Here is a 72,089-nt window from a genome sequence, read left to right on the forward strand (position 1 = left end):
TCCAGAGAATCCTGGGAACACCAGTTCCTGGTCGTGGCCCACTAGTTGACTATAATGGGCTTCAAACCAAGATCCTCCGCCGTCGCCTAATAGGCTGAACAGAGGACCCTAATCTGGGGCCGGTTTTCATAAACATTGTCAGCTAGCCCCCATAGCACTAACAGACAAGTGGTGCTCGCAAGCAAACATTACTCACTCAACCTGGAACCCACCGCTTCTCACAACAGTCGGTGCGTCTTACAGTCCAGCTGTGTTGCTGGAGGGTCTTACCCCTTCCAGCCGCAGCAAGGAGGATTGTAGTTGGGAAGCATGTCAGCGGTGTGAACTCCTAATACGAAAAAACCGGTGGAGGTGTAGAATGATCATCATCTTCCAGACACTCCAGTAACGAAGACAATATCGCCGTATTTTCTCGAAAATAGTGAGAGAGAAAATAAAGATATGATGTCAACGTATCTCTTGTTTTCCAACTTTCTTCTACTAACAACCTCGTCAAGTGGGGATCTACCGATGGCACTTCCTTGTGGTGAAAGCGAAGAAGGAGGCGAGTAGGTGGCCACACACCTGCTTATGAAGGTAAGCTGATAGGGGTGTGGTCAGACGGATGTAAAGGTACATTGTGGAATTTTTTATTCAGTGCGCGTGCACGAGCGAGGTACAGTGCAGTAGTGACGCCGAGCGGAGCCATACGACACAGAACTTACAAACATGTGTACATGGTCTATAGTTTACACCTTACCAAAAACCTCTACAAATGATTAATATATTTATAAATGTATATATTTGTTAAACACAAAATAAACAAAAACACATCTATAATAATGGTTAATTTAATGATCATATTAATATCAAGTGTTGAATGTTTATCAAATCATTTATACACTCAAAAGCATTTATAAATGTGTTACTAAACAATAACAAACATAAATATATTTAATGCTGGAATAAAACACCTATTAATAATTTACAAATGACTTTTATTATGACTTACTACATAATAACAATACAACAAATTATTTAATTATAATTTAATTAATTATAATAATCATCTATATCATTTATATGTTAGAGATTATGTCATGCTTGTACATTTCTTATAACTGGATTATTATAAGTGTTAATGTGACAGGTTGACAGGACCCCTGCTTTAGAGTCTTTTCCCTTTTGTGAATGAACTGTGTGGATCTATAACCAGGTTTATAACCAGGAAGGAGATATGGATTGACGGTTCCACGAGGAGGTGACACGCCATCTGTTCCCCCTGCTATGTTTAACAACAAGTTTTTCATCATCTGCAATGCAACATCCACTACCTCCAGTCCAGCCACCCTACAGCGGGGCCAGCTGAACATCTTGGCTTGGCCTGGCTGCACTCCACTACATTTTTAATCACCATTCTGAAGCACTGTGTGAAATTTGACTATAACTTTGTACTGTGATGTACGGTGAACAGGCTTTATATACAAATATTACTGGTCATCTTCAACTTTACATGTTCATATCTCCACTGTTGAGGATGTCATCAAGTTTCATGTTGAAATAAATCACAACATGTTGAAATTGGTAATTTTTTACCTGAACATAATAGGATGGTTACGCACTTCCCCACATAAGAGGCTGGTTTTCCAGGTATTCCAGTAGTATACTAATAGTAGTATGTATGTTAATTGTAGCCTACTAATATGTCAGAAAGCTTTTAATCCTAAAATGTCAGAAAATTTACATCAGTATGTAAATGACTGTATCAGCTACAGTATGTCATGTTTCCCCACAAGGTTTCCAGTCCTTTTCATCTTCCTACGTGTTGATGAGAAGTCGGTGAGAAGGGTTGGATGAGGAAGTTACCGAGGCAGGGCCAGCATCCTGTACTCCGCTGGGGAGTGAGTGAACCCCACCACGCCCTCCATGCTGGGCATCTCTCCAGGAACAGCAGAGAAGGTGAAGCGCTGGAGTAGAGAGGTAAAATATAGGAACAGCTCCATGCGCGCCAACTGCTCCCCTAAACACACACGTTTACCTGGGAAGAAAATGAGTCATCATTACATCAATAATGTCAACTCAGATTTGTGTCAATGCTCTGTAATTCTCACAACATATCTCACAACAATGCTCACCCCTTATTATATTCAGCACTGTTCTATGCACTACTGGACACTCGCTTCACAGCTGCAGCAGCCATACGCCACACTGCTACCCGTAACACTGAAGTACATAGTACTGAATGCATAGAGAGTCGTGCATATTGTCATCCTGTCCCTGACTGTAGACCATTGCCAACAAGACAAATCCCTGCACATTGGGTGTAAAGGCACACGTATCCGTAGTTCCGTACCGAACAAGTTTCAGTGTGTACCATACCGAACGGCTGTGTAGTGTACCGAACGAATACAACGGTATGTTAACCACTAACGACCGCCCACCGGGGGCTGTTTTTTTCTTCACAATCTAATTTTTTTTATTTATTTTTTTTACAAGTCGATTATTAATTTCAATATAGCATATTCGTTGATAGCCCTACAAGTACAATTAGTTACTGCACACTACATCACCCCTAAGTGGAACATGGAAAGCCAAACTTTCCCCCACTGTACCGAACCTCGACTTCAAAACCGAGGTGCGTACCGTACCGTGGTTTTTGTGTACCATTACACCCCTACTGCACATTGATTGTATTTTGCTATTTAAGTGTTTCTGATTATGATTCTAATCTAGCTATATTTAGCACATTAAAACATAGTACTTTTTTATACATATGGATACAGTAGCAAATCATACTGCCACTTATCAGTAAGTATATATAAAAAAAAAATTATACAAATTTAAACATAAAACCCAATTGTTGGTTTGTCACCTGCTGAAAATGGTAAGAATGCCTCTTTTCTGCAGAACTGGCCCTCTGAGTCCAAGAAGTGCCCAGGGTTGAAAGTGTCTGGAGTTGCCCACTCATCCTTATCAAACAGCACTGATCCGAGGTCTGTTGTAACAGCTGTACCCTGGTGGGAGGAGAGTTAAGCAAGACATTCAGTATGTTTGTAATATCAGCAAATCATTACTCTGTGTTAATTTCAGATGATTTCAATGCTGATGATTATAGTATTATTAGAGTTTCATATCAAGTATTTTACCTTAGGGATGAAGTATCCCCCCAAGGTAGTATCTTTACTGGCCATTTTGGGGAAGCCCAGGGGGACAATGTTTCCCATCCTCTGAGTCTCATGGATGACAGCGTCAGTGTAGGGCATGTTGGGTCTGTCTGTCATGTTGGGCTGGCGGGACTGTCCGATCACACTGTCTATCTCTGCCTGGACCTTCTCTGTATCATGAAACAAATGGCAAAAATTGTGACTTTACAGACAAGATAGATAGATTTCTTTTTCACTTTTGGGCTTTTAACATATTCTAATAAAACAACACCTTGGCTTTCATAATGTATATATTATTTCTCATTTCGACTGGGAAATATGATTTTGAAGCGTAGCAATGAGAGATGGGGAAATGTTCTATTCGTTCTAATAATCTAATAATAAACGCCTGATAATAGTCAGGTCGCAGTTTACTCAAGCGTCAGCTGCTTGTCTCCCCCCAAAACTGACTCGGCAGTGGCACTGCCAATCTTCTCTGACACATGACACAGCATGGCAACAAGAATAACTATGAATGATAGGCTTGTTTGTTTGTTTGTTTGTTTTCTCTTGATTGTCCGGACAATCAATGAGTGTTGCTGTACAAGTCGCGGGAAGGATGCGATGCATCTGTCACTTCTGTCAGAGCTCATGGTCAACGTTATGCTGGCCCAGCCAACACATTAACGCTGGTATCGATTGGTCTACATCTCTATCATCTATTTTCTTTTAGATTTTTATTTTGAGTTCATAATGGCATCCCGCGATCCGGACCGGGGTGAAGAAGATTTAGATTGAATCGCTCGGCTGTTGAACAGCAATGCGGTGCTGTCCGCAGAGTCTGGTGATAGATGGCGCCAGCTTATTAGTGATAACTTTTTTGCACCGGGACCTGATCAAACTATTAATAAATCAGACTCGGAGTCACACGCTTTACCCCTGAGGAGATGGTGAAAATGCGAGACCAGGTTCAAGAGCTGACTACTGGTAAGCACTTATCCACTTCCTAGAGAGAGAGAGAGAGAGAGAGAGAGAGAGAGAGAGAGAGAGAGAGAGAGAGAGAGAGAGAGAGAGAGAGAGAGAGAGAGAGAGAGAGAGAGAGAGAGAGAGAGAGAGAGTGTGTGTGTGTGTTTTAGAATATAATCACCAATGATTATACTCTTGTGACAATGACAAATAAATGCATTATATTCTATTTACAAAAGTAAAAAACTAGTCCAATGTCATTCATTTACAAAAATTAAAAGCTAAACTCTAACGTACATGACTTGCAGTACGTGAAACGTTTGTCTGAAATGGTCATTATGGGGTATCCAGCTAAAGCACAGATATGGAAGCAAATGAGTATTTGAATTTGATCAGACACCGAATTTATAGCATTGAAAATAATTACTTTGAAAACATGTATCTGAATTTGTTCAGACACCGAATTTATAGCATTGAAAATAATTACTTTGAAAACATGTATCTGAATTTTTTCAGACACCGAATTTATAGCATTGAAAATAATTACTTTGAAAATCATGTATCTGAATTTATTTGCTCTGAATTTACCTATGTGAAATAAAAATTCAGCGTTTAAAATTCAATGTAAAAAAATCCGAATGCATAATAAGATAAGATAAGATATTCCTTTATTAATCCCCTTGGGGAAATTCCAGCGACACACACATACAGCTCATCGTCTCTGTAAGAGCCGCATTCAAGCTTATTTGTTTTGATTAATTCTGAACCTGTATTAATTCATTTCTCTGTTTCAGTGAGTGGGGCGCTTTGCTCAGGTGAATGGGGCGGGGCTAACGCTATAAGCCACAGGTGCGGCGTGTGACGGCAGAGCAGCAGGCAGCAGCAATACTGTCATTGACACGCAACGCAGACGCAACCTTTTTGTTATTGAGATTATTGGGATCTCTTGTTTTATTTCTATGTACGGTATTGTTTTCGTATTTTGTTCTTGCTGGACCATTAAAAGAGCAAAAGGAACAACAAAAGCGTGCAGTGGTTTCTGTTCTGCGACTGCGAGTCTGACACTGCTTCCCAGCCCTACAAGTGGAAGATTCAAATAGGTTATAGGACAAACTTGTTAGGATTTTGGCCACTACATCAAGTCAATGACAAGCTGCGGTTAAAGAGCACGGATTATTGGAGGATCACAGGGATCCGAAGGAACGAAAAAGGATTGGAGGATCAAACGGGTCCAAATTGGAACGAAAAGCGCCGGCCCGACGCGCGGCTACAAACAGAGGAAACGCCGGCCTGACGGCTGTAAACAAGCAAACAAACAAATAATTGAGGTATGTGTTTGCAAAAACCAACGCCACATGAATAATTATTCGTTTGGAATAAATGCATGGATTATCACTAAACAAACTTCGCCTCTGATAACGATGTTTATGGACAGTGAATATTTTATTTTGTGCTGGTGACATATCATGCCATGGATAAAAAGAGCAGCCAAGGAAACGCCGCCCTGGCGTGCGGCTGTAACCAAACAAACAATTGAGAAAGACAAGGATAATGAAATAACCAGCCACTGTTGAAGACCTTTTGGATTCATTTGTTTGTTTATTCTGAATTAAAATGGCGAGTTCAGACGCCCGTTAATGACATGGATGAGGCGCAGCTGCGCACATCGAGACAAGGAAACGCCGGCCTGGCGTGCGGCTGTAACCAAACAAACAATTGAGAGAGACAATGATAATGAAATAACCAGCCACTGTTTCTAAACACGTTGAAGACCTTTTGGATTTATTTATTTGTTTATTCTGAATTAAAATGGCGAGTTCAGATAAGGCAGACCTGCCCGTTAATGACATATGAGGCGCAGCTGCGCGCATCCAAATAGGATGGCAGACACACGCTCAACGAGGTCTCACTCTTCCTCCCACCACTCCTCCTCTTCCTCAACATTACGCATCAACGCGGAGGCAGAGAGACAATATTTATTGGCTAAAGCTTCTATGTTACAAGAAAAACATGCCATTGAAGAACAGGAACAAATGTTAAAAAAAAAGAGAGAAACATTAGAATTACAAGGTGAAATAGCAGCCAGCACAGCCAAAATTTACTATCTTAAAGACATTGAATTACAAAGGTGCCGCCCTGCACGGGCTGAAGCAGCAGCTACTGCGCTGGTATATTCAAAGCCAGATGTTTCAATTCATCCATATGACATAGGTGCTCCAGCTGTTAGGAGCAAGGCAGGAGCACATCACTTGCCCTTTTTTAATGTTAACGATGGTAATGCTCACAGTTGGCCCGATGCTCAGCCAGATGACATTAATGACCAGCACCAGCCCCAACTAGTGCACAATATTCGACCTGTCATGCCCATGTCACCGACGCCTCTGTCGCCTCAGTCTTCGTTTAGGAAGTTCCGGTTCCTGAGGGACCCCCCTGCCCAGTTCCCGTCCTCCACCTCGATGGTCATCAAGCGGCCCCGTACTTTCACCGACAGCCCTCTGCCACAGGCCTCGCCCCTCACTTCTCCCGCAAAAGCCGGGCCGCAAGAGAAGGACGGAGCCCACCCCTCTGCCCAACGGGAGGCGCCGCAGGTGCATTTCAGACGGGGACTTCCTGTGTCTTGGCCACATGGTTCTGAGGCCATCGCAGCAGCCAATAGGGAGGCGCCTGTTCTCACCACACCTGTCCAGAGTCCCTGTGAGGAAAAATCCAGAAGCCTGGCATCGGAGGTGAAGACCCCAGTAGACATGAAGAGGGCAGAGGACAAGACCCCAGCAGATATGAAGAGGGCAGAGAAGACCCCAGCAGATATGAAGAGGGCAGAGGACAATACCTCAGCAGATATGAAGAGGGCAGAGGAGAAGACCCCAGCAGATATGAAGAGGGCAGAGGACAAGACCTCAGCAGGCATGAAGAGGGCAGAGGAGAAGACCCCAGCAGATATGAAGAGGGCAGAGGAGAAGACCCCAGCAGATATGAAGAGGGCAGAGGACAAGACCTCAGCAGGCATGAAGAGGGCAGAGGACAATACCTCAGCAGACATGAAGAGGGCAGAGGACAAGACCCCAGCAGACATGAAGAGGGCAGAGGACAAGACCCCAGCAGATATGAAGAGAGCAGAGTTATGTGGTCACATAGGGGCCGGGGATAGCCAAACAGTACTCAAGTACATTGGTAACGAGCACACTAGGAAGAATGCTCTGATGTTGACCGTCAAAAAGCGCAAAGAGCTTTCCCCAGGTCACAGCCACACCCACTCGAGCAGCCAAAAGGTGAGCACTGAGCTAGGCGCTTTCAGGACCACACTTGGTGGACAGCTCCTCACAGTGGAAGACCTCTCACAGGCAGAGAGGTCAGTCATCACCTATGTTCAAAAGCAATCCTTCCCAGTGGAAATGGCAGTGCTGGAAACCGCTCCATTCAGAGTGCAGAAGAACAGTAAGATCGATCCTATACTGGATGAAGGCCTACAAACCATCTTCTGCGAGAGATCTGACCTCTACGCCAGGACACAAGAATACATTCTGCTACTCCAAGGAAGACCGAAATGGAGCACAGTGAGAAAAAAAAGAAAAAAACTTTAACATTGGAGATGTCGTCCTGGTAGTTGACCCAACTGCTCCACAGGGGTCGTGGCCTCTAGGCAGAGTACAGGAGACCAAGCCTGATGCAGGAGGTCTGACCCATGCAGTGAAGCTCCAGACGAAAACATCCATTATTGATAGACCCATAGACTAATACATATACATACACCCATAGACTGATACATATACATACACCCATAGACTGATGCATATGTAGCAGGGTGGATTATCCCTGCTTCGTGGGAACGGTTGCTGGCAGTCAGGAGGTAGCTGGACACAGCAGAACTCTGTCTGGCTGCACCCTCGTCTTTGGGCCTGGGGCGTCGACTGGAGGCTGGTAGTGTGAGTGGATGGGGCCCGGGATTTACCAACCTGGTCTGGTACTCTGGTCTTCCTTCCCTGTCGCAGGGCGGTCAGCAGTACTCCCCAACACGCTCCCACTCCTCCCAGTCGCTCCTTAGACCCTCCCACACCTCGTGACTGAATTGTAATCAAATACTCTGAGTTCCCCCCGCAAGCAGTACCCTCCCTCAATGACCCTAGAAACCTTATAATGAAAAGGGGAGAGTTGGGTAGGAAGGGGTTAACCATATATATACGTTACCCACACCAAAAGAGTTAATGCAGGGCACAGGAATGGACACGCACACAGAACCCCATTCAAGTCTTTATGTTAATTGTACTGTTCAGTTACAATTATTTTATACTAGTGGCCAATTGGGCTGAAGTCCTACTATAGCCCCTGCTGTTCAACTCAATACCTCATAAACACGTATATTATGCACCCACCTCTGGGTTACTATCAGGGATAATATACTTCACTGTGTTTGACTCATCACCCACGTCTGGGTCTTCACCCTGTATAATACCTCAACAGGCTTTAATTATACGGCCAGAATAATACCTCAAAAGGCTTTAATTATAATGCACCAGGTCTGTAACTTCCCCCCCAGGGAAGGGTTAATTGAATGGGAAAATATTAATACACACACATTGTATCACGCTCAAAGAAAAGGAAATAAAACCAAAAGTGTGGGCCCACAATTACCAAAACAAAAGCCCTATGCTAATGCCGGCATGTAATGTAATGTTTGGGGTCTGCAGTTAGCAACGTTAACTTCACCCGCAGGCCGCTCCACACTGTGTAAGGTGCAATAGATCCTGGGCGCCGAAGCCCTAATGTTTACTCTACCAAAATGGTGGCCGCGCCGCTCCACCACCGTCCTGGTGGCAAGATGGCGTCGAACACTCGCGTCGCAGGTGCTAGCAGGCGGAGCTATAGCAGAGAGGCAGTGCTGGCTGAGCTGGTGCTGGGCGACCTCTGCTGGACGGGACGGCTCCCGTATTGGCTGCTCTCCAGCCGGCGCAGAGTGATGGTAGAACCGCCGGTGAAGACGGCTGCTGACGGCCAGAGCAGAGTGTTCGCAGGTCCACACCCGTAGCTGCACGCAGTCTATACCGGCACTGTAACTAAGTATAACACGAGCAATACTACTGTGATCCTTAGCCGCACGCTACCTATACCGCTCACTGTAACTAGGTATAACTCGACTGTTAGTGCCTGGCTCTGCACTTATTGTTCATATCATACCACTGGTACTGCTAGGATATCGTATCCACTAGCCAGTACTTCCTATCACCCGTCACTGTTCCACGGGGCACTCCGGCATAAAGTCAGCAACGGGGCTATCCAGAGCCCCCCCGTTAGACGTGACTTCTCGTTGTCAAGTTCACTGCCGAAGAGAACGACTTCCGCTCGCCTCCTCCCTTTATCATCTCTCAGCTCTCTCCGCCACTCTCTGCCTGCTACTGCCCCCTGCTGGTCCCGCCCGCCAGTCACAAGGGGAGACGCACTGTAAAATATGAATCAATACTGTCATTTATAATCCGTATTCACATGCTCTTTGGACGGGGACGTTTGTGTCATTGTTCGTGTGAATCAATGACACTAGTTAGAATGTCTTTGTGTACAAAAAGGGATATAAACACAGTCAGCAGTTCTGAATAATATACCATATTTTCCAGACTGCTACATTTCCCCCCACTTTGAACTTGCTAAGTCCTCTGCAAGTTAACAACAAAACAACAAAAACAAACGCATGCATGAAAACGGTCCTGAGACCAACAGTTTCACACATCGGTTGACAATTACACATTATGCCAACAGTTTTACACACTCCCTCAGGAGTTGGACACACTCCTGAGCACGTAGTCCTGGCGATACCGAGCGGGTAGCCGACCTCTGGTGCTCCTCTGGGGCCGGGTTCGTTCAACCCCCCCTGCGTCTGATTCGGTGCCATATTCCCTTAGACATACAGGTGCACCACTCGTCTCGTTCCCACACACCTTCGCACATGGTCTTGGAAACACCGAGCGAGTGGCTCACCTCTGTCATTCAGCGGGGCCCGGGTTTGCTTAACCCCCCACCAGTCTAACTCCGTGTCAGATTCCTCCGTCTCTGTTGGCGGGTCCTCGGCCACGGCTTCGCCCTCCGAGGCCTCTGAGGGGCCGCTCACAGCGCCCTCCTCGCCCCCGTCTCCGTCGTCTTCGCCGCCCTCGCCGTCCTCGCCTGAGGGGACCAACTCTACCTCTCCTCCCTCGTTCGGCGCTGCTTCAGCTGCTGTTGTAGCGGCGCTGCTACTACACGCCCTAGGGTGCGGTTCACGAGGGTAAACGAAGGCACCCCCCACGTCGGCTTCGGATGAGCTCCGCGCTCTCATCGGGCTCCTTCGGGAAGCTCTCGTCCGCTCTTCCGGGTCGGAGGCCGGGAAGGGGCAGATCTTGCTCCGATCTCTCTGCACGGTCCTTTCGGGGCCCCCTCTTTCGGGACGAACCGTGAACACTGACGTCCTCTTGACGTTTCCATCGCCGCTCTCGGGGCCCGGCTGGTCGCCGGCCGGCGAGCGTCTGCAGCGGTAGTTGAAGTTGCGGCGGTAGCGGCGCCGACGAGGCCCCTGGTCCGGGCCTCCTTGCCCCCTTGACCTCCTTCCGACCTGTTCTGTCTCTTGGGTACAGACTCCGGTTCTGACCGCATCGGGATGCGCAGCCGGGCGCCAGCGCTTTCGTCTGGCCGGCCGCAGTGGTATCGAATTCTACGGCACACCCCCACACCTCCCCCTCCAGACCATGGTCTGGCGGTCGCCAGGTCGGGCGACCCGCCTGCTGCTGTGTGGGTGGCGTCCTGTACTGGTGGGAGAGGGACCTCACCGCCCGGTACTTCCGCCCGGCGTGATTCTTCCATCGCGCGGGGGCACTCGCGGCCGATATGACCGGGCTGTTGACAGTTGTAGCAGATCAGTCTCCCATCCTCACTCCGGCGGGGTAGTCTGCGCGGGGTAGAGGGCACGTCTCTCCTCCGTCGGCTTCCGGCGAAGCCTCTCTGGGGTGTGTCTCGCTCCTGTTGAAACGCCTGGAAGAGCTGTTCCATGCGCGCGTCCAACCGCTCTTGGCCGGCGAAGAGCTGTCGGATGGACTCCTGTAGCACGGCTATGTCCAGAGGTGGCTCGTGTCTTTTCACGACGACGCCGCGTATCATGCCCCTGTCGGCACCCCTTGTGGGGGGCAGGACCATCTCCTCTTCGGACCAGTCTATCGCCGCCTGCAGTACCTGAGGAAACGGCCGCGTACCGTCCTCCCTCATGTACTTCCGCATTTCTCTCCTCAGGGCCTCGTCTCTGAGGCCCACCACAAACCGCTCCTGCAGCAGGGCGGTGGCATCGCCGACCAGCGTAGGCGCCCGACGTCGTAGGCGACGGACCCTCTCTTGCAGGTCATAGGCGAACTGGCGTGTGGTCTCGCCGGCGGCCTGTCTTCGATCGAAGAACTCCCCCAGCCGAATGCTGACCAGGACCTTGTCCCCATAGGTTTCTTTGAGTATCTTGAACAAGGATTCCGTGTCGGGGGCGGTTTCCCCCGTCAGGAAGCGTACCGTCTGCTTCGCCTCGCCTTTGAGGTGTAGCTGTACGACCTCCGCTTGTTCCTCCGCGGGCACTCGACTGGCCCGGAGGTGGGTCCTCATCGCCTGGATCCAGTCCTCCACAGGCAGTTCCCCCATCTCTTGTTCACCTCCAAATTCGCTGCACTTCCGCTCTCGTTGGACGTACACCACCGGGAGGGGCGCTGGAGGGAGCTGTTGGATCCCGGCCGGTGCCACGGCAAGCGGAGCTCGGCGTCCGGCCTGCTCCCGCTGTTCGTGCTGGGTCTTTTCCAGCACCAGCGCCTGTCGGTCCAGGAGGCCCGCGTGTATGTGGGTTCTGTTCGCCAACAGCTCCACCTGTGCGGTCAGTCCCTCCATGCGTTCGGCCTCCTCTTTCTTTACCTCGGCGGCGGCGTCCTCGCCGTCTCGTTGCACCTTTAGGGCCGCCTCAGTGTAGCGCTTCTCTAGGAGTGCCTTGTTGATCAACTCCTTGATCGCTTCGGCTTGCTGCGTCAGTAGTGTCGCCTGAGTCTCACACTGCTCCTGCAGCTGCTCTAACTCCGCCTCCCTCTCCTGCGCGACGTGGGTCTCCCCTTTCTGTATCAAGGTGGCGGCGGCCTGGCCCTCTCGTAGCTCCTGTAGGGCCACCTGAGTGTGGAGGGCCTGGTCAGTCAACTCCTTCATCGCTGCGGCTTGCTGCTTTAGCAGTGCCGCCTGAGTCTGACACTGCTCCTGCAGTTGCTCGAACTTCGCCGCCATCTCTTGCGCGGTGGGGGTCTCCTTCTTTGACATCGTGGGTCTCTCTACGGGTCTCGGTCAAGGGAGTAAGTTAGGATGTTGATCCTGTTCGTGACGCCAAATGTAGCAGGGTGGATTATCCCTGCTTCGTGGGAACGGTTGCTGGCAGTCAGGAGGTAGCTGGACACAGCAGAACTCTGTCTGGCTGCACCCTCGTCTTTGGGCCTGGGGCGTCGACTGGAGGCTGGTAGTGTGAGTGGATGGGGCCCGGGATTTACCAACCTGGTCTGGTACTCTGGTCTTCCTTCCCTGTCGCAGGGCGGTCAGCAGTACTCCCCAACACGCTCCCACTCCTCCCAGTCGCTCCTTAGACCCTCCCACACCTCGTGACTGAATTGTAATCAAATACTCTGAGTTCCCCCCGCAAGCAGTACCCTCCCTCAATGACCCTAGAAACCTTATAATGAAAAGGGGAGAGTTGGGTAGGAAGGGGTTAACCATATATATACGTTACCCACACCAAAAGAGTTAATGCAGGGCACAGGAATGGACACGCACACAGAACCCCATTCAAGTCTTTATGTTAATTGTACTGTTCAGTTACAATTATTTTATACTAGTGGCCAATTGGGCTGAAGTCCTACTATAGCCCCTGCTGTTCAACTCAATACCTCATAAACACGTATATTATGCACCCACCTCTGGGTTACTATCAGGGATAATATACTTCACTGTGTTTGACTCATCACCCACGTCTGGGTCTTCACCCTGTATAATACCTCAACAGGCTTTAATTATACGGCCAGAATAATACCTCAAAAGGCTTTAATTATAATGCACCAGGTCTGTAACTTCCCCCCCAGGGAAGGGTTAATTGAATGGGAAAATATTAATACACACACATTGTATCACGCTCAAAGAAAAGGAAATAAAACCAAAAGTGTGGGCCCACAATTACCAAAACAAAAGCCCTATGCTAATGCCGGCATGTAATGTAATGTTTGGGGTCTGCAGTTAGCAACGTTAACTTCACCCGCAGGCCGCTCCACACTGTGTAAGGTGCAATAGATCCTGGGCGCCGAAGCCCTAATGTTTACTCTACCAAAATGGCGGCCGCGCCGCTCCACCACCGTCCTGGTGGCAAGATGGCGTCGAACACTCGCGTCGCAGGTGCTAGCAGGCGGAGCTATAGCAGAGAGGCAGTGCTGGCTGAGCTGGTGCTGGGCGACCTCTGCTGGACGGGACGGCTCCCGTGTTGGCTGCTCTCCAGCCGGCGCAGAGTGATGGTAGAACCGCCGGTGAAGACGGCTGCTGACGGCCAGAGCAGAGTGTTCGCAGGTCCACACCCGTAGCTGCACGCAGTCTATACCGGCACTGTAACTAAGTATAACACGAGCAATACTACTGTGATCCTTAGCCGCACGCTACCTATACCGCTCACTGTAACTAGGTATAACTCGACTGTTAGTGCCTGGCTCTGCACTTATTGTTCATATCATACCACTGGTACTGCTAGGATATCGTATCCACTAGCCAGTACTTCCTATCACCCGTCACTGTTCCACGGGGCACTCCGGCATAAAGTCAGCAACGGGGCTATCCAGAGCCCCCCCGTTAGACGTGACTTCTCGTTGTCAAGTTCACTGCCGAAGAGAACGACTTCCGCTCGCCTCCTCCCTTTATCATCTCTCAGCTCTCTCCGCCACTCTCTGCCTGCTACTGCCCCCTGCTGGTCCCGCCCGCCAGTCACAAGGGGAGACGCACTGTAAAATATGAATCAATACTGTCATTTATAATCCGTATTCACATGCTCTTTGGACGGGGACGTTTGTGTCATTGTTCGTGTGAATCAATGACACTAGTTAGAATGTCTTTGTGTACAAAAAGGGATATAAACACAGTCAGCAGTTCTGAATAATATACCATATTTTCCAGACTGCTACACATAGATATACACCCATAGACTAATACATATACATACACCCATAGACTGATACATATACATACACCCATAGACTGATGCATAGATATACACCCATAGACTGATGCATAGATATACACCCATAGACTAATACATAGACATACACGCATAGACTGATACATGGAGATATACACTCATAAACTGGCTTTGCCACTTTGGATTACAGTTTTTAGTTTTTTCTGATTTGACTGACCTAGCGATCATAAAGATCCCTCCTTAAGGCTATGTGCTAGTAACCTCTGGCCCTAGGATACGGTTAAGAATGAAGAATAACAGTTCTTCTTTCAACATCAACAAGGGATGTAATGTATATACTATATTTTTCTAAATTAATTTGTTGATAGTTTTACGGCTCTTTATTTTGTTTGAGTAATTGATTCCTAGAGAACAATTAGGGGCCGGTGTAAGAGCCGCATTCAAGCTTATTTGTTTTGATTAATTCTGAACCTGTATTAATTCATTTCTCTGTTTCAGTGAGTGGGGCGCTTTGCTCAGGTGAATGGGGCGGGGCTAACGCTATAAGCCACAGGTGCGGCGTGTGACGGCAGAGCAGCAGGCAGCAGCAATACTGTCATTGACACGCAACGCAGACGCAACCTTTTTGTTATTGAGATTATTGGGATCTCTTGTTTTATTTCTATGTACGGTATTGTTTTCGTATTTTGTTCTTGCTGGACCATTAAAAGAGCAAAAGGAACAACAAAAGCGTGCAGTGGTTTCTGTTCTGCGACTGCGAGTCTGACACTGCTTCCCAGCCCTACAAGTGGAAGATTCAAATAGGTTATAGGACAAACCTGTTAGGATTTTGGCCACTACAGTCTCATTAATAATAATAACAACATCACAATATTTTTTTTTTTTTTTTTTTTTTAAACTTTATTTTTTAGCGTTTATCGCTTTTCTGGTCAAGCATGACCGACAGAAACAGGTTGAAAATGGGATGTAGAGCAGGGGAAGACATTCTGAGAAATGACGGCGAGTCCGGGAATCGAACTCGTGTCCCCCAGATCCGTGACGAGCACGGTTTTCCCCGACGCAGAAATAGCGCCGAGATATGCAGTGAGCTACGGGAGCTCTCCAATCATTACATTTTTTACAGTAACAATGGCACAGCATAAATTCAAACAGACATGTACATTTGTTGACACATGTCATCTACAGAATGCCTGAGACGCCATATGCGATCAACAGGCTGCATCAACAACAGAGTAGTTAAACAAAGTGTCGTTGCGCCAGGTGGGCGGGAGGGAGGGAGGGATGGACAGGCGGGGTCGGGAGACAGTCTTAGGATCCACTCCTACAGCGCGCATACGTGGCAGCCGTCCAGAAACAGTTCTTACGGCGCTCGGCGTAAACACGGGAGGGGAGGAGGTCTGGGTGGGGGTTGGGGATGGGGGGGGGAGTGCCGAGCCAGATCTGGTGGGGGGAGGTGAGGTGTTGGGAAGGGAAACGCCGCATTCCAGTTGTTATCTCGTCTGACTCCCTTTTCCGAGGCCGCGAGACAGGCGGGCAGACCTTGGCATTCCACAGTTTCACACCAGACTTGAGAGTGTGGGGGGGGGGGTGCAGTAGAAGACAATGACCCCTAAAAGCACCGTTCTTGACTCAAATTCGATCCGTCGCGCTCTTAATGTCCTGCGCGACCCCCAGCAGGACTTGACCTCTCAACTGTTCGTCAGATGAATGGACAGCGAGTCGTTTAACAAGTTCCATGTGGGTTTTAATAAGTTCCATGTGGGAGACTTCCAGTCTGGCCACAGCTGTCAGGCAGCGGTCCACACGGTTATCATCCTTTTGTTCGTCTCTTTTCCCGATTATTCTTGTACAAATCCAGATCCAGATTGCGATCGCTCCCAAGCCGATCAGTAGGATTGTGATGATGTACACATCTTCAACATCCTCAATTTCAAGAGAAAACAGGCATATTGATCGCCATTTATTCCAACTGTCAATCGCAAAGCCCGCTTGATATGTCCCGATTGGACACAGCGGATCAGCTGCGTTTTGCTTCCTTGAAGAGAAAATTCGATCAATTGCTGCAAATGACCAGCTTACTAGTTGATCCATTGTAGTTGAGTAGGGAGCCAAGTCTGTTGAAGAGAGTAGAATCCACACCGTCAGGGAGGCAGTTAGGGCCGGCGATAGGAATGACCTTGGAGGTCTAGGGAGAGGAAAGAAATATGCGACTGCTCTCGGCAAGAGGGAGGGAGGAAGGCGAGGACGAGACTGTACATTAGGAGGGGGTGGGTGGGTGGGTGGGAGAGAAATATACATATGGTGGGGAGAGAATATATACATACGGTGGGGAGGAGACTGTCTATTATATGTATATTTCTCTCCCACCCACCCACCCCCTCCTAATGTACAGTCTCCTCCCCACCGTATGTATATATTCTCTCCCCACTGTATATATATTTCTCTCCCACCCACCCACCCCCTCCTAATGTACAGTCTCCTCCCCACCGTATGTATATATTCTCTCCCCACCGTATGTATATTTCTCTCCCACCCACCCACCCACCCACCCCCTCCTAATGTACAGTCTCCTCCCCACCCGTTTTGAGGTAAAAAAAAACAGTCCATTCTGGACCATTCTATGATAATCGTCTTTTACTGGAATATTCCAGAACGTTGATATTTGTCGGCCTATTTATGAATCGTTTTCAAATAAACGCTAGATGATCAATATTATACGCGCACGCACATTCGAGCCGCGCACGGATAATCGCTGTGTTCATTACCTCTTGGATTTTTACAGTGAAACCGAAAGAGCCCATTTCACAAAACAGCTTATATCTTCATCAAAATGAGTCTGATTATCCTAACACTGATAACATAGATTCCTTACCTGACATCAGATGGTATCCAACTGGTATATTCCAATTCCTGATCACCAAGTGTATAGATCCAATGTGATACAGTAGTACACACAGGGCCGCCTCAGGGGGTGTGCGAGCAGTGCGGTCGCACAGGGCCTCGCGGGAAGGGGGGCCTCGCAAAAAAAAAAAAAAAAAAAAAAAAAATTATTATTATTATTATTTTTTTTTTTTTTTTTTTGCGAGGCCCCCCTTCCCGCGAGGCCCTTTTTCATCACAGACCTAAAATCTAGTTTTGCTTATATGCTTATATATTTCACATTAGACACGTTTGTAGAATGTGTCTGACTTGTTCCTGGGTCTGCAGTCCTGCAGCTGCAGACATACTCACTATAGGAGCTCAGCCTCTGGGGTTCTGCAGCAGCATTGGTTTCAACGAAGGGAGTGGTTTTACTTACATCATGTGTAGACAGTGTAGACGCCGGCAGCGTGAGTCGGCTGCGTTTGACATTTTCGCGCGTGCAGCTTTTGACTATGCTTAGTTATGCCCAATAGCCAAGACGAAGAAAGAGGTCGGTCATTATCAGTCGGTCGGTCACCAACCAAGGTGAAGAGGACATCGTTCGGCAGATGGACTGAAGATGAAAGTTGTTGCATGTTAGACAGTTCAGTCAGGCTAGCCATCCCGGCTAAAGACAGGGACAGCTAGTTAGCTTTAGCTACGTTATAATATTGAGTGCTATCCCGTGTGGTTCAGTCGGGATAGCCATGATGCTGTCGCCGGCTAGTAGCTAGCTTAGCTAACGGCTAACCTATCCAGAGGAGCGAGGCGAGGCGAGTGGATGTCTTTTCAAAAGAAGCAATACGCCGAAAGGTGTCCAGTCTGCCGGAAAGTACTTGAAGAAGAAGAAGAAGAAATTACACCGTGGGGCCAAGAAAGTCTGCTTCCACGTTGATACTGCGTTATGGTGAGTGACCGTGAGTCAACATATGATTATATACCCCAGCCGTGGATCTGTCTTTCTCTATCTGGAGCCAAACTGGTCGACTGACTAGCTAATACTACTAGTAGCTAACGCTAACGGTGTGTGCTGGTGGTGAGAGCACCTGGCTGTATGCAGCTACATAGAGCCACGTGCCTGATTGAGCTAACTGTTAGCCAGACGCCATGTGTGGGCTGGCTGGCTGGCTGTCGGCCCACCACGTCCTCCCCACACCCAGTCTCCTCGGCCGGAGCCGTGGCCCCCCGTACTATACCAGGAGGGAGGGGTGGGGAGCGAAGGTGGAGGGAGGCGCGCTGAGGCCTTTCGTCAACGTGGAGACCTGTGTTGCGGCCTTTCGCCCGGCGCCCTCGTGCAGGTAACTAAGATTAATGAAAATGTCATGACATTACCCCACTCTTACTTCCTTCCCCTCCCGAATGTTTTGTTAATAACGATGTTTTTTTCCAGGCAAAACATATGCTACTTCACAACATTTGGAGATACGACATGTGCTGTGTGTGAATGGTGTAGCTTGTGTAGCTTGTGTAGCTTGTGTAGCGTTGGGCCATTGGCCAAAGCTGTGTGTGGCCTGGTGTCACAGTACCTGGCTAGCCTATTTAGCTGATGTCGGCCATTGGCTCCTTGCTTTGGTTTCTCTGGTATACCCTGCTCTTCTTGTTGGATTTAAGTGTTGATCTTTGTCCTTTTGAATCTGTCATACATGCTCTAGTCTCTAACACACACACACATGACAAACACACATGTTCTCTCTCTCTCTCTCTCTCTTTCTAACACACACAGTCTGCCTATGGCGGCCTTTCTCGATGGCTAGGCTGTGCTCAAGGATCTTCAGTCACAGTGCTCAGGTATTCTGCCACTGTGTACTCTCTGTTTAGGGCCAAATAGCATTTCAATTTCTTTCCAATGTGTCTCTCTCTCTCTCTCTCTCTCTCTCTCTTTTGATCTTTGTCCTTTTGAATCTGTCATACATGCTCTAGTCTCTCTCTAACACACACACACATGACAAACACATGTTCTCTCTCTCTCTCTCTCTGTACACTGTATATTGACTGTAGAACGGGAGCTCTCTCTCGCTCTCTCTTTTGCTATATGTTGACTGTATCATGCCCCGCCTCGGGCAGCGCTATTATTTAAGAATATGTTGACTGTATATATAAAAAAAAATAATAATAATATATATATATATATATAAGAAATTCAGAGAAATCTCGTGAGTGGCTTTCAACGAGATATTAATAATTCCGAGAAAACTCGTGAGTGGCATAGAAAGTGTTAATGGCTCATTATAAATTAGGCCCTTGATTTGCTTAAGTGGACTACTGCTACTACGAACCTGTCTTATTTTATCACTGTGTGTTCACTGTTCAGGTTATCGTGCTGCTGGCAACAGCACTTTCCGGAAGATGTGTTGCCAACTTCTGCCATACATAGTAATTGGCAAACCAATGACGGACCTCTGCTGGCAGTGTCAAAAACATAACGTGGCCATATATCGGAGCCAACCTGCCCGAATGTGTGAAGTCTGCCGAACTTCAGAAGCAGGAGGAACACCTACGCCTGGTGGGAAAGGTGCGGGACATCTTACGGGGGATGACCGACAGCTGCAAGGTGGTGGTAGAGGATCTCTCTGCTAAGCTTGGCCCTAACCCACCCTGCAGTAGAGATGTAACTGTACATTACAGTTTTTACTTTGCACAGCAGGTTAGTTTAATTACTGTAATTGAATTATCACCCATTCGTAATTTACAATATTCTTTCATTCAGCTGACATTTCTTCATTTAATGTTGCAGGTCCACTACCCCAGTGACCCTCTTCAGCCTGGCCCAGTATATTTTCTTGTGCCAAGAAAGTGTGGAGTATTTGGTGTTTGCTGCGAGGGAGTACCCCAGCAGGTAAACTACCTGATCGACGAGGCCCACTGCAGCAGCAAAGGGTCTAATGCAGTGATCAGCTACCTCCACCATTTTTACTGCTACTGCGCCCTGATGCAATGGTGAGGCAGATCCATGTCAGCAGGAGAGGTCAGGACTGGATGCCAAAAGGCAATGGTACCTCTTCGATAAGATAAGAGACTATTACACTGAGGAGACCAAGGACATTACATGTCCCCGACCTTCTGTCCCTCGGTCACGTGTGTGTGAGTGAGAGAGTGTATGCACTTGTAACGGTGTGAAGAATGATGTTCAGCTATGTTAGTAATACCGTTTTAGTATATTGTTAAATTGTGAATAATTTGGGTCAAGCAGCCATTGTAAATAAAAGTCCTTTTATTTAATGTACAGGTGCTGTGAGGGCTCGAGGGGCGAGCCAAGCAATCAACGTCACGCACCTGAGATTGATTCACAGGAACCCATGCAGCTGGGACGCGCACGCCTTAGTCCGGCCGAACCGGATTACCGATACAGGCTCGGTCTTTGCCTCGACTGCGGCCTTACGGGACATCGTTACAGCAGTTGCCCTACCCGGTCGAGGGACTCGGCTCGCTGGGACCCCGGGAGATCCTGGTGAGTCACCTTTCCGTCATGACCCCTGACCTGCTCTCTGTCTTTCAGCGTTCCCAACCCGACGGGCCAGGCAGGTTGCCAGGTGGCTCCCGTGGAGGGGGGGGGGGGGTACTGTGAGGGCTCGAGGGGCGAGCCAAGCAATCAACGTCACGCACCTGAGATTGATTCACAATCAGCTCGTCGGGAGGGTTCATATACGCTGACTGCCTGCCACTCGTGGTCAGGTCGTTTTTCACTCATCCTTCTGCTGTTACTCCCGAGGTCTCCTGCGCGAGACGCTCGCTTCCCGGCCACCCCGAAGGGTTTAGCTGTTAGGTCTCCTGCACGAGACGCTATCGCTTCCCGGCCACCCCGAAGAGTTTAGCTGTTAGGTCTCCTGCGCGAGACGCTATCGCTTCCCCGTTGGACCTGTGCTTTTGTTTACCTTTGACGTTGCCCCTGGTGAGTCTTTGATAGGACTTTTTCCCCTGAACATTATCCTGGACTCTGGGCTTTCGTCCGCCTTCGCTTGTTATTCCTAAATCCCTTGGAGGAAGTGTTTAATTTCTTCGTTACTGGACTGGGCCCCGTGCTATTGACATTTTCCCTTAAAGGGGACGTTCCTATTTTTTCCCCTCAATTCTCTGGACGGCTGTTTTTTCTCCAATGTATTTTTTGTCCTTAAAGGAACAGTTTTGCACATTTCTGTTGTAGAAATAAATACGCCCTTTGTGTTTGGCTAACTCTGATCTACCTGTCTGTGTTGTGCTGTTGGGGTCTCATACAAACCATAACAGGTGCACCACCTACACAGGTGTGAAAAAGTCAAGGCTTTTGTGGTGCGATTCATTCATTCATTCCTTGTAAACTAAATGATGGGCATATTGAGTGTGTGGAGACTGTTTGGTACTGTTAGGATTGTATTTCATTGTCTTAGCTGTCATATAGCACTTTATTGTTTTGGTTGTTTCATTTATTTCTTAACATATGGCTACACAGTATGTGTGGAGTGTTTACTTTTGATATTTATTTTATTATGTTAATTGTTACTATACGATCACAATAGTTTTAAGCAGCAGAAAGATGTCTTCAGCTGTGGCTTAAATGCACGCTGGAGCGAGCTGCCGACTGTATTGCAGTGTTTGACCTGCTGGTTGTGTGTGTCCCATTCACAGAGAGTTCACAAGTAAAAGAGAAGTGCTCCATCCATCTTGACTCCTGTGTTCGTTATTGGGTTAACACGCAGGACAGAAGCACAGTGGTCACACACTAATTAGCGATATCGATCGATGCATCGGCACAAAATATTACTGATGGGAAAAGACGTTGTGTTCACTCTTAAAAAATCTATGTTGAAATAACACAGGGTCTACATACAAATCCACACTAGTGTCTGTCTACTTATCTGTCTGTTAATCCAGGTAATATCATAAATGTTCACGCTATGAACTCCCAGGTGTAGACATTTGGCCATAGATACATTTATCGATTTTCAGTCAGTAAGTGAAACTCTGAGATCAAAATACTCCGATATGTAGTAACTAACTACTGTAATAACTTGCTTTATATTTGGAAAAGATGATATTGGTATCATTGGAAAGCTAACATTCTCCTCTTTCCATTGGTGTATACATCTCAAAATGTGTTTTCGGGTCAATGTGACTGATTTTTGTAAGAGCAACTCACATTTGTACTTTTACTCAATTACATTTCAGAGAAAAAACATACATTTTACTCCTTACATTAAAAATGCAGACCTACAAAGTACAAAGTACAAATCTCGAAGGTCCAACTATTTTAATTAGTATATTTGTTTCTCTGGCCAAACTAACGTTATAAACTAACGTTATTAATCCTGCGGTTACACTTAATTTAAAAACAGCCAATCAAACCCCCTTCAATGGAAAATTAACCCGCCCATACCCATGCTGATTGGTCCTTGTGCAAGACTAGAAAGCGGGGATCTTTGATTAAACACCTGCTATCAGAAGAATAGTCAGTCAGAGTGACAGGCTACAGAAGATGGCCACAAACGATAGTACGAGTGATGAAGAGGATGAAACGGAACACCCGGAATAAAAAAAAGTTTTTACTTTTACTTTTTAGTACTTAAGTCAAGTCAAGTCAATTTAATTTATATAGCACATTTCTAGGCAGCGGCAGCTGGCACCAAAGTGCTTCACAGGCAGGTTGATAAAAGACAAAAATATGTCTATATACAATACAGATATACAATTTGCATAAAACACAGTAAAACAATGAATGTAATAAAAACAGGTAGGACACATTAAAGCAAATAAGATGTAACTGCAGCTATGGTTAACAGTTGGTTAATATAGTTAATTACGTTTACAATTTATATGCTTATTTTTGTATATTAGTAATAATACACTCAATTGCATTTCACTGTATTTCTTATTTGTTTATATAAGATATATATTAGTGGTGCACTATTTTTTCTATTTGTTTGCGCAATTACTTCATCTCATGACGTGTTTCCGCCCTCGCTCTCTTGAGTTGCAACAATGAACTTGGATGGATGGATTATTGACTTACCTGTCATCCTAATAAGCAAAGGACAATCCATCAAGACAACTTAACAAGACAATCTTCCAAGAAACGGATCGGAGACATACTACCATAACGCATCGATGTTCTCATATACTGGCACGCAGCCAATAAGGTATTGATTGTTTTAGATGATGATTGTGGTACATGTTACAGTGATGTTCCGACCATGGTTTAATGGACTTGTAATATTAATGGTATCTTTTGCATGCATTTGTATGTCATGCAGATTTTACGGTTTGGATGAGGTTTGGATGGAGAATCTTCATTAAAATCAGTTCAAGAAATCTACTTGTGTTTTGCGTCGTGCCCGGAGGATGTCAAAGAAGACAAAAAGGGGCCAGGGGTCTAGTGGTTATTAAATGGGGGGGAAGGCCAGGGAGAACAGGTAGGTTTTTAAAAGTGATTTAAAAACCTGCAAGGTCTGAGCGGCCCGTATTTTGAGGGAGAGGCTGTTCCACAATCTAGGCACTGCGGCGGAGAAGGCTCTATCTCCCCTAGTCTTGAGCCTAGTTCTAGACACCACCAATAGCAGCTGGTCAGCTGATCTAAGGGATCTGTGGGTGGTGTGGCGGTGCAGGAGCTCGGATAAGTAGGGAGGAGCTGTGCCATTGAGTGATTTAAAAACATTTAGGGCTAATTCAAAATCTATCCTGAAATGAACAGGCAGCCAGTGGAGTGAGGCCAGAATTGGGCTGATGTGCTCGAGTTTTTTTGTTTTGGTGAGGAGGCGCGTGGCTGCATTCTGCACCAGCTGTAGGCGGCGGAGCAGGGATTTGTCAATGCCTGTGTAGAGGGCATTGCAGTAGTCGAGGCGGGTGGTGACAAAGGCATGTATCACCATCTCTAAGTTGTTTTGAGAGAGGTATGCCTTTGTCTTCGCTATTTTTGACTACGGTGCTGACCTGTTTATCGAATAAAAAATTGCTGTCAAAAATAACTCAGAGACTTACTTAAGTACATTTAAAAGTAGAAACTGTTTGACTTTTACTCAAGTGTGTTTTTAGCCAGATACTCTGACTTTTACTTGAGTATGATTTTGAGACGGTACCCATACTTTCACTTAAGTATAATTTCTGGGTACTTTTTACACCCCTGCATACAGATATGGTGTCATTAGGGGAAGACCAACGTTATTTGGGTTTCACTGACCCTGTATCTCTGGGTAGTTCATCATGTAGACCAGGGCCCAGCGTAGGGTGGTACCAGCAGTTTCGGTCCCAGCCTCGATCAGGTCCAGAGTGCACACCACCAGGGTGTCTCTATTGAAGCCAGCCTGGGGGTTCTCCTTCCTCTGACAGTGTGACAAATGTCAAAGTAATGTCATCCTGGAACCACCCTCATTTACGCCCTAATCTCAGCAGGTCCAAAAATGCTTTGTCACTGCTAGTGTACCTACTGTAGTACCTACAACCTCTCTACCAGCAATACTACAAAAACCTACATGTCAATGAATAGGTTTGGTCAGGTCATTCTAGACTGCTTTACACATTGACAATAAAAGGAATTCAACATTTGAGATTCATATTTTTCAAATCTGGGGAGAGGCTTTACCAAAAGATTCTAACATTAGATATCAATATATACAGTATTATCTTACTTTCTCCATCTCCATTAGGTATGTGTCGATAAAATCACGGGGATCTTCTGGGTCCCACTCCTTCTGGTGCCTCTCTATCTCGTCCTCCAGGAAAGCTACAATCTGCCTATAGTTGGAGTGGATGGTCTGGTGAGGTCCCGGCAGGTACTCAAACAGGCGTGGGAAGGCATCATATAGCTGCTTGAGGCACAACACTCAGATCAGTGACATTGGATTGTTGACATTGGCAGGATGGTACAGTAGGTTTTGAGACTACAAAATAATGGTGACGTCTTTAACTCATTGACTGCCACGCTGTTTTCCCATCTCTACTCAATGGCGCCACACGTTATTGACCATTTTAGCGATGTTTGCGGACCCATCGTGTGTTCTGTATTATAGCTATGGAGACAATAGTATGGCTCATTTGACAGGCGTTGTTCATAGTCCAACACTGACTAACCAGTTCATCTCTACATACTTTAGTTTGTGCGCTATCCATGCTAAACATCGCCCCTTTCCAAAATAATCCAGTCTTTTTTCATAGATTGCGAGATATGACGCGTTATATGCATTATGCCCAAATCGTTCGGGTTGCTCGCCTGAAACCCCAAATACTTCCAAATGAAAGGTATATACCATATACATAATGTGTCTTCACAAAATCATCAACGAAACTGCGATCGTTACCGAAAGCATGTTTTAAGTCCGGTAAAATACGACACTGATCGGTACAAAAGCATGTTTTAGGAAAAAAAAAATACCAGCAGGTTACCTAAAATAGACCTTACCTCAGTCAGAAGGTACTCCAAAATGAATAAGTCCCAGTCGTCCCATGGCGATCGCGATTACTCGTGTATATTGGGCATGGCTATCATACGGGAAAGAATAGGTCTGAGGCACCAAATCTCCGACCGATTGCTATGTCCTGATCCACTCCGAGGCGGAAGCAGCCAGAGGTAACTCAGTACTGGCCAGTTTAAAAGGTAGGCGATACTGCCACCTGGCGGGATTCGATCGTCATTGGAATTCCAACGTAGGCAGCTGTGCCAGGGAGACACAGGCAGCTCCGAGTGAGTGTTTAGAACGGGGATCAAAGGAAAAATATCAAAGGATCCAAAAACTAGTATACTGTTTTTGGCGCTCAAGCGTTGGCGACGAAACACGAGTATACTCGTTTTTGGCGCCCAATGAGTTAAAGGATTAAACATTTAGGGACTATGTGTCCCAACTAGATTTGAGTTGTTTTAAAATATATTTAAATTAGTCACCCACCTGAGCCCTTGCTGTGCCAGCGAGTAAAACAGCATCATTGTCCAAACGTAGAATACGCTGGAAGCTTTCATCGCTGTAGTCAAAACGATGTCCAAAGACCAGTGAAGAGATCACATTACCTACAGCATTGTTTAAAATGTAGTGTGGGTTGAAAGGCCTCCCTGTGGACACAGTTTAATAGATATATATATTTGACGTTGAATATTATTGTGTTATTGTCCTATCAACAATTATTAATTTTTTTTTTTAATCTTTTAACCTTTTTCCTCCGTTTTTCTCCCATCCCAATGTTAGTCGTTATGCCAATTCCCAATCCCCTTCCTGGTCGCTGCGCACCTACCCCCTACAGTCGGTCTGGGCAGACCAGGCTGCAGAAACAAATTAGTGGGGGGGCATAACATGTTCTCGGGGGGGCACAATGGTTTTTCAACACAGGTTCCTTATACGTTTCAGCTGGGACAGCGGCGCTGTGGCTTGCTTGGCGCTGCCCACGGTGCTGAACTAAACAGCAGAGAGGCAATTGAAAAATCTAATTTCTCTCTATCTTAAGAACTTTCACTTATACAAAAACAGACTGAACGGATATATATAACAGACCTGCTGGGGCAGCGGACTGAGAGCAGGGGACACAAACAGGCTGGATAAGATGGTCAAGAAGGCCAGTAGCGTGGTTGGGGTGGAGCTGGACTCTAGCGAGGGTGGCGGAGAGGAGGAACCTTGCTAAGCTCCAGGCCATCAGGGAAAACCCCTCCCACCCACTATACACAGACTTGGCTGACAGGAGGAGCATGTTATAGGCTCACACTACATAAATGCAGCACTGAACGGCACAGGAAGTCCTTCATTCCGACAGCCATCAGACTATACAATGCATCACTGTGCCTCACTGCATCACTGAGCACAGAGTGAGTTACCATCTTCCTGGACTCTTACTTTTTAAACAGCACTGTGCAATATTACACCTACTGTAGACTTCAGTATATTTTTACTGTATTTATTTACTGTATCTTTTATTCTATTCTTAGGCCATTTGTTTTGTTATTCTTATTCGTGACTTGTTCTGTCTAAATGTTTAATGTTGAGTGATTTGCAGTGTAAAATTTCCCTCAGGATAATACATTTATATTCTATTCTATATCTATGAAAAGTCTCCATTTATTCAACACTTCTGAATTCACTGACAAACTGAACTGAACTGACAAAAATAAGGTGCATAAAAAAGCAAACAAAAAAAGGCTACTTGAGTCACCATCATTAGTAGAGCGGCAAGCGGCGTTTGGGGACAGAGTGAAATCTTCTTAAAACACTGTCCCTCCACTCATTCCTGAACTTTTTTGTTAAGTCCTTCTCAAATGCCAACTGAATTAAATTGGCCTTGCGTCGATGAAGCAAACTAAGGCGATGTTCTGTAAAGACGTTCTTGAGGGTAGAAAACTAATTCTCACAGAGTGCCGTGCTAGCTTCAGTAGTGTTGTTGTTGACATCAGTGCCCACTAGGGCTGTCCCTGAATAAGGATTTGGATAGTTGACTTTGATTGACAAAAAAAAAATAAAAAATTTACCAGGGTGGGCACAGCTGACTCAGTGGGCGGGCCCAGCCCCCTAATGCCCGCCCATGGCGCCGGGACTGGGTCTGGGAGAGTGGAGGCTATCACATGCTTCCTCCGACACATGTGTAGCCAATCAACCGCTTCTTTTCACCTGGCAGCGCGGACTCTCACTGAGAGGGTGTAACGTGTGGAAGGATCACACTACCCCCCTTAGATCCTTTCTTCGCTGAGCAGGCGCCCCGACCGAACTGTAGGAGTCGCTGTTTACAATGACCAGGACCCACCCACCGGCTTTTCCACCCTCAGACTTCTGCCGCAACTCAAGCGGGTGCCACCTGCAGAAGTTCTCAGACGACTCCTCCATCGTAAGCTACATCACCGACGATGATGAGGAGGAGTACAGAGCCCTGGTGGAGAGCTTTGTGGGGTGGAGCGACAGCAACCACCTCCAACTCAACACCAGTAAGACCAAGGAGCTGGTGGTGGACTTCCGGAGGGGCAAGAAGAGGCCCCCCCCGATTCCCATCACCATCCGAGGGGTGGAGGTGGAGGTGGTGGACTCATATAAGTTCCTTGGGGTACACCTGAACAATAAACTGGACTGGTCGGATAACACAGAGGCCCTCTACAGGAAGGGACAGAGCAGGCTGTTCTTCCTGAGGAGACTCAGGTCCTTCAACGTGTGCAATAGACTGCTGCTCAACTCAAGGGACACCAACAAGCTCAACAAGCTGGTGAGGAAGGCTAGCTCCGTGGTGGGAGTCGAGCTACCTAGACTAGAGGTGATGGCAGAGAGGGGGATGAGAAGGAAGCTGGCTGCCATCATGGAGAACCCCTACCACCCCCTCTACGATGAGCTAGTCAAGATGAGAAGCTCGTTCAGCCACAGACTCATACCCCCCCGACACTCAACTAACCGCCTCGGACAGTCCTTCATACCAGCGGCCATCAGGCTCCACAACAGTGGGCAGCGACTAGCGGCATCCAGGCTCCACAACAGGGGGCAGCGACTGCTGCCAGACATTGACCTAGGACTAATAGGAACCCAAGGAGGACAATAACACTACAGTACCTTAGGCATACTGCACCTTATGTGGATACTGTGATACTGTGAATAATGTATATTTCAGTAGATAGTAAATTATAACACTACCTTATGCATACTGCACCTTATGTGACACTGTGAATACTGTGAATATATTTTTCAGTTAGTTAGATAGTAAATTATATTGACCTATTTGTTTACACTGCTTGTGTTGTTTTTACTACCTGTACCCCCCCCCCCTTCCCCCATGCTGCTATGATGCCTGAATTTCCCCAAGGGGATCAATAAAGGAATATCTTATCTTATCTTATCTTAACACTGCCAATTGTGTTAGTACGACGGCGGAAGCAACGCCGAGAGCTGGGCTCGATACCAGTATCTCCTGCGTTGGTTGCCCACTGCGCCACCCAGCCGCCTCTATCAACAATTGTATTAAAGCTGCAATAGGCAACTTCAGAGAAATTAGCAAGTGTGAGTTCACCGGCCCAGCAAAAATAGAGCAAGCTCTGCATCCTTATTCAAGCCCAAGCATGCACAACAAAGGTTTTCCAGCTTTAAGCTGAATTTAAAAATATATATATATTTCCCCACCTCTGATCAGCAGGTGGTTTTGTACATTGTGTGTGCTTTTTGACGAGTGGCGTAATGGTGGTGTTTGTTTTCCGTCCCCAGGAACAGCACATGGCAGGCCAAAAGCTGTTGTTTTCAAAACCACCTGCCGACCAGAGGCTGGGAAATATTTTGGTAACACTTTATAATAACACTAATAGTTATAAGACCTTTATAAGGTATTTGTAGATAATGAACTAATCATGAACAAACCATTTATATACATTCGTAAATGATTATTAAATATTTGTATAACATTTACAAATTAGTTCTACATTATTTATAACTCATTATCAACATTGTTTGTACTTTTGTTCATCATTAAATAATGTTGTTAATGTGTAGTAAGTAACACATTTGTAGATGCTTTGAAAAATGGATATGAAAAAACTGTGAGGGCTGGGTAAGAACTGCATGCTTCCCAACGAGGGGGCGTGCCGAACATTCTACCTCACGCACCTGAGAGTGGTTTGCATTCAGCTCGTCGGGAGACTACAAATACTGCCGACTGCCTTCCACTCATTGCCAGGTCGTCTCTGTACACTACCATCTACTGCCACGTCTCCGGTGTGAGACGTCGTGCCATCCGTTGCTACCATCTACCGCCGCATCTCTGGGGGGAGACGTCGTGCCATCTACTGCCCTACTCTCTCTCCGTGGGCCTCGTTCCTGGTGTGAGACATCATCATCACTCTCTATGCTTCCACGGGAGGATTCCTATGTTCTCACTCCTTTTTCGTGGGTCCTGTTTGCTGCGTTGTCCGTCGGCAGTGTTCTGTGGTGTGAGGCATCGTCATCGCTCTCTATGCTTCCACGGGAGGATGCCTATGTTCTCACTCCTTTTTCATGGACCCCTGTTTGCTGTGTTGCCCGTCGGCAAGTGTTCTGGTGAGTCTGAACAGGACCAGACTCAGAACTTTCATTTCATTCATGGACTCTAGAAGATTCACCTGTGTATTTTGAGTTCTCCCTTAAAGGGACAGTGCCGCTTTTTTGTTGTGAATAAATTATGCCCTTGTTTTGGCTAACTCTGATTACCTGTCTGTGTCGTGCAATTGGGGTCGATACAATCCCTACAACTATACTGTACCTCCATTTATTTGTTCATGTTCAACAAATTATTTGTTAAGACAATCATAAAACATCTATAAATCATTTACAGATGCTATTGTGTGCCCTAATCTAAAGCGAAGCCTATTCATCATTAACAAATGTCTAATACAGTTAATTATTTGTTAACTTTTTCATCATCTGTTACAAATGTTGTAGACAGCTTTCGGATACACCCTTCTTTGTGACATCAAACAGTGACAGAATTAGGACTATAGATAAATGCAATTTTATTAACATATTAAATACATGTGCACACATAACATATAGTGTAACTTGGGGGGGCACTAGGAGGACCCATGAGTACCCTGGCCAGGTACAGTGAGACTTGAGTCACGTTTGTTGCCGTCTGTTTGATGGAAGCACGATATACATTAGCAGAGCCAAGTTATTCGTGCTGCCCCACGCTTTTAAGGTATGAGCCGGCTAAACACCTTTTTTGTTGGTAAATCTATTTAAATCTAATCATATCCGACTTACAACTCTTATATTTTGTGTAGACGTACTTGATGTGATGGGCGCTAACGTTACATTCGAATTATGTGTTTGTTCCTAATGTGTGCTCAGTATATTGCGGTATGTGATGATGACATGAGGGTAATAATTATTTGTATTTTCAGGCTGTATAGGCGCAGATACAGCCTGAAAATACAAATAATTATTACCCTCTTGTCATCATCACATACCGCAATATACTGAGCACACATTAGGAACAAACACATAATTCAAATGTAACATTAGCGCCCACCACATCAAGTACGTCTAGACAAAATATAAGAGTTGTAGGTCGGAAATGATGGAATAGATTTGCCAACAAAAAAGGTGTTTAGCCTGCTCATACCTTAAAAGCGTGGGGCAGCACGAATAACTTGTTCAAACAGACAGCAACAAACGTGAAGTCAAGTCTCACTCGTGTGATACTTCCTCTACATACTCTGGCAATACCTGGCCAGGGTATTCCTGGGTCCTAGTGCCCCCCAAGTTACACTATATGTTATGTGTGCACATGTATTTTATATGTTAATAAAATTGCATTTATCTATAGTCCTAATTCTGTCACTGTTTGATGTCACAAAGAAGGGTGTATCCGAAAGCTGTCTACAACATTTGTAACAGGTGATGAAAAAGTCAACAAATAATGAACTGTATTAGACATTTGTTAATGATGAATAGGCTTCACTTTAGATTAGGGCACACAATAGCATCTGCAAATGATTTATAGATGTTTTATGAATGTCTTAACAAATAATTTGTTAAACATGAAAAGAGAAGTCTGGTAATTGCTTCGTGTGTATTCATAAAAGTCCACAAATAAACAAACTATTAGACATTTGTTAATGATGAATAGGCTTCACTTTAGATTAGGACACACAATAGCATCTGCAAATTATGTATAGATGTTTCATGAATGTCTTAACAAATCATTTGTTGAATATGAACAAATAAATGGAGGTACAGTATAGTTGTTTTTTCATATCCATTTTTTAAAGCACATTTAATGTGTGTTACATTAAACATTATTTAATGATGAACAAATCAAGTACAAACAATGTTGATAATGAGTTATAAATAATGTAGAACTAATTTGTAAATGTTATACAAATATAGTTATGAATTATTTAATAATAATTTACGAATGTATATAAATGGTTTGTTCATGATTAGTTAATTATCTACAAATACCATATAAAGTGTTATTATGAAGTGTTACCAATATTTTTTTTCTTTTTATCCCTGTTTAATTCAGCGGTTTAAAGCTGCTGGTGCATCTTGGAGTCTGTGAAAAACCCTTTGTTGTGTGTGCATGGGCTTGGAAAGTGATGCAGAGCTTGCTCTATTTCTGCTGGGCAGCTAAACTCACTCTTGCTAATTCCTCCAAAGTTGCCTACTGCAGCTTTAATGACAAACACAAGTTGCTGTTTTGCTGGTGCAGGATGGAAAACTATTGCAGTAGATTAGATTATATTCAAATGTATTGACATTATACAGCACAAGTATAGAACAATGAAAAGAAGTTGGCAACTAACCAGAGTGCAAATGTAACAGTAGAGTGCAATAGTAATATACAATGTGCAAGTGGTTAAACTGGAGTATATATAAATGAGTACTACTGAGTAATAATCAGATGTATGTACAGTGTTATAGTATTATGTAGAGTGATACAGGTATAAAACGTACTATACAATCTTGCACAAATGTATTTAGTTTAGAGTCAATAAGATTCAGTTTCTCCTTGTGATGTCATACGGTGAATCACTTGTGTTTATTATAGCTCAATGAAATTATGTGGATGAAGAAATTGCATATAGCCTTTATGGACGGATAATGTTAGTCAAATCTATTTCAAGTTAGTACAGTGAGATTTTGTCTGGTCAGCTTTTGTATTTATTTATACAAATTTCACACAGGATTTCATATAAATCAGAAGCTGAGCAGTCATGATCATCCTGTCCTGAGTTTATCCACGGAACCAGAACACTAGTTCATATAATCTGCTGGTACTTGCCCTGTTCCTCTTTGAAGGCCTCACACAGGAAATTGCTCTCCAGTTCTATGTGTTTCTCTGAAGACTTCTTGCCTTCCCCAAAGTAGCGCAGGTGGGTGTTGGCGAACTTCCTCTGCATCTTCCATAGGTATCCATTACTTAGAGCTATGCCTGTGAGTATATGAACAAATAATGAGAGATAATATGAGCCAGTTTACATTGATAAAACACCTCCAGTATATGAGTATGTTCAAAGATAAGGTTGATGTGCCTTATAATACCTGTATGTATGTATGTATGTATGTATGTATGTATGTATGTATGTATGTATGTATGTATGTATGTATGTATGTATGTATGTATGTATGTATGTATGTATGTATGTATGTATGTATGTATGTATGTATGTATGTATGTATGTATTGTATGTATGTATGTATGTATGTATGTATGTATGTATGTATGTATGTATGTATGTATGTATGTATGTATGTATGTATGTATGTATGTATGTATGTATGTATGTATGTATGTATGTATGTATGTATGTATGTATGTATGTATGTATGTATGTATGTATGTATGTATGTATACGTATGTATATGTATACGTATGTATATGTATGTATGCATTGTATCTTTGTTTATTTTGCTGGTATTTTCATTGTAGCCTGTTTCAATTCTATTGCATGCACCCATCTTGATCGTCTTGATGAGGGAAACATAAAAACAAAAGATTATGTCTCAACATGCGGATCAGAACCTCATTATCTCTTTTAAATATATATATATTAAATTAAAACTTTGGGTTGAGTCCCTGCATTCCTCACTCACTCACTCACTCACTCACTCACTCACTCACTCACTCACTCACTCACTCACTCACTCACTCACTCACTCACTCACTCACTCACTCACCAAGGCCTTTGAACGTAACGTCAAAGAGAGGCACAACAGGCCGGTCAGCAAAGCTGTCTAGCTGGTTCACCAGAGCCTCTTTCACCATCTTGAATCCTGATATAAACACCATCCTGTCGCTGCCTCGCCTCACACTGAACACCGGGCCATACTCCTCCGCCAGCTGAACATCAACATCATGACAATTCAAAACAGGAAATGCTTGGCAATCAAATCATTTGTGGTGCTAAAGCAGATCAATGATGATGTCCAAGCAGTCTTCTTAATTCTAACAAACAGTCAAACAATAGAAACATTATTATTGCTGTACAGCATTGAGGGAATACTTTAGTCTTTGAACTGTAATGTACTGGGAATAAATGAATGAATCTTAGTTAAAGTGTCTCTAAAGACATAATACACTCTGCAGTAATGTTGATCTGACCTTCTCCATGGTTTTGAAGTCCACCCCAGTGAACACATTTCCCAGGAAAGGCACAGCCAGGGGTCCAGGTGGGAAGTTAGGTGGGCACCTGTTTCTCACCACATCGTTCACCAGCAGAAACACAAAGACCAACACCAGCCAGCTTGTGAGGTCCAGACACTCAAATAGAGTGTGTAAAATCATGATGATAAAAAAAAGGATAATAATAATAATAATAATAATAATAATCACAGTTTGAATATTGTGATGGTCATCTAGACAAGTGCTCCCTCCCTGCCTGGTGTGTCTGAGAGAGGAGGCTCTGAGAGCAGTGGAGCTACTTGCTGAGAAAATGTACTTTAAAGTGCTCATGTTACGCAACAGGGGCGCCTCTCTGTTTTCCCTCCTTGTCCATCTTTTAAACAAATAGCCTTCCTTGTATTCATTGAGGCACCAGAGAATGAACAGAAGTGCAATAACATATTGAACTAATATGCACAGATTGAATAGATAAATAAAATGTCCAATTAAGTTAGTGACCTCAGGAAAATGCACCTTTTTTCTATGTATTATTGTGTCTGGCCCACAGAATCATCTGTATTTTAAATGTTGGTGCCCTTGGTAATTGAGTTTGACACCCCTGCTTTACAAAGTTCTATGATATTTTTTGAAATACAACAATATGCTTTACCCAGTCTTTCTGAAATACAGTATGGTTGAGTCTTTAAAATATACTTCCCCTGCATGAAAGAACCATGTCTGTTAATCAGTGTAAATACATGGATACATGGAATGCACAAGGGAGGGGAGGGGAATGGACTGGTTCTGTAATTGTATTGCTCTGTCAGTGTCAACACATTACGTAACTGAAAATCATTTCTGGGTTTCCAGACAAGAGGAAAACAACCTAGTTTGAACTCTCAGCTAGTCAGGGAACATCAATCATTCTCACTTTCCTAAGGAATGCAATCATTTAACTAGTACTAGTAAATATTTCTTTTTTGCAAACGGCAAAAGGGTTTTTAATGACTCCACATGAAACAAGTGCTTATTCACTTTCACAAGAAATTCTGTGCATTTTAATAAACATCTCCACTATGCATTCAATGTTCATGTTCTTTAAAGTCATATATTTTTCCATGATACATGGAATACATCTTTACATTTCTGTTTTGACTTGTGTACTGCAAACATTTTAATATACACGTTACGGCTGTCCTCAACACATGCAATCTGACCAGAAGGAAAAGAGGAAAACAACCTAGTTTGAACTCTCACAGAGTCTCAGGCAGGGAACATCAATCATTCTCACGTTCTTAAGGAATGCAAAGTACTAGTAGACTTCTTTCTTTTCTTTTTTTGCAAACGGCCAAAGTGCATCTGTCATTGTGGTTGCAAAGTCCACACCATTTTATCACAGTGATATACAATTAAAGCAGCAGGGTTCATAAATAAAATTGAGCATTTTTAGATTATATTTAGATTAGATTTATATTATTGGATTATTAGATTATATATTGCATATATTTAGGAATTAGCATTTTAGCATTTCGTTTTTTTAGATTATGTATTAGATTAGATTTAGATTATTAGATTATATATTGTAACTATATTTATTGTAGGGCAAATAACTGAGAGGGCATATACTGTACATACCCTCATCTCGCACCTTGTTGCCCATGTGCGCATGTCCAGAGTTAATTATATTGTATATTGTTTACACTGCCTTTTTATTCTATTTCTATTTTTACTTCCCCACTGTACTATAATTCTGTGACCTGTACCTGTATGTCTTCTACTACCTGTACCTCCCCTCCCCCTCCCCAAATGCTGCTATGATGCCTGAATTTCCCCAAGGAGATCAATAAAGGAATATCTTGTCTTATAATTATAAGAGGATGGGTCAGTTTCATCATAGAAACATTTGACAATGGTTTCCCTGCTACCCCGCTACCCCTAAGAGGCGAGATCACTTAGTAAGAAGTATAGCCTCCCAGTGCTGAATAACTTACGTGAGAATGTTGGAGATGTGAACCCATCCTCCTCTTTTAAGTCGAGAACCAGTGCCGCATCCCCTGCAAAACTCTGATGGAACTAAAACACTCTGCTTACATTGACCATATCCAGGTGGGAACAGAGTGGAAAGGAACCCAACCTGAGTATGGCATACGAGCAAAATGGCCACCATGTGTGTTTTGACTTGTTGCCATCAGGAAAGCACTTTAGACAGCCTGCCTGTAAAACAAACAGAAGTATCTTTTTCCCCCTCCTTTTTCCTCCGATTTTCTCCCATCCCAAATGTTAGTCGTTATGCCAATTCCCAATCCCCTTCCTGGTTGCTGCGTACTTACCCCCCACAGTCGGTCTGGGAGAGTGGAGGCTATCACGTGCTTCCTCCGACACACGTCTAGCCAATCAACCGCTTCTTTTCACCTGGCAGCGCGGACTTTCACTGAGAGGGCGTAGCGTAGCGTGTGGAAGGATCACACTATCCCACTTAGATCCTATCCGCGCTTAGCAGGCGCCCCGACCGAACTGTAGGAGTCGCTGTTTACAACGACCCGGACCCACCCCGCCAGCTTCTCCCACCCTCTAATACTGCCAATTGTATTAGTGTGAACGGCCAGCCAAGCTGGTGACAACCCCGGAGCTGTGAGCTGGATTCGAACAGGCGAATCCAGCGTCTCCAGGGTTGGTGACGAACGCAATCTCCGCTACGCCACCTGACCGCCCGAACCTTATCCCTTTCAATCTAATTCTGAATAAAGTTTCTCCACATGTACACACCCATTCGCCTGGCCACACCCACATCCGCTCCTCTGCATAAGTGGGGACGTGGCCATACTAACAGCTCCTTCCCTATTTTCACCACCGACAAGTGTCTGTATACACCACTTGAGTTTAGTGCCGAAATAGTTGTTGGAAAGGAGCTACGTGGACATTGTATCTTATTTTTCTCTCTCTCGCCAATTTACGAGAAAAGCTAAGACATAATGTTTGCACCTTCGGAGGGTTTGGACGCTCACAACGTCACCCTTCACCAGCGCTTCTCCATTGCCGCGTCCTCTGCGCGTCGTGGGGCGTCTCTGACTCCGCGGTCGTGGCAGTCGGATACGCCCGGGTGGCGCCCGGTGGTGAGTTTGCCTCTCCGAGGGGCCGTTGAGCCTCCATCTCCCGTGAGATGGCCTGGTTCCGGCCCTGGTCCCCCCGCCAGTGGACAGTCGGCCGACAGGCCGACAGCTCCTCTGGTGGCTGGGGATTTGCGACGCAGACTCTTCGCCTCTGCTCGCTCTCGTTGTAGGGCGGCGAGCTGCAGGGGCAAACGGCCAGGCTTTGAGGTTGTGCTGGAGCCGGACGAGCTCATGGCGGCCGCCGCCGCCGCTAATAGCGTGGCGTTGCCACAGCCTCTGCCTGCACCTGTTCCTGATGACATGATAGGTCATCTCTGGCAACGTCGTCCTGTGAGAGAGACGGGCGTTGTCTGCCCATTCTTCCCATCAATGGAGGCCTACGTGAAACAGGGACAGGTAATCTCCCGCATCACTGGCCTTACCCCCGCCTACGTGCCAGACACGCGGGTGGCGGGTTTGGTCCAGGGGCTAAAGGACGGGGTGCCTCGGCTTGATAGCCCGATGGCATCCATACTTTGTCCCGAAATGGTGTGGGAGCCGTTGCGTAAGCCGGTTCCCCAAGGGAAATCGGCTAGGCAGATGGCTAATTGGAGTGACCAGGTGTACATCGCCGCGACTCAGAGCCTAGCTGCGACTTGCAACATCGCGCAGCTAGCGCGCTACATGTCGGGGATGATGGCGGGCGGGTCGGTATTGGATAACCATCAACAATATCTTCATGCCCAGGCGGCTGGAGCCATCCTGCACCTTACCCAGCTGCAGGCGATAGCCGCCGGGAAGGAGCACGCCCTGGCCACTCTATCCCAGCGCCACCTTTGGCTGGAGCAGGCGCGGGTGCCGGAACAGAAGAGGATTCCCCTGCTCACGGCCCCCCTCTCCAATGCTGGGCTATTCGGGTCGGCCATGCAGCAGATGACAGCAGCCTGCAGAGAGATGGAGGAGGAGCGCTCTGTGCTCCAACCCCATTTCCCCCGACACCACCGGTGATGGCCGGAAAAAGCAACGCCGGCAGAGGACCGCGACCGTTGCCTCCGCCATGACCGTCGCCGCTACTGGACCTTCGGCGAAGAAGGCCAGGAGTGGAGGGAGTGCCTCGTCCACCGCAGCCAGCCGGCCCACGCCCGGAGGTAACGGTAGGGATCGACGTGACCAGGCTTCCCAGAACCGTTCCTCTGGGCCGGCTCCCCGTGGGGGCAAACACCGTGCTGCACGCGGCAGGCGCCGCTAGTGACTCCCCTGTTTACCCCTGTCCCCTTCCCCTCCCCAACATATAATTTTTGTTACTAAATAAAAGGTCCCTCCTGGTGAGGGACTGTTTTTTGTTACAAACTGTGTGTTTATTCACTATATATTGGGGATACGATTAGGGATGGCCGATATTATCGGCCGACCGATATTATCGGCCGATATCGGCAGTAAAATGTGATATCGGAAAATATCGGTATCGGTAAAAAGATTAAAAAAAAACAATAACAATATTGCATCGAGTGAAATTATTAGTTACCTGAAATTATTCCGTTTTTTGGGGGGGAAACCCTGCATATATCGGTATCGGTTGATATCGGTTGATATCGGTATCGGAAATTAAGAGTTGGACAATATCGGAATATAGGTATCGGTAAAAAAGCCAATATCGAGCATCCCTAGATACGATGTATAAACCCTCACCTACCTGTGGGGTTGTGTGTTTGCTTAGAGAGTAGGACAGTTTTCTTGTAAATTGTTCTGGTCGCTATATATATGTGTGCTTAGCAAGGCCTGCGGCTAGCACTCGGTCGAAAGACTTGTCTTCCCTCATCATGAAGAAGTGTCATGGTTTTTGCCTTATTTCACCTTTCTGTGAGGGACAGCTGTCTATTTTTGCTTTATTTCACCTCTCTGTGAGGGATAGCTGTCAATCCCTGTTCCCTGTGGTTAATTGCCTCATGGGTCGGCAGGTGTGTGGGCTTGATTGCACCTGATGCAGTCCAGCTGTGCCTATGGCCATGTGGAGTCTATTTAAGTTTGGAGATCGCAGTGTCAACTGCTTTTTCATTTCCTAGTGTTGGTTGTCCTTTTGGTCACACTCATTATATTGAAGTGTAGTCTGATCTCTGATTCAGTATTGAGCTTTATGGTAGTTGTAACTGAGGGGTACAATTCCCTGACTGTATTGTTAGATATGATACTTACTACCACTACCTCTTGTACTTTAGACTCTGGCCACCCAGTACTAGGTATAAATAATTATGATAAACACTCCCACCTGATGAAACGGATCCAACACAAATGTACCAAGTCGAAAGTCTGCGTTTAATAATAATACATAGCAAAAAGTATGTACAACGATCACTTAATTACATTTATGATTTGAAATAGTATGCACTTTTATGGCAAATGAGTATTCGTAGGTAGATCAATATCGAATGTCCAATCTCTGATTGCGCAGGAAGCAAATATACAACCTGGAATATTTAAGGAACAATAGCAATGATACTTGAATGATTATATAGCTGGATACACTAGGGGAAGGTTCCGACTGCTTGTAGGACAGCTGGAGGGGGGGGGGGTAGAGTCTGGCTGTATCCCGTCTGGCCGAGGGTATCCTGGGAGAGCCCACAGTCGTGCGACCCGGTGCCCAGCGATCCTCGATCCACAGATGAAAGCAGTTGGACTCTCTGTGGCCGGCGTCCTCCGGTCCACGATGGAGAGACGTGAGGCGACCTCGTCGTGTAGAGCGTCTTCTCACCTGTCGTCCTCTCCGGGGGGGGTATTTCCAACACACCGCAGTGTTGGCCTTTATCCATAGAATAATCAAAGTACTCAAAGCATAATCCAAGCCGGGGAAGGCTAGCCGTCGTCGGTAGAATAATCCAATATACAGGTCCACTCGCTCTTTGGCCTGGAGCTCCTCGGGTGCAGCTTCACGTGGGGTCAACCACCCTGGATAAGCGTCCAGCTGATGCCCGAAACGATGGGGGTGCTGATTACTATAGAACTCTTACCGCACGAGGCACTACACATGAATAGACTATTATTAGCTTAATAGAATACGTCCAACTCGACGATATAGTGCCAAATATGACTATTCAAATATTAATATACACGATGTCTCAATGCCGATACTGGGCCGAATTGGCCTTACTGCCCACACGTGGTTCGCGGGGAGGCTTTTGCGTCTGTCACTCTGTTGGAGGGTAAGGAACTGGACTAAAAGGAAAGCTCTACTTTAATAGCGCAGTATATATACGCACTATGAACAAATAGTACCATTAGTGGTGCGGTAGACATATTCCTACGCGGAACTAGGACTTGTCCATACATGTTGAGCGGTACGATTGAACCTGGTCTGAGGGGTATGGCGACCTGGCACCAAGGTCTCGTCCAATGGTAGAATGGAGACTATTATGGGATGTTCAGTAGACTAGAAGGGATACTCAATGCATATTGTACAAGGAATATACAAGGGATATCAGGGGATATACAAATACAATTAAATATATATATATAAATAAATATATATATTCGGTTTAATCTGATCCTTCAGAACAGTAGTCATTCTTATTTTAGGCTACTCACGTGATTCTACACATAAACTCCCTTAGTGGAGGTTTATTGTTTAACTTTTTCAAATATAAACTCCTTTATTAAGAGGTATCCTTGTGGCTTATTTACTTTTATACTATACCTCGTTATTGAGAGTAGTCCTGTTTTTTGGGACTTGATTTATTTTCTTAATTACTCACTTTGAGATTTCCACCTGTAAAGGTTGTTTTCTGTTGTTAAATCTTTCCCCTCTCCTAAAATATCTGCGTAAGCAGTCTAGTGGTTGTCCGTGTCACGGATAACTTTAAGAGTCCCTGTTATCTGCTCATGACCCACACACACACACACACACAGCCCTCACAAGAAGACTGTGTTCTTCTTGCAGTAGTAAGAGTGAACTTTACCTTTTTTATCTGAGGGGGTTGTGTGTATTCTGTTACGTTTGGGAAACATGGCATCGAGTCCACAACCAGGTTAGAGTGTTAGCCTACAGAAGTAATCATATATTTAGCTTGTACCAAGGTCTTTGACCATCTCTTTAAACGTCTGTGTTTTCACTTTACTTGGTGAAGTACTTAAACACGGGTGACGTGTTCGCACATGAGCCTAAAGCCTTGTATATAAAAACCCGTCTGTGGCTGGCGTGCAGATGGTTGAGCTTATCCTAGTGGATATCCGCTTTTTCATGTAGCATGCTAGGTAAACTGTTTTCATCGTATCCGGGGTATGGGGTCACAAGGGGGTGACCTGATAAACCCTGCCCCCCTTTTTTCTGATTGGCCAGGGTGTTGGACCTCCTGTTCTTCGGTCTTCCTGTCCAGCTGTTGGGTCAGCGCGTCACCGTCACAGGGTAGGGAGGGGGGGGGGGGGTTCCCTCGTCCCACGCCATATTTGGGCAGGTGGGTCACGTAATTCCCCCCACCATAGAATACGTCACTGGGCGCGTTTCTATTGGTCGTGAGGCTTCCGTGAGTTCTTTTCAGGCTCCATGTTGTGGGCCGCTGTTATTGTCAAGATTGAGTTATGCAGTGCGTGGAAACTTTGTTTTCTGCTCTGCGCTCTATTGCATATGTATTGAGCTTTTGGTCACATAGCTCAATGTTACATATATCTTTTCAATTATTACTCACGTGGGAGGTCTCTCTGGGAGTTCCCTGTCTCCTCTATTTTATACAAAGCAGGATTGACAGGGGTGTTTTCCCTCAGACGCGTCATAAGGGACCCATATCTGTGTCTCTTGGCCAGCTTCCTGCTGCTTGTCCCAGGCGGCATGGAGGGAACGTTATCTGGGTTCTTGTTAGAATTACCATTGATGTGTTTTGGGTCTCGACGTGTACATAGTGCTGGCCCTGGGTGCTTCTGTGTGGAAAAAGCATGGGCTGGCGCGCCTTGGTTGCTCATCATGGAAACAGCGTTTTTTATGGAACAACTAGGATGGAGATTTTATCTCTTCCGAGCGCCAGTGTACTAGGTTAGTCTCGACGAATTCTCGTTCATCTCTGGGGGGAGATGACGGAATAGATCAAAGCATTGGAGGAGGGGTCTCACGCCCATGGGGTGGGCCACCAGGCGCGGTGCATTCATGTTCTGACCGTCTTGGTGGCGCCCTCTGTGATGTTTTAGATTGACACGCGTACCTACCCCCCTCTTAGGACTGGGGATGGTGGCGTGATTAGGACACGGGACTGGTTCTGGTCGCGCCGGACCAAGTCAGTTAACCCGTTGTCCGCCGGGGCGCAGATCTGCTGTTCTGGTACCCTGAAGGACTTTGTGCTTTTTTGCGGGGGAAATGCCGGGTTGGCCCGGGCGTCGCAGGGTTTGATGTTATGGAGGTGTGTTCGTGGTTCTGTCACTGCGTGTTATCCTTCACTGTTGCTTGGTCCATATTGTGTTGTACTAAGGAGCCTGGTCCTTCTCCATTCTTTTTCGCCCCTCTCTTCCCCTGCTTGGCGGGGCTGGGAGGGGGCTGTCGAGGTGGTTCTATTGTACCCCTCTGGCATCCGTGTGTATGTCCCGGTCCGCCGGGCCCAGGTCCGGACTCGTTCTCGTCGACCTGTTGGCCTGGGTTAACCCCTTCTTGAAAACTGAAACGCTTGTACTTCTGTATAGCCGGTGTATACGCGCAGTTGTGTTTCAGAGTTTTTTCTTGGGGGGGTTAGGGGAACAACCACCGCCTGTTAAACTAAACATAGGGAGGTGGTTGGTTCCCCGGTGTGTTGATAGCGGAGTCAACTCTCGGGTTAGGCCGGGCTTGACCCCGTCTGCCTGCGAGTGTGCCCCCGCACTTTTCATGACGTCTGCCAATCATGTCAGCCTTCTCTGCCTCTGCCTCTCTAGGGGGTCGGGTTTTCTTGTGGAGGCTGCGACATGGTGCACAGCATACCGAACGCCCCTTCCGCCGGGGTGCTGTTCTCAGTAGACCCCTTAGGCGCCTGTCTAGTCCGCAGTGCTCCGGGCACAGGTCGAGTTACGCTTTTTGACCTGTTGCCAGGATTGAGGGATCAACCTCTTTGGGGGTTGTCTCCCCGGTGCGCCGCCTGGCCCCACAATGTTGTCGGGGTGTAGCCTCTGTGGAGTGCTTCAGGGCGGCGTGCTGTAGGGGGGAAGGGCCTGCTCTTGGATTGGGCCCTGTCCGATACGCTGGCGATGTGGGGGGTGGTGTCACTAGTGACCGTCTGGTGGGGTCTCGATGCTGCGGCATCGTTGGCCTCACCAGGCCCCCTTTCCGGGGGGTCCTGACCCTCAGGCTGTTCCTGGGGCTGGGTCCTCCTTCACGCTCCGCTGCTACGGCCTTGCCACAGGGTTGGGTTCTTGACCTTGACCCTGTGATGTTAGGGACTGTAACGTTTTTTTTTTCTTTTTTTTTTCGTTCGTTCCCTAGTGGCATGTGGGATGCGTGCCTGTGTAGTCGCGGGTTCTTCTGTGTGAAGGTAAGTCCCACGATCTGCTCACCCTGTGCGTTTGAGTTGCTAAACCCTCTTCGCACAGTCGGATCCGATTCCCTCCCGTCCCCCTCTAGGGGGGTCCGGGAGCTCGGGTCCTCCCCGGTTCTGATGGTTGTGGGGGGCCTCAGCGGGTACATTTGTCGAGCTTCCACTCTGCTCAGCTCCTGTGTTCCACTACGAGCAGAGTGTAAGCTATACGATAATATAACATACGGTTATCCTATAACCATAGTTATATGAGTATAGCGAGCGCTCTACTCGGACTCACTGAGGACCCCGTGGTCTTCGCCTTCGGTGGTGAAAGACTTGGGAAGGAGCTGTTAGTATGGCCACGTCCCCACTTATGTAGAGGAGCGGATGTGGGTGTGGCCAGGCGGATGGGTGTGTACATGTGGAGAAATTTTATTCAGAATTATATTGAAAGGGATAAGGTTCCACTACGAGCAGAGCGCTCGCTATACTCATATAACTATGGTTATAGGATAACCGTATGTTTTCTACGCCCTTCACTGCCTTTCTCACCCGGGCAGGAAACCATCTCAGTAGTTGGTGGCAGCCAAGTTCGTCTGGCACGGTCTCAAAAAGGATGTTCGAGATTGGGCGAATGCTTGTCTAGAGTGTCAACGGGCCAAGGTACACCACCACACCAAGGCCCCATTAACCCCTTTAAATGTGCCTGAAAGGCGGTTTGATCATGTGCACATAGACTTGGTTGGGCCACTACCGCCATCACATGATTGCACCTACCTCCTTTGATTGTGAATCAAACCGCACTTTTTACTCTATCTAATCTATTCTATTTTATTTTATTATTTGTATTACTGAAAAACTGATTTACTTTACCTTGCTACCTCTCTATCTTTTTGTATTAAATTTTTTATGCTTGCTTATGCCTGTATTTTTTACTGTTGTGAAGCACTTTGAACTGCAATTTCTGTATAAAAAGTGCTATACAAATAAAGTTATTATTACATTGTATATAGGAAGTGGAATTCCATCGCTCTCAACAAAAAGGCCCAGAAGAGGATGTTCTTTCTACATCAGCTGAGGAAGTTCAGGCTACCCGAGGACCATGATGCTGGTCCAGTTTTACACCGCCATCATCCAGTCCATCCTCACCCTCTCCATCATCACCTGGTTCCCTGCAGCCACGGTCAGGGACAAGGCCAAGCTGCAGCGGGTGATACGCTCGGTGGAGAGGGTGATCGGCTGCTCCCTTGCCTCACTCGAGTCCCTACACTCCACCAGGGCCTTGAGGAGGGCGAGGAAGATCATGGCAGACCCCTCCCACCCGGGTCATAACCTCTTCAACATGCTCCCCCACGGCAGGCGGCTAGGGCTGCCCAAGACACTTAGGACCACCATAGACTGAGTTTCTTTCTCAGTTTCTCAGCAGCTCGCCTGGTAAACGAATCAGGTGTCCCCCTGCTCCACCCCCCCCCCCCCCCCCCCCTCTATGGCGAGCTGCTAGGGCTGGACTTCTGGACTTGAACTTCGTGCTGCACTGTATCCATGTCCCCAACCACAGCACTTTACAGTCTTATTGTTGTATCACTGTTCTGTCCTGTTTTGCACTTTATAATTATTTATTTACTGTTGCGTTGTTCTTAATTGTGAAAAAAAGCATACACTGTAAATGTCGAATCACGTTCCATTTGTACTACAATATGGTGAATAAAGTCATCTGAATCTGAATCTGAACTTCACGTGTATTGCATCTAACAACCATCTGGCAGTCCGTTTGTTCCGCACTCCTACAAGGGGATCTTTTGCCTTGAGACATTACAGATTCTACCTTTAAACATTCCAGAGCCTCTTCATTCTGTTTTAATGTCACAGGTTGAGTAAATCGAACATGGACCTGGTTCATAGTTTCCCACAAATAATATATTTATTTGGAAATTAAACTTCAATACAAATGAAAGAATAATCTAATGTGGGGTAGGAAATCTCCTGTCACCACTTCCGCTTGCCAGCGGAATGAAATGAGATAAGATTAAATCAATTATTTACAGAAAGTGTCTTGCGTATAGTGTGTGCATGTTAAGGTGCAGTGCAGGGTGTGTGTGTTTGTGTATGTTCAATAACAATAAGTAGTAGTAGTAAGATAAAAAGATTTATAAAAATTAGGTAAGATGAAATAAAATAGCTAATTATTTACAGAAAGTGGAAATTATTGACAAAAAGCAGTCTTGCTCTTGCCCCCCCATTCAGTGGCAAGTGATTTCCCCATTTCCCTACCTGACCATTCTGCTCATCCATCTCCTGGTGACACTAATTACCATGTTTGGCACTTGATTTGCGTCTCTGTCGCAGTGATCTCCTGGTTGTTCGCCACCTAGGTTATCTAACTATCGCACCGCCGCAACTAGAAACACTGGCCTGGCCTGCTTCTAAGTTCAGTGGCCTGACTGCAGGAAATTTTTTTTTTATATATTTTGTATATATTGTATATATATATGTTGACAGAGTCTGGCTATGGGGCGACAATAATGTGGTCAAGAGGCATGGTTTCTACCTTCAGCCAATAATCAGCGTGGTTTATTATTTGCATGGTAAAGCAGCAGTATATGAGTTCTCCTCTCCGTGAGAGGCAGGTGGGAAAGAGGTAGAGGGGGAGGAGACATCTCCTTAAATACTCTCCACCTGGTGGTAGCATTAGCGGCTCCGCCTATAGCGCCCTCTAGTGGAATCAGTTATGTACAGTCAGTGGAAACAGTTAAATACAGTTAGACAGTTACTTGCAAGCCTACATAGAACCTCTAACTTTAACACTCCCACTTAGGGTTGTATAGCACACTGTATAACTTCTTCAAAAACAATTTACAAAGAAAATACTACAGTTCAGAACATCAAAAAGAATATGGCAGTCAATATTTACACACCAAACACGACCTCTGCAAATCTCTTCAATTTCAGTTTGGAAGCAGGTTTCGTCATAGCGTCTGCTACCATGTCGTCCGTTGAACAATAAATCAGTGTCATTCTTTCTTCTCTGATGACAGATCTGATGAAATGATATTTTATATCGACATGTTTACATCTCTGCCGGTACACAGGGTTTCTAACATTCACAATGGTTCCCTGGTTGTCCTCATAAACAACAGTCTTCTTATATACATAGGTATCCATTCCTTCGAGCAGTTGTTCTAGATAAATACATTCCTGTATTGTCATAGCTAGAGCCATATATTCGGCTTCACAAGTTGATAGTGCCACTGTGGGCTGCTTCTTTGTTTTCCATGAAACCAGTGAGCTGTTTGAGTTCAGACTCATACAATATCCTGTGGTACTTCTTCTATCTGTGGTGTCAGCTGCCCAGTCTGCATCACTGTGGGCTTTAAGCCCTAAGCCCTCGCTGCTCTTTCTGAAACACAGCTGTTTATCTGCTGTACCTTTGAGATAACGAAAAACATGTTTTGCTGTAATCCAGTGCTCCTCTGTGGGGTCAGCAAAATGCTGTGACAATTTACTCACTACAAAACATAGGTCAGGGCGAGTACATGTTGTCAAATAAATCAGTCAAAACGTTTCAGGATCTTTTCCACATGATTAAATCATTTTGAATATGGTAAATCATCCACTTCTGTATTTAAACATAGGATCCATTTCTGTATTTAAACATGGAATCCACTCAGGTATTTAAACCTGGAATCTACTCCTTCTGTATTTAAACCTGGAGTATCCTCCTCCTGCATATAAGCAGTGTAGCCACCCTCCTTCCGTATTTAAACATGGAGTACCCTCCTTCAGTATTTAAACATTTAGCTACAAACCTTACTTTGTACTTGTCGTGGCCTTCAATACCCTCCTTGATTGAATACACCCATTCCCCTCCCACTGTCTGTCTGCCCTAGAGTAAAGGTGTGGTTGTCCTCTAGGGACCTCATCTCCTCATCCATTGCTCTCTCCCATTTACTTGATTCAGGGGACACTATGGCCTCTTTAAAGGTCGGAGGTACCCCACTGACTACTCTGTAGCAGTAATCAATGGTGGTAAGTGTACTGTCATCCTCGTCACTTTCTCTCCGGGCATAGTCTGTCAGATACTTTGGGGGTTTGTGTTCCCTTGAGGGATACCTCCCACTGCTTGGGGCACGTGACGTCACCCTCGGATGCTCCTCGTCATCGCCCTCTGGGGGTGGCTGACTGTCTGTCTGCACGACCGTGCTAAGTACACTGGGCTAAGGTGTCTCTGTTTCTTCACACCTTACTCTGGAGTCCAGCTCTGGCTCCTCTGTCTGTGTCTCGCTCTCACATGTTGTCTTTGTGACAAATTTGACTAGCCTGTGTTTCTGCACTCTCCCTTTACCAGGATGATAAACTAGGAAAGCGGGGCTTCCTTTGTCGTGCCCTACAAAGAGTCCTTTTTCACATCTGGACTTGAGCTTTCCTCTGTCCTGCTGCTAAGCATAACACACTGATCCAAATTGGTGCATTCTAGCTAGATTACACTTATTTCCCGTCAGTGCTGTATACGGGGTGGTGCCTGTGTGCTTATTAAAGCACCTGTTTCTGGTGTAAGCTGCTTCTTGCACCGCATAATGCCATAGACTCTTAGGTAAGTTACTGTCTACTAGCTTACACCTAGCCATTTCGAAAAGAGTGCGCCATTCCCTCTCTGCCACTCCATTCTGGTGTGGGGAATATGGACATGACGTCTCCTGTCTTATCTTGTTCCTTCTCAATAGTGATTGGAACTCTCTGTTTGTGAACTCGGTTCCGTTGTTGGACCTCAAGCATCTTACATTACCATAAGGGGCTACGTCTGCCAGGAATTTTTCCGTGGCCTGGAGTGTGTCACTCTTTGCTTTGAGAAAGTAAACAAACACTGCCCCTGTGCACACATCTGTAAAAGACTGTACATATCAAAGCCTCCTATGGACTCGTTGCTTACTGGACCGGCTAGATCTGTGTTAACTAGCGCAAGTGGTACCTTTACTTTTTCTGTGGGATTTCTGTTTCTCGATTGAGTAAACTTCACATTCTTTGTCAGTCTACGCTTTTCACCTTCAATGTGCATGCCTTCTGTCACTGCTTGCAGTTTCAGTAAATCCTCGTAATTACAATGACCCATAATCTCATGCCATGTCTAAATATCGTGACTGACAGTCACGCTACACATATAATTATTATCATTACACTTGTCGTTGTCATTACACTCTGTTTGCAGATAATACATTCTCTGGTACATCTTTATGTTAAATCGTGTACCGTCAGGCTCTACAAGAAAATGTTTACCTTTATCGAAGAATACTTTGGCACCGTTTGCAGTAGCAGCTATTACAGAGAATAGTCCTTGTGGGAACGATGGTGCGTAGAGAGCGTTCTTTAACGTCACTGTGCACTGGCGCCCCTCACTGTCTGTGAGGCATACCTGTGCGTCTCCTCTCTCTTGCGCCAACCCGTAGGTGCGCTTCCCGTCTGCCAGCTCCATGCTGTGTCTCTCCGGGTGGAAAGTGTTGTCAAAGTTCTTGAACCGACTCCTGTCGTTGATGACGTGGGACGACGCACCTGTTTCCTCAATCAGTCCCTTCCCCTGGGCCCGCTGCAGCTGCGCCGGCCTGGCGACGCACGCTGTCCGCGCCCCCAAAAGCGAAGTCTTCTTGTCCCGTTACTCTCCGGGCGTCGTCTCGATCCGTCTCACGTCGACTGTCGCCGCCATCTTGTCTGCTGCCGCCATCTTGTCCACAGCCGCCATCTTGTCCGTAGCCGCCGTCTCGTCCATGGCCGTCATCTTGTCCATGCGCGTATCGCACGCTCTGGTCGCGTTTCTTCATGCACGCTCTGTCCGTGTGCCCCGTGGATTTGCAGAAGCTACACCAGACAGTCTTTGTGCAGTTGCCTCTCCGATGGCCTTTCTCTCCGCATTTCCAACACACCAGCTCCGCCGTGGGCCTGGTCTTCTCCCTTGGCGTCGCTCGGGCCTTCAGCACCCTCTCTCCCGCCTCCGCGGCGGCTGGGTGGGTATCTTCTGAGGCCTCGAAGTTTCGTAACTTGGCCTTGAACTTTCCCAGCGTCATGTCCGCTGAACCGTGTGTTACCAGGAGTGTGAACGGTTTGTACAGCTCCGGTAGTCCCATCATCACCATCGCCATCATTAGCCCATTGCTTGGTGCTTCTCCTGCACTCCTCAATGCCGTCATGATCTGCTCAGCTCTGATGACGTATTCGGTCACAGTCTTGGTGTGCCCCTTCTTCAGTGCTGTTAGTGTTATGTAGAGGGCCACGACTCGGGGTCTTCCTTGCCCGATATAATGTTCTCTCAACACCCCCAGGCTTTCTCGGCCTTTGTCTTTAGTGTCGCGGAATATCAGCCCCAAGCTTGTGTCGTCGAGCAGTGGTGCTAACTCACAGTATGCGTCTGCATTACGCTTGTCGTCCAGGGCTTGTGCTTCCGCCGTCAGGTCTCCCGTGGGGGCCGTCAAGATCGTCGTCTTCAGTCCCACACCGTGCATGCAGCATAACATGCGCTCTTCCCAGAGCTCGTAGTCCTCTGCCTTTCCATTGAATGAGGGCCATTTGCTCATTCCCTTGGTCGCCATCCTCTTGTTTGATGGTAGGCGTAGCTTTAGCTCTTCAGGGTCTAGCCACGCGGTGCTCCCGGTGCTAACCTAGCCTATACTTCAGCTAAACTTGCTACCCTTATTATTTCAAAATAAACAGTTATGTACAGTCAGTGGAAACACTGTAGTCTATAATTGGAGGAAAAATGTATGTGAACTGTGAAGTGACAGCATTCAGACCAAAAATGGCTCTGTTTTAATTTGTATATAATTTATATGTATATAATTTATATGTATTTATTATTATTATTATTATTATTATTATTATTATTATTATTATTATTATTATTATTATTATTATTATTATTATTATTATTATTATTATTATTACTACTACTACTACTACTACTACTACTACTACTACTACTACTAATAATAATAATAATAATAATAATAATAATAATAATAATAATAATAATAATAATAATAATAATAATAATAATAATAATAATAATAATAATAATAAGCCTACACATACACATAAACATATTTACATCATATCTGGCCTTCAGAAGAAAGCTACAGGTAAACCACTCGTTACTAAGCTTGATATGTGGATCAACTTCTAGTTGATTTCATCACTTAATCCATGTCTGTTAGCAACCTGAATCCTTCTATGGTGCTTCATATAAGGCACAACCGGCCTCAGTGTCACCCTAGGTACACAAAGTGTTAAGTATCCTACATATTTGGTCATGTGAGGGCGAGTGACTGGTGCGGACAGGACGTAAGGGAGGGCGTTTATTGTTGAGATGGCCTATGTGAGAAGAAAGAACGGCGCTTCAACCAGCTGTGAGCAGGTGCAGGCAGCTCATACATAAACCTGAACAATGCTCTTGCTCTCAATAAAAATTATTTTATTTCAATCGGTTCATTTCAAAAAGACTTTTCAGACATTACAAGGCCTTCATCAGAATACTTCACATCCTTTGACCAGACAGACTCTATCCTCTCCTCTGATGTTAAAGGACCAGTAGTTATATGCTCAAGCTCCCTGCTCAGCTCGTGTTACATCTAGACTCTAGCTTGAAAACGGAACACATGATGGTTGGTTACGTCTTAACCATCCGCTAACAGCAGCATGTTTAGTGAGAGCCGGTATCAGGACACCAACGTCAAAAGTGGAGTTAACTGGAGCTTTTTGCGGTTACTTATGTGGGACAGTTTACTGCTTATCCTAATGTTCAAAGTGTCTGCATTTGCAGAAATTCCACCAAACTAGGTCATTGGCCTCCTTACAAGATTTCACAGCCATGAAAAGGATCAGCTTTGATGAAAACATCTCAGTAGCCTTTGTGACTCAGTAAACTGAATTAGAATGAAAACTGTTACCGACCATTTGGATAACAAACCTAGACACTTTTTCAAAGTGGGCGCAGATGCATCAAAATGCTGGTGAGCTTCATCTAAATATCTTTATATGGGAAAATTGGTAAAGAAAAAAATTCTATTCAGTGTTTAGTTTAGTTTATTAAGATCCCCAATTAGCTACACCATTGCAATGGCTATTGTTCCTGGGGTCCACAATTATTACAATTACACAGTGTCATTTAGAGCTGTAGGAGCATGTGTAGGTTGATTCAGCGGGTAATTGCAAAGACAAAATAACCCACAGAAAGATAATGATCTGCTGTATTTTATTTTTATTTGCTTCTAGTCTTCTCTTTTTACATTTATCTAAAATTGTACTTCTGTAAATGTACAGCAAAACCTCTTCAGATTATCCTGAGCATCTTCAGAACGCAGACGCCTGAATTAAGATTTTAGGAGTCACTTGAATTGTATATATGTAATGTAACGGTTGTGACATGCCCCGAGGGAGTTTCGAACCCGTGGTCTCCCACACCGCGGGCAACAGCACAGACCGCTATACCAAGAAGTGAACTCACTGCTTTGTAACGTATCTATGTGTCTTTTGAGGGTGAGAGTGAGTTTAACCAATAGCACCGTTACTCGCCCCAGTCACTTCACAACATTAGTTTAGTTTATTTATTTAGCACATTATTTAAAAAAAACAGTGCTAGGAGGGAACGAAGCCCAAAGGGCTTGTACAAAGTTCCACTCCCATCTCATTGTCCATAAACAATATGAACGATATACATGCGTAGAATGGTCTACAAAATAAACTACAAAACAGGAACAGAGACATAAGGCAGACACTATTGGGAAAACATGGAAGATTGACACGAGTCAGTAACAAGAACAATCTTATTTTTTTTTTTTTTTACAAGAGGGCAAAGAAGAGGAAGTCCATTCGTGACTGCACCATCCGTTACATATATATATACTGTTTAATTCAATATCATTATAATAGTGATCAAATAAAGACATTTGTCTAAACTGTATTATGCTGATTGGATTGTTTTGTCATGAACCCATCATCGACGGAAGATGCTGAGATGAATCCCTATGGAACCAGTTGGAGATGCACTCTGACATTTCTCCTCAACTTCTCCATCAGATGTAAGTTACTGTTAGAGGCCAATGATACGAAAACAAGCTAAAACTAATATTGCATCACCTGACTGAATTTTGCGCACCGATTCACTGTGAACAGATTTATCTCGCTCTGTAAAAGAACAGCACTAGTGTTGAACTTTCAATGCATTTCCTGTGGTGCTTTTTTCCTATTGCTTGGTTTTCAGTAAGTCTTTCCTTACCTTCGCGTGGGGTATGTCTGGGAGTGTTGCATTTATTTATTTTATATTTTATTTTGGATTTCATGGTGTTTTTTGGTCTGTTCTTGATTTATTGTGATGTTTCTTCTTGACTTGTTTAAAGAAGACGTGTCCGGCCCATGGGGACATTAACGTGTGTTGTCAGGCCTTACAAATACATTTGATTTAATTGTATTTGATTTCCAATGGACAACGACTGCTTTTGTGACCCCTCACACAAACCAAATCCTCCTTCTACTCTGACGTAATTTCTAAAGGCCAAGGTAATTCCAAAGCCCTCTTCTCCACCATCACCAAACTCCTCCAGACCCCTGACAAGCCTCTCCAGACCACCTCCTCTGATCTCTGCAAGAGATTCACTGAATTCTTCCAACACAAGATCGATGCCATCCACCAGCAGCTCCAGTCTATTCCCGTGTCCCCCACACCTCTGGGAGTCAAACATGACCCCCTGCCCCATCTCACCCACTCCTTTTCATCCTTCTCCCCGGTGGACACTGACTCCATCATGGAGTTGGTGTCAGGCTCTAAGCCCTCTACCTGCTCTCTGGACTGGACCCCGTGCCAACCACCCTGGTGAAAGTGTTAATTTAATTTAGGCCACGGCGAAGACCATGGCGAGGACCACGGCGAGGACCAGGGCGGCGATCACGGCGTAGGGCTGGACCAGACGGAGCGCCAGGACCAGTCGACGAGCCAGGACCAGTTGAGATGCCGGGACCCGGCGTAGCAGCCGGACCAGGTGTAGAGGCTGGGCAGGGCGTGGAGACCGGACCGGTCTCGGCGGTGAGTCGTGGCATAGGATCCGGAGATGAGGAGCCTGGAACCGGTGTAGCAGCCGGACCAGGCGTAGAGGCTGGGCAGGACGTGGAGACTGGACCGGTCTCTGCGACGAGGCATGGCGTAGGGACAGGAGATGAGGGCACGGGACCCGACGTAACAACCGAACCAGTCGTAGTTACGATTGGTGGGGTAGTGAGGGAAGGCCATGAGAACTCAGTTGCGGACAGGAATGGAAGAGGCAGAGACAGCAGGATAACGTGTATATATATAAACTTTACTGGAAGACGACACGTTTACAAAAAGAAAACATAAATGGCTCAGCCGAGCTGGCGCTAATACAAAAACTAAACTGAAGACACGAGAAAACAAAGATGAACAAAAACGGAATACTAATCTACTTACAACTCACAAACACAGCAAGGTAAGGGAGAAGACAGGAGACACGACGAGCAGGGGAACACCGAGGTACTGGAGGAAATGACGCCACGACAAGGAGAGAGAGGAACACACTAATATACACAGACTAACGATGATGAGCCACACCTGGCACAGCCAGGCAAAAACAAAGAATACAACATCAGACCACAAAAGGAATAATCAAACCTGCTGCTGAACAGCCAGCACCAGGAGAAGGGGGAGACAGTCAACAGCACCACAACGAGGTTCAGGCTAACCAACGTGCACAAACCAAGTTCTACCCTGATCTGCAACCTGTGGACAACTAGGTTAACAGAGGTAATCTGTGGACTTGACCTTCAGGCTGGATGTACGTACCATATTTGATTTATTCTCCTTATTAGAGGGAGGTAGGAGACCAGGTAGGAGACCACTGTCAGTAGGTAGGGAATGTCCAATGTCTTTATCATAACAGGCCCACCAAGGGCTGGGCCTGGGGTCGTTACACTTCCCCTCCTGGCTCTTTTTTTAAGCTACTGATCCTGTTGTTTTGTTTTTGTTTATTTTGGTGTTACTGTTTCTTGCAAATGGACTGCACCTTGCTTCCTTTTTCATTTTTATTTTGTTTTATTTTCCTGTTGTTACTACTATATATTCATATTCTTATCTTGTCTTTTATATAGCTTCTCTCTTTTTATGTAAAGTGTCCTTGAGTCTGAGAAAGGCGCTTCTCTCTCTAAATCAAATTTTTATTATTATTATTAATAAAACTCGCTCAGTAACTCATTACAGTGTTACTAACCCCGGACTACAGTGTTACTAACCCGCAACTACAGTGTTACTAACCCTCGGCTACAGTGTTGCTATAGACACCACAGCCTTGTACATGAGCTATGATACCACCTGTGGTGTTGTTGTTGATTCTTCTCCTGGACAGGCTTTCTCCTGCTCCCTGCTGACTGCTCGGCAGTTAACTGTAGGGGCTATCTAACAGTGGCACCACCCTCGCCCTTCCCCATGGGTTCAAACCTAACTGTGTACTGTACTTACAGTGGACACACTACAACACAGTGAGTATACATTTTTATCTGTTCTGTTTTTTAACACTTTTTCAATCCATTCTGCATTGCAGTATATGCCCCTTTGTAATTTCATTTGGTTGTTTGATGTGTGTTTTAATTATTTATGCACCATCTGTCTCTTTTCTATTTATTTATTTCTTTTTGTCCCATTTCCCTGTTACCCTTCGAGGGGACCTTTTGTCCTCTTGCCAGGCAGTCATTGAATAATGACTTTGTCCAAACAGAACATCGAAGATAATCCACATGCTTCTTTTGTGTTAAAAAAATAAGATATGTAACTACCAAATATAGATGAATTACTGTATCTCACTCAAGAAACTATTTAAGAAGAAGAAAATATTTAACTCTTTGTTTTCAGGTTTCATAGTAGAAACTTCCTCAGGGAGAAAGATAATGGTTTAGCTTGACACCTGTATTTTAGTTCCAGCTTCATGTTCCTGCTACTGAACAGCCAGCACCAGGAGAAGGGGGAGACAGTCAACAGCACCACAACGAGGTTCAGGCTAACCAACGTGCACAAACCAAGTTCTACCCTGATCTGCAACCTGTGGACAACTAGGTTAACAGAGGTAATCTGTGGACTTGACCTTCAGGCTGGATGTACGTACCATATTTGATTTATTCTCCTTATTATTAATATTATTATTATTATTATTATTATTATTATTATTATTATTATTATTATTATTATTATTATTATTATTATTATTATTATAAGAATATATGCTGTGTTTTTGTCCTTAACACTTTGATCGCCATGGTTAAATTCATAATTTACCATCCCTCGCCATCTCTATTTGTCTATGGAGAAGTTCCCCTTCTTTGCAGGGCTATAACTTTTTAAATTGTATTGCTAAATTGACATTATTATGGCCCATTCAATGTCCTATATCTATTGTTCAGGGTGTAGCAACGTTATACTTTTTCATTCACATATTCATACTAAAATACGGTCTAAAGTATAAGTATGTTTTTATCGTTTTCTGCAGCTTTCTCCAGAACTTGATTTATAGCCCCAAATGCATTATATTGATGATCAAATACAGTTTGATAGCGATCGGTGCCAGATAAAAAATTTCAACTGGAGATGCTTCTAGAAGTTACTACGTATGATCTGATGATGACCGGATGGGCGGGGGGTCGTTTATAATTCCGTGGGCAACGTTATATCATTCATCTAGTGTGGGTGATATGATCATGAATGAATGAATGAATGAAAACTTTATTTAACAGATTGCAGAATGGGTACAATACAGTACGGCTCAATACATACAATTGTTAAGGGGATGCAGACCTGAGAAAGACGTTTGTCTTGTTTCCATCAGGGTCCCCCATTTTCAATTCATATAGACATTTATGACATACACAACATACATGACATTTATGGCATAGGGACATATAGGTATTTAGTACTGATACATTTGTGACATAGGCGGTATTCAAATATACAGTACTGTTACCCCTAGATCCTGACAGAGTATATACATATGATGGGGAGGGGACTGTACATTAGGAGGGGGTGGGTGGGTGGGAGGGAAATATACATACGGCGGGGAGGGAATATATACATGCGGTGGGGAGGAGACTGTCTATTAGGAGGTGGTGGGGGTTTTGGGCATTTACGGTGGCCAGTTTCGAATTGCAGCCTCCCGTAGGTGCTCTTTAAGGGCGGTTTTGAATGTGGGCAGGGATTCACATTCCTTTACAGCTTTGGGTAGGGCGTTCCACATTGTTGTGGCATAATTGCGAAACGTGTTTAGTCCCTTGTTTGAGCCGAATCTGGGTTTAACATGATTTGTTGAGCTTCCTCTGGTGTAGTGGTTGTGGTATTCACTGACCTTTGGGAAGTATTTTGACATGTACATGGGCACCCCGGTCGTATAGTGTATCTTGTAGACCAGGCCCATTGCAAGTTGCTGTACTCTGTCGTCTACTCTAAGCCATCCTAGGTTGGCAAAGTGGGCAGGGGTGAGGTGGGTTCTGGGGTTCAGGTCAAGTAGTAGTCTGACCAGTTTGTTTTGTGATGTTTGTAATTTTGTTTTAAGCGCCTTTGAGGTGCTTTGGTACCATGAGGTGCACGCATAGTCATAGTACCCTACGGTGGTGTAGTGGTTAACACTGTCGCCTCACAGCAAGAAGGTCCAGGGTTCGATTCCCGCTTGGGGACCAGGTTTCCATGATGCCAGTTACCCAGGTGGGGTATCTCCCAGGCCTTTCTGTGTGGAGTTTGCATGTTCTCCCCGTGCTCGCAAGGGTTTCCCCCCCGATAAGATAAACCCAATGGAAAAACATGCACAACAACAAGATCGCTAACGCTGTGGCGTCCTTGACGAAGACGGACAGGAGCACTTGGATTGGTCCCCTGGCGCGGCTCACGTTGACGCCTGTCTGCTCCCGGCTGCCCTTGGGGGGGAAGGGCGACGGGATGGGTTAATCGCAGATACGAATTGCATGCATGCATCGCATGTGTGCCAATTGATGACCTCGGAGCAGGTCCTAAATTACTTACTTACTTTACTAATGAGTGCTCCTGCCAGAGTCTTCAGGGTATTCTTGTTTACCAGAGAGGAGATCCGGTACAAGAATCTAGTTCGTTGGTTGACTTTTTTTATTACATTGGATGCCATTTTGTCACAGGAAAGATTTGCCTCTAGGATGGAACCCAGGTAGGTAATTTCGTCTTTCCTTGTGACAATATTGTCACCCACTGTAACTGAGAAGCCGTCGGTCTTGCTGAGTTTGTTATTTGAACCGAAGAGAATGGACTCTGTTTTGCCCATGTGTAATGATAGTTTGTTATCAGCGAGCCATATGCAGATTTTGCCTAGTTCCGTGCTGAGGGTTTTTTCAACCTGCAATTTGTTCTTGTTCTTGTTGTCTTGTTCTTGTTCTTGTTCATCAGAGCAGTTAGTAAAGAACACGTTGGAAAATAACGCTGGATCTTACCGTATCTTCCTCGCGCCGTTGGGCGATGAGCGTGGAGCAGAGATATTCCTATTATGGGATGTATAAATACCCGATCCATTTCCAGGTTGTATAATAGTATATACGTCCAAATCATGTTGTTTGTCGAGTTATTTGCACCGATCGGTGTTCACTGTGTCAAGATGGAGTCCTGCTAATGATAGCGAGTGCCCGGACGAAATATGGGTGAGCACCACTTCATCCACATGACTTCCTGTTGGGCGATCTGCCGATCGGCCACCAGATGGCGCTCTTGAACCGTTAGAGAGTTGAGTGGAGCTCAGCAGTATATCTCAGGTCCCCGGGTGAGAAATATGATTTCGATCACAGATTTTTGAAATATTGATATCAAAGACGTGTTACGGCGTCTTCGGCAGAATGAGCATGGCGGGGAATGATGAGTTTCGGCGTTTCCGGCGATTAAAGTGTTAATATATATATTTGTACTCCTATTTAATGTGTAAAATGTGTATTAATGTTATTGGTCTACCTATTTCTGTTATTTTTATATAATAATAATAATAATAATAATAATAATAATAATAATAATAATAATAATAATAATAATAATAATAATAATAATAATAATAATAATAATAATAATAATAATAATAATAATAATAATAATAATAATAATAATAATAATAATAATAATAATAATAATAATTAATATAATTATAATTCATCGTCAGTTGCACTGTATATAAACTCTCGGAAGTTTAGCCTAGCAAGCTATTAGGCCACAAGAGGCCCTACCAAACCAACATGCAAATAAAGACCATATCACTGTTGTGGGCTATATTGCTAGTGATTGAATAAAGGCGTTTGCATGATATGTTTAAGATAGTATTTGAATACGTAATACTGTACTTACATAAAGCTTAGCAGTGTGATACCTGCATCCATTTTAATTAGATGTAATGTGTTTTCTGTTTTGTGTTCCTCTGCAACTGTAGTCCCTCCTGATAAGCCCACTGATATCCGCTGTGAGACGTCCAGGGACTCAGCTGTGATCGCCTGCTCGTGGAACAGGGGACAAGAGACACACATTCTAACCACCTATAGCATCCTAGTCACCAGGTACTGTTTATGAGGGTGATATGATTTGTATGTATTTTTTTTACTGAAGCTTGTTGCCATGTCTGCTTTCAGAAATCATACAGAAGGTATGTTGTGAATGCATCCCCCCTTCAATTAAAATTAAATATAAAAACTTGATTTAAAGGCCCAATCAGTGATCCAAATGTAACTAAATGCATAGCCCCACCACCAACTATTTGAAATAGGAATGAAGACATGTTTTCATTGTCTAGTTGAATGACTTAGCTCTTGGTGCAAGGATTAATACAAATCAACAGGTCTTGTCTTTGACCCATGATTTTATTTACTGTATTTTGGGGCTGTAAAATCTACTTTGTTTACATTGGTAATGTTTGTAAACACTGGATTAAAACAGATGGGTTTAGAAAGTTCTAAACAGCTTTTTCTCCATCTGCAGATCAAACTCTTCAAGTGTACAGTATATGTGAATATACCCCACAAATCAGGGATTGGGGTTTTAAATTGAAGCAATGCTAATCCTCATATTTGTTGCATAATGAACAGAGGAAATGGAAGCCAGATCCATCGTGATGGGATCCAGAGTGATCCACAGGGATTCACTTTGCCACGGATTATGTTTGATGAGAGTCAGGAGTACAAGTTGACTATCACTGGTCACAACCACTTTGGAGAATCAATATCCGATCCCTTCATCCTCTCTGTGAAGGATGTAGGTGAGCTCTTGGTTTTGTAATATTCCTACACAACTGTGCGTACCGTCTTCTCCAGAGTCAGACAAGAAGATAGATACCAATTTCCTCTCTGTGCGTTCAGTAGAAGGCTATCCGATTGCAAGCTAGCCTAGCTTAGCACAAATGAATGGTAGCAGATACAGACCAGCTAGCAGCTGTTGTCCAAAAACACCTCTAGGCTAGCTTGCAGCTTGATAGCTTTCTATACTGAACGCACAGAGAGGAAATTGGTATATATCTTCTTCTCTGACTCTGGAGAAGACAAATACATAATGTGAGTGTGTTCCTTTAATCACACACGTGGGTGGGTGTACACACACACACACGCACCCACACACAATATGTTAAGCTTTTTTATTTTATTTTATTAAGCAGCCAAATGGATTTTCATCTCAAGAACTGAATCATCTTGAGAGTTGTTCATTTCAATCCACATTGCATCACTGTTTGAGTAAATTACCTGGTTGTCGGGTGTTTTAGCAATCAAGAACCACGACTCCTTATGACTCATCAATCTACTGATGTTTATTTATACCATCTGTTCAAGTTTCAAGTTTCTTTAATAGTTGTCATACAGAAGTACAGAATACTTTTATACAAAATGCTTCTTACTGTTGCCTTTGAATGCACAGGCAGGAACATCAAACACACATGGATATTTCCACATCAGTCTTACTTGGTTCTTTTTGTTTTGCAGTTGTACCTGATATCCCTCACATTGTGCAGATAGAGTTTTTGAATGATTCCGCCGTGCTGAACTGGAAATACTCTGAGTCTGGAGAGCATCTCAGATCTCACATCAGGCTCACAACAGACAATAGATCCTGGGTAAGTTGATGCTTACAACAACATGTTTCTAGTTCTCAAGTAGGACTGAAGTTATACAGACAGTCAGACACTACTCATGATTGTTTTGGTATCTACCACAAGTGAACTCTTTAGATGTGACATGGTGTCCCGATGTTTTTCTGTAGGTAATTCTTTTTAAATTTCTATTAAAAAAAATATATTATCTTTTCCCCCCTTCTTTTTCCATTTTTCTCCCATCCCAATGTTAGTCGTTATGCCAATTCCCAATCCCCTTCCTGGTCGTTGCGCACTCTACCCCCTACCGTCGGTCCGGGAGGGCGGAGACTATCACATGCTTCCTCCGACACATGTGTAGCCAGCCCACCGCTTGTTTTCACCTGGCAGCGCGGACTCTCACTGGGAGAGTGTAACGTGTGGAAGGTCACACTACCTCTCCCAGATCCTTCCCTTGCTGTGCAGTCACCCCAACCGAACTGTAGGAGTCGCTGTTTACAACAGGCGACCAGGACCCACCCACGCTGGCTTCCCACTGCCAATTGTGTTAGTATGGACGGTCGGCCAAGCCGGAGGCACCACAGCTGGATTCGATCCCACTGGCTCTGTGGTGGTAGACAGACGATTAGTCCGCTGCGCTACCCGGCCGCCCTACTGTAATTCCTTTTTTTTTTATCAAATTATTATTATTTTGTTTTTGACAACACAAGATCAACATCAACAATAACAACAGTAATAATAATAATAATAATAATAATAATAATAATAATAATAATAATAATAATAATAATAATAATAATAATAATAATAATAATAATAATAATAATAATAATAATAATAATAATAATAATAATAATAATAATAATAATAATAATAATAATAATAATAATAATAATAATAATAATAATAATAATAATAATAATAATAATAATAATAATAATAATAATAATAATAATAATAATAATAATAATAATAATAATAATAATAATAATAATAATAATGACAAGATAATAAGAAATAAGAAATACAGACCAAAACTTCACTAATAAATACAAAATACAAGATACCAAGTAGAAAATAAAAACACAGCAAACAACACAAAAGACATTAGACAATAGACATTTGACAATAGACATTTCCTCCCCCACTAACCCTAACCCCCATGGACCAACACCCCACCCCCACTCCGCCGCTACATCGCGCTCTTGACCACCTCTGCCGCAGCGGTCCACAAATCAATACCTGCCCCTATACCCCAACCACCCAAGGAGTCGATATCTCCAAATAAATAACGTCCAGCAATGTCAGGGACCAGTTAATTACCATGAGATTCTCAGGTTCTTTCCATCTCATAGCGATAAGCTTTTTGGCTGCTGTAACGCCTGCCAGAATAATTATTTTCTGGTGTATTTCTGTAGGTAATTGTTGAGGAAACTGAGTTCAGCAGAGGATTGATCAGGTTCGAGGGCCTGAAGCCCATGACAGAATATGAGTTCCAGATCAGAGCGTGCAGCTCCACCCCAGGATCCAGCTCTGCCAAGAGGCCTACTACCTCCACACTCAGGCCTACTACCTCCACACTCAGGCCCACCTCCACCAAGAGGCCTACTACCTCCACACTTAGGCCCACTTCCGAAGCTAAGACCACCTCCACCAAGAGGCCTACCTCAACTCGCAGGCCCACCTCTTCAACCAAGGGGTCTCTCTGCAGCGGATGGAGTCCATCAGTCTTGCGGAGAAGTCCTGGCAAAGGCAAGCTCGAAGCCTAGCTGTGAAGGCCCTAAAGCCTCCTGATTAGGGATGGGTACCTTTCACATTTGAACCGATATCCGGTACCGGTACCGGTACCTGTGAATCGATACCGGTACCCAACGGTACCTTTTTTCGGTACTTTAGTCTCAAGAAATTTAATTTACCTACACCTCAGTCGTAAAAAAAAAAATCCAAACTTCAAATAACTACAATTTCGACAGTTTTCGGCTTGTCATTGCTCCGACTGCTTTATTGTTGAATCAAGTCAAATCCTAGGTAAGCATATATTGTGCGTGTGAACGTTGACATGAAAAGAAAAAAGTTAAAAAAAAAAGAAAAAAGTAAAAAAAGAAAAATTTATAAAAAATATTTTTTTTTATTTTTTTTTATTTTTTTTTCGGTTTCTCACTTGACTTGAGTACCGACGTGTTTCGGTTCGGTACCTCAAAAGTACCGAATTCGGTACCCATCCCTACTCCTGATACACTTACATCTTCCTAAAGGTTTAACTGTTATTGTACTGGAGATTTGCTCCAGTCATGACACAAATAACACATTTTCAAATGTGTGTTGCAGGTCCTTCTCAACAGCTGGATGTCTGGAGGGTGTTGGGTGACATGGAGACAGAGGGGTTGCGGAAAGTGACTGTCTTGTGGAAGGTACTATGTACTGTGTAAGAAGGAACAACTCCCTCAGTGTATGGGTTTCTACATGTGAATGAGCCATTCCTTTTCCACTGACATGCATAGAACATGCATGTTAAATCTTTCAACACGGAATATCTATCTTTACCACATGAAAAGAGTACACTCTTAAAAAAGACGGGTGTGTTTGAAAACAACACAACATGTGTTAATAGCAACGTAATTTTAACCCAGGTTGTGTCTTATTTCTTTTTATTTCTTTTTTTACATATCTGTGTGTTATGTCTGACACATCCTATTTTATTTCAAAACATATTGGTGTTGTGGTGCCTCTGGGTTGATACATCTAGTCTGTTAGTTTGAGGATACAGCACCTTGGCCACAACATGAGAGTACATAGCATTCTCTGGTGAACTGATGGACTATTACACTGAGGTTTTGTGCTTCGCTCTGTTTGTGTTTAGATCTAACTAACTGGATGCATCCCACAAATAATCATTATTACTTGTGATGTGCAAGCAAGATAATCTCAAAATAATTTCAGCCCAAGCCCGACGGGGCCCCGAAAAGGCTTGTTGGGGGTGGCCGTGTTTGGGCTGACAATCAATGTTAATTGGTCGGATTGGGTAGGGATTGCTTACTTTTTTTTATTGCTAATTTTGGAGTCAATCAATCGTCAAATGTATATTAGCCTACTGTAAATACACAACACCTCTTCTTCAGGTTTGGTCGCTCTTGGCTCAGGTATGAATTTTCAGACCCGCTGAGAACTCTAATGCTAGTATGGTCCTTTTGTCCCCAGCCGCAACCTCCAGAGGACTACAGTGGCCAGGTGCAGAAGTACGACATCTTACTGGATAACGGTCAGAAACAGGCCTGTCCAGCAAATACGACCAAGTGTTTCATTCAGATATCACCAGAGGTCCGGGTAGTGAGTGTCAGCGCTGTCACCACGTATGGGAAGTCTCCCTCTGCTGCTGTTCAGCTCACACTCTCAGGTAACAAAGAGATCTCTGCTGCTGTTCAGCTCACACTCTCTGTCTGCTGCTCTGGTCAGCTCACACTCTCTGTCTGCTGCTGTTCAGCTCACACTCTCTGTCTGCTGCTCTGGTCAGCTCACACTCTCAGGTAACAGAGAGCTCTGCTGCTGTTCAGCTCACACTCTCAGGTAACAGAGAGCTCTGCTGCTGTTCAGCTCACACTCTCAGGTAACAGAGAGCTCTGCTGCTGTTCAGCTCACACTCTCAGGTAACAGAGAGCTCTGCTGCTGTTCAGCTCACACTCTCAGGTAACAGAGAGAGCTCTGCTGCTGGTCAGCTCACACTCTCTGTCTGCTGCTCTGGTCAGCTCACACTCTCTGTCTGCTGCTCTGGTCAGCTCACACTCTCTGTCTGCTGCTCTGGTCAGCTCACACTCTCTGTCTGCTGCTCTGGTCAGCTCACACTCTCTGTCTGCTGCTCTGGTCAGCTCACACTCTCTGTCTGCTGCTCTGGTCAGCTCACACTCTCTGTCTGCTGCTCTGGTCAGCTCACACTGACTGCCGCCATGGGCTATGTATGGCAAATTGGGATCACTCACTCACTCGCTCACTCGCTCACTCGCTCACTCACTCACTCACTCACTCACTCACTCACTCACTCACTCACTCACTCACTCACTCACTCACTCACTCACTCACTCACTCACTCACTCACGGATGATCTGGCAGGGACGTTTTGTTGGAAGCATGTGCAGGTAACACTGTTTATTTTTATTTTTTTTTATTTTTTTAAGCTAGCCTAGTTTAGCACAAATGCATGGAAGCGGATACGGACCACTAGCTGGTCCGTATCCACTTCCATTAATTTGTGCTAAACTAGACTAGCTTGCAGTCGGTTAGCTTTCTACTGAACGCACAGATAGGGAATTGGTATCTATCTTCTTGTCTGATACTGACGAGGATGGTAAGAGCATTTCCCATAATGTTGGCATGTTTCTTTAAGATTAACAACCATAAATACAATGTTGAGAATCATTGCCCTTTGTGATGCCATAATGCAATTGCACAAGCAATCAATTATCTTTAATCAATTAGCTGTACTTTTTGGAGCCAGGGACACCGCTTACCCAATGCACTGCCCAGTTTGTAGACATTTTTTTTTTTTTTATACTTTTGGAAGTGGAGTAGCCAGGCAGGGAAGGGAATAATTCATTTAAAATGTGGCGTGTATTGATAAACCATCAAAAATTGATTTAGATTATTTTCCTTGCAAAAAAGAAAAACATAAACATTTTCCACAGATTCAAGGAAGTCATATCAAATTGTTGAAAATATACTAAATATATCCCCTATAAACATAAAGTGTCATAATGATGAAACCTGTCTTTTTTTGTCTCTGACTGTGTAGGAGTTCCTGGGCCTGTGCTGGGAGACCTGGCTCCTGCAGGAGATGGCAGCGGTCTAGTCGTCTCCTGGTTTTGGCCCCAGACCCAGTTCAGGTCGTGGTCTGTGGGGGAGCTGTTGGGCTGTGTGGTGGAATGGACGAGTGGGCCCTCAGAGCTACACTGGCAAAGTGTGGCTAAAGACCAAAACACCACAAGTATCACAGGTGAGGTCACCATTCTGGCAGTATATGTAGCTGTGTATATTCCACCTTGTTCTGTTTTAACCACCTGCAGCATCTCAAGTCACTGGGATTAGTTTCCATTCACAACCACAAAATATACTGGTTCTCATACACTGAATATGAATGGATGAAAACATTGCAGCCTCAAATGAGATGCAATAGTGAACTCTATTGAGTAGTTGGGGTATTGCGTTAATTTGTGCATCCCTTCCTGCCGAATAACAAATGTGGATTCATAATGATAACGATGAAATGAAAATAGCAAATTGAAGTTTAGACAAATAGAGTGTATTTAGATTTACCTTTGGTCTCTTATCTATGTTGTTTTAGGTCTGACTACAGGGGTGAGGTATAATGTCTCCTTGTATGCTGTCACCACCAGGGGAGTCTCTCACCCTGCTTCTGGCCTTGGCTACTCCAGAGAAGAGAGTAAGGTTCACACTCATTCACAGCAGGGATGCACGATAACGATATTGGAATCGGATATCTGGCCAACAACGTGCTAAAATAGGGTATCGGTATTAAAACCAACCTGCCATGAGCCATGCGTAATGTCAGAAATCAAAGCAAAGTTGCTTAATTTTAAGCATTTATTTTTTACACATAGAAAGATGTTTGTCTCTGGATTATATCTTAAATCATTTCTGTCCCACAATGAATCCAAATTAATGTACTTCTACTCTGTACTGTTCAGTAAAAGCTAATGGATCTGATCTGTTCCCAGTATCAGACAATACTTGTAAATGTATTGGACTCAGAATGGGTGGTATTGATGCATCCATAGTTGTAGGATTCACAACTAACTCATTACTAACTCATTCAGTCCAACTGTTATTTTCCACTGACCTAATCCCAGTGCTCACCACTGATATGGTAGAGCCTGCATTCTGCGGCTGATTGACTGCATCTGTGATGCTAAAAACCTGCGAGACGCCCATGTACATCCATACGTACGTAGTGCACCCAATATATAATATAAGTCATACATCATCCACTCTCTCTGTGTTCTTCTAGAGCCACTCTCTGGTCCACAAGTGTCAATACTGACGCATGCAGCCCAGCGGATTCTGATCCAGCAGGAGGAGCTGGCTGTGGACCAACAGAGAGGATTCATTATTAACTACACCCTCTACCTCAGAGACCCCAGCCACAAGGAGCAGCGGAGTAGGGACTTTTACTCCTGTGCGGTTTTCTGCTCCTCTGTGTGTGTGTGTGTGTGTGTGTGTGTGTGTGTGTGTGTGTGTGTGTGTGTGTGTGTGTGTGTGTGTGTGTGTGTGTGTGTGTGTGTGTGTGTGTGTGTGTGTGTGTGTGTGTGTGTGTGTGTGTGTGTGTGTGTGTGTGTGTGTGTGTGTGTGTGTGTGTGTGTGTGTGTGTGTGTGTGTGTGTGTGTGCGCATGCGTGCGTGCGTGCGGACTTGAGCACTGTGTCATTTATGTTTAATGTAGACCTTTTTCTATTTGTATGTCAGCTCTTTGACTGCCAGAGTGGAGTGGACTAGTCACTCACTAGGGTAATGGGGACTCGACTCGGACCCGACTCAGGCTATTCTTTGGTGACTTGGACTTGGACTCGAACACTGGGGACTCGAGACTCGACTCGGACTTGAGATTTAGTGACTCGACTACAACACTGATGTGTGTGTGTGTGTGTGTGTGTGTGTGTGTGTGTGTGTGTGTGTGTGTGTGTGTGTGTGTGTGTCCTTCCCTATGTGTGTGCAACAAAGACTAGCATATTTTATGTCCTTAAAAAAGTTGGTTTGCCTCCCTGACAAACTGACAAATAAATTGCATTAGAGATATATTATCTTTGCTTTCTATATACAAAAATAAAAGGACAAATAAACTAAATATAATTGGTCTAAAAACGAAAAACAACACATTTGATGCCCATTTTTACCACTGCCATGAAACATACTCAATATTGTACACATGATGACCCCACACACACACACACACACACACACACACACACACACACACACACACACACACACACACACACACACACACACACACACACACACACACACACACACACACACACACACACACACACACACACACACACACTCACTCACCCTAGAATGTGTGCGCTAGTGGTTTGCTTGTGTACTGCATGTAGTTTACAGTAACTCAGGTTATGGCTTAGTGGAAAAAGACCTTGTAGTCTGCATGAAATGAAACCGTGGGAGGTCACTAGCTGTGTTTTGCGTTATGTTCTCAGCGTGTTTTACTCTGCACTTCTACATGATGGAAAGTGTACAGTAGGTGTCAACTCTTTGATACTCGCCTCCCACAAACCCACAGACACTCAGCAGGGTTTTCCAGCCAGCAGTTCTAGTAATACAGTCCAATACAAATGCTACTATGTGTCTATATCCAACTTTCTTCTAAACAGTTGTTGATTGTCTCTGTAATGTACATTTTCTGTGTCTCTAACAGATTAAAACTTGAGTTTAAATCTCCACTTGATGCTGTAGATAAAACTCTTTATTAGTTTATTTACTCACTCGTTTGACTTAGCAAAACTATGATTGGGAAGAGGAATGATAAGGTACAGTAGTAAACAGAATAGAACATTTATATTTAAAGTACTGGCTTTGATATTTCCATTTTCAGGGTGCAAGAGTTCAGCAGATCATAGCCTATTCTAGAACTTGCTTTGACCACAGTACAGGAAGCTTGTTGCATTACTTTTTTTAAACTTGCACAGCTATGTTGGGTGTCTGGCTGCCATCGCTCTGTTACCTTTTAACTTGTAATTAAAAGATATCTTTTTGACTTGTACTTTGTAATTTCACTCAAACATTTTGTTTTGAGTTCTTGGGTTATCAACAATAATCATACAGGTATATAGTGCTATAGTATATAGTATATATATATACTGTATATATACTGTATTATAGTATATAGTGCTATATATAGTGATATATATATGGCTGTTTTGCAGTGCACTTATAGTACCAAAACATAGATTTGACTGTATAAGGGGGGGGGGGGGAACACAACTGTATGTTTTTGTATAGTATAGTTAGTATAGCTATAGTTTAGTTATATAAAGTATAACGTAAGGTTATCCTATAACCCTAGTTATATGATACTGGCTGAGCGTCCCGCTCTGCCTACTGAGATATAACTCATCATCTCTAGCACCTAGTGTGCTCCAGGAAACAAAACAAATGCACCCACTTGCACGTGACCACGCCACTCCCATGCGCGCTATATTACGCCGGAAGTGGTCACGCCTCACCCGATTTCCATAAGCGGAAAACATCCAAGGGACCTCAGGGCGCTAAGAGCGGGACGCTCAGCCAGTATCATATAACTAGGGTTATAGGATAACCTTACATTATATATCAACTGGCTATCGCGTCCCGCTCTGCCTACTGAGATATGGGCAGAGCAGACGCGTGGCCCGGACAAATGCACCCCCTGAGGGCCCGTAAGCCCCAGCCAGGGAGGAGGGGTGTCCCGTCCACCCGCCCGTCCTAACGAAGGGGGGGAGGCAGTCAACTCCACCAAAGTGCGAAAAAGGGGGGGAACCAAGAACCCCCTGAACGCACAGCGCAAGCGGGACCACGTGTGACACAGCACCCCACGGTCCACACCCACACACCCCTGCTAGCCCACCTGATGGCGGGATGCAGGAGAGGTCCCGGACCTCAGGACCGCCTGGGAGACAGAACCCCCAGACATGTCCATGAGGTAAAACCTAACGAAAGGACTCGGGGAGGACCAGGAGGCCGCAGCACAAATGTCCTCCAGCGAGGCCCCCCCTAACAGGGCAGCAGAGGCCGCCACACCACGAATGGAGTGCGCCCTGACGCCCCCGGGGGGAACCTGTCCAGCCAACGTGTAGCAAAGGGCAATGCCCTCGAACAACCAATCTGACAGGCGCTGCTTGGACAGCGCCTCACCTGCGCGAGGGCCACCGTAACAAACAAACAGTTGATCGGAAGCCCTGAGACCCTGCGTGGGACTAAGGTAAACCCCCAGTGCACGGACAGGACATGACAGGTGAAGGGCCGACTCCAACCCACTAGCGTGAGGAGGAGGATGAAACGCCTGAATCACAATATCCCAGGAGCGACTAGAGCTCCGGATATTCCTTGGCACGAAGGCCGGGTCAGGCCACAGAGTCGCCTGCTATCGGCCCGAATAGACAGGTACTCCGACTGCACCGAGAGAGCACATGGCTCACCCACGCATTTAGCGGAGGTGATGGCCCAAAAAGGAACGCGGTCGTAAGACAGACGATCCAATGGCGCCTGCCCAAGAGGCTCAAACGGGGCCCCCAACAGCCTTTCCAGAACAGTTGGAGGTCCCGACTCGGAGACAGAGAACGTTCCACCGGCTTGAGACGCCGTGCGCCAAGCAAGAACGTCCCACGAGAGGGTGGCTGAACAGTGTTCTGCCCTCAAAGCCCACATGACAAGAAGATATAGCTGCGGCATATACCTTCATTCTCGAGGCCGACCGCCCATCCAGGATAGACTGGAGAAGGACAGAACCGAGTCCAGGGGGCATGACACCAACAGTGGAGACGGGAGGAGCATACTCCTCCCTGTCTGATGACATACGACGCAGACGTCGTGCTGTCCGTCCTGATCAGAACATGCTCGCCCATCACATGATGGCCGAGCCGTCCGAGGACTAGAAGCACTGCCTTCAATTCCAACACATTGATATGTAGCGCAGACCGGGCAGCATGGTCCTTGCCAGCTGCCCCCTACTGCGTCGGTCCGACACATCCCCCCCCCCATCCCGTGAGGGAGGCATCGGTGAAGACGTGACGTGTGACAGCCTGCCGCCCATGGGGACCCCGCTGGTGAGGGCCCCAGGCCCCCCCAGAGGGCGAGGTCCCCCAGTACTGACATGGGAACCTTCAGCAGCTTCCACTTGACTCTCACAGGGTCTATTTTCACACTGAAAAACCCACCTCTGTATCCTCCTCATGAAGAGGAGGCCAAGAGGGACCACAGCTTGAGCAGATGCCATAATACCACGCAGGCGTATCACGGTCAGCGCCGTAACCGTCCTGCCAAGACGGAACCTCCCGAGCGTGCCGAGAACACCCACTCGCCACCGCTCTGAGAGGGATGCCCATATAGACCTTGATCTTAGGAATAAGCCCAAGTACTCCACCCGTTGACTGGGAAGAGGAGTACTCTTGTCTACAGCAAAACCCAGGCTGGTGAGGAATCCCACCACCTGCCTGGTATGAGACCTGGCGATCTTCTCTGACCGGCCGAGGACCAGAACGTCATCCAGGGTAGAATACAATTTGTATCCCCTGACGACGCAGAGGCCCCAGCGCGGTCTCCACGCACTTGTTGAAGATGCGAGGAGCCAGAGAGTAGCCAAACGTCAGCCTCTGGTACTCGTACGCTAAGCCCTGAAAAAGGAAGCGTAGGTATGTCCTAGGAGGGAAGATTGGATACGAATACGCATCCTTCAGGTCTATGGAGGTGAACCAGTCCCCCACCTGACAGTGCTTAACAGGTGGGTGACAGTCAACATTCTGAACCTTCCATGGGACAGGTCCAGTATGGGTCTGACACCCCCCCCCCCCCCCCCCCCCCCCGATTTCTCGGGCACCAGAGAATATCGGGAGAAACCGCCGCTCATCGCGTCCTCCCATGGGACCACGATGGCGGCTTGTTTCGCCGCCAGAGAACAAATCTCCTTGGCCAGGGCTGTCACTGCCGCGGACTCTGATAATAAAGAGTCTGTACCAAACCCAAAAACGGAGGGCGGGGGTGTGTAAACTGTAACACAAGCGCTGCCCTCAGCGTTCTCTCCATCCACACTGACATATGGCTACCACTGCAGCCATACGTGGTAAAAATTCCAAAGCGCCCCCACCGCCAACTGCCGCTGGTCCGCTAGGAATCGTAGATAGGTGGCCCGGTCCCTCCCGCTGTGCGTTGTCAACCCTGGTCTCGCCAAACGCGCGAGCAGGGTGTCTCGTGGAGCCGGGATATCGCACCCTGACTCTACCAACGAGGCAATCGCACCCAAGGGGGGGGCCCCGATAGAAGGGGCGGTCTGATACGGGCGGAGCGGCCATCACCCCTGGTGACATAGGCTCCCCCGCTGAGCATCTTCCCGGCTTAGCTTGCTGAGGACATGCATGGTGTGTGGTCCTCACACTGCCCGATAGGGTGGGTCTCTACACACCGTAGCCCTGTAGTGATATTACTACCACCAAAATTACGCGTGCCTGCTGACCACCGCGGGATCGGAAGTCCAGACGGGGGAGGCACTAACGT

The 72,089-nt window shown here is 45.5% G+C and overlaps 1 protein-coding gene across 1 annotated transcript; it reads right to left on the minus strand.

The window, feature by feature from the left end:
- Positions 1 to 1,051: 1,051 nt before the first annotated feature.
- LOC311247841 (cytochrome P450 2J2-like) lies at positions 1,052 to 34,363 on the minus strand. The gene is made up of 9 exons (XM_084337935.1): positions 34,171 to 34,363; positions 33,747 to 33,909; positions 32,847 to 33,000; positions 26,031 to 26,187; positions 24,777 to 24,953; positions 24,329 to 24,470; positions 3,126 to 3,313; positions 2,852 to 2,993; positions 1,052 to 2,017 (listed from the first exon to the last, which is right to left on the minus strand). Exons 1-9 carry the CDS (start codon positions 34,351 to 34,353, stop codon positions 1,842 to 1,844), a joined length of 1,482 nt encoding a protein of 493 aa, XP_084194061.1. The 5' UTR covers positions 34,354 to 34,363; the 3' UTR covers positions 1,052 to 1,841.
- Between the last annotated feature and the right edge of the window lie 37,726 nt (positions 34,364 to 72,089).

Source organism: Notolepis coatsorum (assembly GCF_963971535.1).
Source record: "Notolepis coatsorum genome assembly, chromosome: 2".
Classification (NCBI taxonomy): domain Eukaryota; kingdom Metazoa; phylum Chordata; class Actinopteri; order Aulopiformes; family Paralepididae; genus Notolepis; species Notolepis coatsorum.

What these genes read in the sequence shown, in the direction of transcription:
- LOC311247841 (XM_084337935.1), bottom strand. Translation starts at nt 34,353, where the DNA reads ATGATTTTACACACTCTATTTGAGTGTCTGGACCTCACAAGCTGGCTG. An exon ending in TTCAAAGAGGAACAGGGCAA is followed by an intron (nt 26,188 to 32,846) that starts GTACCAGCAGAT and finishes GTCCACAGGGAG; the next exon opens with GCCTTTCAACCCACACTACA. An exon ending in GGGGATACTTCATCCCTAAG is followed by an intron (nt 2,994 to 3,125) that starts GTAAAATACTTG and finishes TCCTCCCACCAG; the next exon opens with GGTACAGCTGTTACAACAGA.